We start from the raw sequence: 71,404 nt of genomic DNA on the forward strand, positions 1-71,404 counted from the left end.
CCTTGTCTCTGCCGATTTATGTCTTAGCAGGAAAAAGTGGTAGAGATGAAAGGGAATAAAGGAGTAGTGAAAAAGCTTTGTAGTACTCAGTCTTACACTTTGGTAACTTTTTGCCCCCTCCCTGACACACACACACACACCCTCTTTGCCTACAGGGCGTCATGAGTCCCAGGAGCCTTTCCTCCAGTGGATGGTCCTGCTCAGCAACATGTCTAACTTGCCGTGGGTCCACACTATCAGCTATGGAGATGATGAGGACAGCCTGTCCACTGCCTACATGATGCGCATCAACACTGAGTTTATGAAGGCTGGCGTCAGAGGCATCTCCTTGCTCTTTGCTTCTGGTTAGTTATTAGGAAGGAGGGCACAGAACCCACAACTAAATCAATGTTGTTAAATGGCAGAAGAGGGATTTTGACATATCCTGAGTGATGGTATATGCACTTGTTTCTGGTTTTCGTTTTGTTTTATTTTAGCTACAGTGCCTTGCAAAATTATTCCCCTTGACAGTCATCGCTAATTTCGGGATTATAAAAGATACTCGCACATCTGTCCCTGAACAATATTATTTTTGCGAACGCATAAGCTCTAACGGCATATTCCCAAAGCCAAAATAAGTTGTTTCGCTGACTTTTTGTAAAAAAAATAATAACTAAATTATAGTGCTTGCATAAGTATTCAACCCCGACATATCAATACTTTGTAGAGTACCCTTTCGCTGCAATAACAGCCATGATTCTATTGGGGTAAATATGTATAAGGTTTGCACATTCTTCTGGAGTAATTTTTGCCCCTTGGCAGAATTTATACAGGTCTTGCAGGTTGGTGGGATGGCGCCTCTGGACTGTGATTTCCAGTCTGTGCCACGGTTTTTCAATGGCGTTGAGGTCCGAACTTTGACTTGGCTACTCCAAAATGTTCACCTTTTCGTTGCTCATCTCATCTCATCTCATCTCATCTCATCTCATCTCATCTTCAGCTGCTTTTCCGGGGTCGGGTCCCGGTGGCAGCAAGCTAAGTAGGGCACTCCAGTTGTCCCTCTCCTCAGCAATGCCCTCCAACTCCTCCTGGGAGATCCCAAGGCGTTCCCAGGCCAGATTGGACATGTAGTCCCTCCAGCGAGTTCTAGGTCTACCCCGGGGTCTCCCCCCAGTTGGCCGTGCCCGGTAAACCTCCAAAGGAAGGCACCCAGGAGGCATCCTAATCAGATGCACGAACCATCTCAACTGGCTCCTTTCGATGCAAGGGAGCAGCAGCTCTACTCCAAGCTCCCTCCGGATGTCTGAGCTCCTCACCCTATATCTAAGGCTGAGCCCAGACACCCTACGGAGGAAACTCGTTTCACTCGCCTGTATCCCTTTTTGTTGCTAAGCCATGCCATTGTTGCTTTAGCCTTGTGTTTAGGATTATTGTTCTGCTGGAAGGTGAATCTTCCCCCAAGCTTCAGTTTTATGGCAGACTGCAACAGGTTTTCTTCCAAGATTTCCCTGTATTTAGCTCCATCCATTCTTCCCTCGGTTTGAACAAGGTTCCCAGTGCCTGCAGATGAAAAGCTATCTCATAGCATTGTGCTGCCGCCGCCATGCTTCACTGTAGGGAGTGTATTTTTTTGGGCATGAGCAGTGTTAGGTTGGTGTCACACAGCGCTTTGAGTTTTGGCCAAAAAGCTCAACTTTCGTCTCATCTGACCACAAAACCTTTACCCACATCCTAACTGTGTCTCTCTCATGCTTGGTAGCAAACTCCAAGCATGCTTTTATATGCATAGTTTTGAGCAGCAGCTTCTTTCTTGCCACCCTCTCATACAGGCCAGATTTATGGAGAGCCCGTGATATGGTTGACTCATGTACATTTTCTCCAGCTTCAACCACTGACCTCTGGAGCTCCTTCAAAGTGATTGCAGGATCATCTGTGGCTTCCCTCACCAGCCCACGTCTTGCTGGGACAGTTAGCGTTGAGGAATGGCCTGTCCTACAAAGCATCTGAGTGGTGTGATACAGCTTCCATTTTCTGACAGTGGATCCAACGGTGTTCCGTGGGCCATCCAAACACTTGGATATTGTTTTGTGTCCCTTTCCCGCCTTCTGCATTTTAATCGCTTTGTCTCTTACTTCAGGGTTATGCTCCTTTGTCTTAATTTTCTGATGGAGTGCACACCCGGCTAATGAACTTCACAGAGTGATTTTTATACCCATAAATGAGACCTTTACTTTAATATCTTATGGTGTACACTAATTATGTCCAATGGTGTTTACCTGAGTTTGTTTCAGGAATAATTTGTCATTTGTGTAAACTTGGAGCTTTCAGAGCACAAGGGGGTGAATACATATGCAAGCACTGTATTTTAGTTTTTAATTTATTGATAAAAGGTCAGTGAAACACAAGTTATTTTGGCTTTGGGAACATACTGTTAGACCCTATGGGCTCACAAAAATAATATTGTTCAGGAGTATCTTTTATAATCCAGAAATTAGTGATGCCTGTCAAGGGAGTTGAATACTCCTGGAAAGCACTGTATTCCAGTCAGTGAAAACCAAATTATTTACAGTGGCACCTTGCAAAAATTAAGGGGTTTAGGAATTGGGGAAACCGTAAGCTGTTGTTGATGGAGGGTGGGAGCTCCAGCAATGCCATCATTGTATAAGGAGATGATCTTGGTGTCTTTGACAAAATAATCCAACTCCTGTGGAGATGTTCAGATTCAGTCAGATTGGTTCATTCGTTAAGTTTTAAACAGGCATTTACATAATTGTTACTTTTTTTAGGTAGAATTTATTGACTAGGTTTAATACTTTTGCACTTTAATTCTTGCAGTTTCTTTTTAAGCTATTGTGTATAGTCAAATGTCTCATATGTTTTGTAGAAGGTTTTTTTTCTTCCCCTTTTTCTCCCCAATTGTACTTGGCCAATTACCCTATTTTCCGAGCCATCCCGGTCACTGCTCCACCCCCTCTGCCGATCCGGGGAGGGCTGTAGACTACCACATGCCTCCTCCGATACATGTAGAGTCTCCAGCTGATTCTTTTCCTCTGACAGCGAGGAGTTTTGCCAGGGGGATGTAGCGCATGGGAGGATCACGCGATTCCCTCTCCCTCCCCGAATAGGCACCTCGACCGACCAGAGGAGGCACTAGTGCAGTGACCAGGACACATACCCACATCCAGCTTCCCATCCGCAGACACGGCCAGTTGTGTCTGTAGGGACGCCCGACCAAGCTAGGCAATGGAATAGACCGCCACGCCACCCAGACGCCCTTAGGGTTTTTGCGATATTTTCATGTGATTCAACTGTCTACCATCATGTCAAACGTTTGTTGTGTTTTTGTGATGTTTTTATGTGAAGCAACGCACCGTAGCACTGCGCCCAAGACAGCTTTCCCCTTGGGGACAATAAAGTTGACTCAACTCTACTATTGTGTTTGGTAACCATTGTCAACCACCTAATTAATCTCATTTTTTTGTTTAGGTGACAGTGGTGCAGGTTGCAGACATTTAACTAAAGAAGCAAATTCCTTTAGGCCTAGCTTTCCTGCCTCAAGGTAAAACATTAACTTTCTCACTTTACTCTACAACTGGCACCTGCTATTTTAATGTATGACATGAAAATACCACATATACTAAACTGTGTTGCAATACGTATAGAGGTAGAAATTAACACAACTCTGCTAGTGGAGTCAGATTTTTTTCGTTTGGTTTTTGCACATCTCGGTTTGCGAATTGCAAGAAAAGGTCTTGTAGAATGTGACAGAATACTAAGTCATGATATTCATTGTTAACCATTGTATACTTGGTGGTGCAGTGGTTAGCGCTGTCGCTTCACAGCAAGAAGGTCCTGGGTTCGAACCCTGGGGTTGTCCAATCTTGGGGGTCATCCCAGGTCATCCTCTGTGTGGAGTTTGCATATAATGATATGTAATAGCGCCACCTCAGCTATTAATGCGATTGGTTCTTTAGGTTTGTGACGTATGAAATACTGCCTGACTGAATCCGTTTTGTTTTTTTTTTGAGACTGTCCTTGGTACACGGGTGGCATGGTGGCACAGTGGTTAGTGCTGTTGCCTCACAGCAAGAAGGTCTTTGGTTTGAACCCCAGGGGTGGTCCAACCTTGGGGGGGGGGGTCATCCCAGGTCCTTTCTGTGTGGCGTTTGCATGTTCTCCCCGTGTCTGCGCGGGTTTTCTCCGGGTGCTCCGGTTTCCCCCACCATCAAAAAGACATGCATGTTAGGGTTAATACCCCTGTCTGTGCCCCTGACCGAGGCGTGGCAAGACGAATTGGAGTTGGTCCCCAGGTGCCGCACGGCGGCTGCCCACTGGTCCTAGCTACACAGCTAGGATGGGTTAAATGCAGAGCATGAATTTCTCTACGGGGATCAATAAAGTATCTCAAAAAAAAAAAAATCTAGCTGTACATCAATCGCTTAGTGTCACGATGTGTCTGGCCATGTGAGACTAATCGATCAATTAGCATATTCTGATATTTGTCATCAAGAAACCTCCTCAGCTGTAGAGTGAGCCCATTGTTTTTGTTTTGTTTTTCTGAAGAACCTGCCCCCCCCTAGATGCTATGCTAATATGCTGAATAAAAGCTGCTGCCCATGTGGTTTTGGAGCTCCCTGTCAGAACCAGTGCTTATTTTGCAAACAGTGTATTTTGGCCTCAGCGAAAGTTGATAGTCAAGCTGCCCAGCCATTAACAGCATATACTGTATTAAACACTGGAGAATAGAAATGAACTTTTTATCTTGTTTGCCCCATCCCGTTTTCCCCAGCCCATATGTGACCACAGTAGGAGGAACTTCATTCAAAAACCCATTTAAGGTTTCCTATGAGGTTACAGATTACATCAGTGGTGGAGGTTTCAGCAATGTCTTCAAGATGCCCGAGTACCAGGTACCGTCTTCTTCTTCTGGCTATCAACTCATGTGGCCCACATTGTTCCCATGCAGACCTCTGATAGTGTTTCTCCTTTGCTGTTGATTTAAATCCTCTGAAATTTAAGGAGCTCTGGAAAGATTTCACAGGCACATTGTATGTAGATTACATTCCTTGTTCCACACACTAGAGCTGATACTCCAAGGAAGCTGTAGTGTGGCAGGATTTCTGCTTGAATGGGGACTGCATTTTCTTTTTTTATGAAATCGCCAATTCTTTTTCCTTACTTATCTCAGGATATACCCTCTACTATTGATGTAGATGATGTGATAAATGTTTTTGTGTGTGTGTGTGTGTGTGTGTTTCCATAGGCCAGTGCAGTGAACGGCTATCTGAAGTCTGTGGCAGCAAGCCTTCCACCACAGACTTACTTCAACACCACGGGAAGGGCCTACCCAGACATGGCTGCCCTTTCTGATAACTACTGGGTGGTCACCAACAGAGTCCCCATCCCCTGGGTCTCAGGGACCTCTGTAAGCACCGTCATACTTCAGTGTACTTTCTGAATGGCAATGTACTTCTTCAACTTCAGAAAACCAGCAGACACAGCCATAACATGACGATTTTTGTTTGTGTATTTGCACCGTAACTTTTCAAAGGTTAATAGTACTTTAAAACAAAAAAAATCAAACAAAATGCTATTTAAGTGAAGAAAAACAAATACTAACGCATAAAAAGGTCAAAGTCACAGGATGATATAGAAATATTAGTGACATTTTAGAAATTATTTAACATATGGTCTCAAAACAGCCTGAGCTGCTTAAGTCGGTCCATTGGAGCCCCACCTGAGTTCTTCAGGCTGCAATCCAGCACATATAGAGTGAAAATATATTTTCAATATAACTAGAACAGGAATTTTTGTTTAATAGCTCAGTATTTGCCTTTATTTTTCCTTTCCTGTTCTCCAGGCATCAACCCCTGTGGTTGGAGGCATGCTTTCTTTGATCAACGATCGGAGACTGCTCAAAGGCCTGCCTGTGCTAGGCTTCCTCAACCCTCGCCTCTACAAGCTCAAGGGACAGGCTTTATTTGATGTAAGTCGAGTAATTATGTTTAGAGAATGGTAGGAGCACTTTACTGAGGGAGTAAAGGTTTGGTTGCCTTTGCAGGCACATATGTAAAAAAAAAAAAAGACACATCCATTACCCATAGACTTCAGTCAATCAATCAATCAATCAACTTGCATTTTATATAGTGCTTTTCTAGCTGCAACAGTCACTCAAAGCGCTTTACAATTAATTCACTTGACAATGAAGTAGCAACAAAAAAAAAGTTGAAGCTGTAGCATAGGCAACTACGTTCTACATCACCAACTTTTAACTTTAGCAACAGCTGTGACAAGGCATAACTTTGTGTGTAGCGTGCCCACACACAAAGAGGTTGGGCTTTGGCAAGAAGAAAAGGTCAAATGAATATGGCACAAGGAGAAATCTCTAGAATAACTATGAATTATTGCCAATATGTGTAACCAGTTGTAAAGTTTTCGGTTTCCAAAATGTTATGCATCTTTATCCACAGGTGACTGAGGGTTGTCACCTGAGCTGTCTAGATGAGCAAGTTCAGGGGAAGGGTTTCTGTGCTGCACCATCATGGGACCCTGTTACGGGCTGGGGAACACCAAACTATCCTGCTCTGCTGGCTGTCCTGCTGGAGAAGTGAACACCTGCCAACTAGTGATGCGTGGGTCAGGGTTTTTTAATACCCGCACCACCCAACCCATTATGAGAGCCAATCCGCACCACCCAACCCGCTAAAATATGCATCAATTAACAACCCAAACCGTAAAGCTCTAAATTTAGCCCAGGCTACAGCAAAGTGGGCAATGTTGTACTATTTCATTTTTGGGCTGTTTGCCCAGCATAATACACACTTTACTGCAAAGCATAGCCCCCTGAACCCCAATAAGTCGCCGGACCCAAATGTCTGGCCCGCGCCGACCCGTTGGCACTAACGCACCTGTCATAATGTTCTAAATAAAGTGCGTGCTGCTCCATTTCAGTTTGACCTCACCCCACACCGTACACTTGACCTATGCCAAAGAGTAGACATAAGATGTACTCCGCACCATGACTAGACAGAGCCACTCACCAGCTAAGTCACAGATAATCAATAACTGTCCTAAACAAAGAACATGGCCTACACAAAAAAGCAGAAAGTCAATCAAGAAAACCGTTGGTTCAAATCTGACTGGACCGATCAGGTGTATTTTACTTTACCGGACCACGCCAACGCCAAACCGACATGCTTGATATGCATGCAAACCGTAGCTGTCTGCAAAGCAGAAGATCTCAAGCAGCAGTTCAGCACTATGCATGCTGCTAGTTTTCAGAATCAGAATACTTTATTCATCCACGAGGGGAAATTGGGGAAATTGAATGCCAACTACCCTACAAAATCACATCACCGCAAGCAAAAAATAGCAAATATGACAACACCATACAAGCACTCTGTTTCTAGTATCTGTAAATCAACATCGGCACAAGAGAGTGCAACAGCTGCGTCATTGCACGTTTCATGGACCCTTGCTACCTAAGAAGCCATTCACTGATGCTGAGTTGATTAAAATGTGTGCTACTGATATGGTTGACGAAGTTTTAAGTCATGATGAGAAAAACAAGAAAGCTGTTGTGGAGCTATTAAAGCAGGTGCCATTGTCAGGTACCACAGCAACAAGAAGAGTAGAACTTTTAGTGGAGGAGTGTTTTTCCAATCTACTCACCGATTTGAAGAAAGCAAAAGCCATATCGCTAGCGATAGACTCATCCTGTGACTGAACCAATATGGAACAGCTATCTGTGTTCAAGATTTTTTTGATGGGAAGACCTTTTGGGAAGAGCTTTTTTGTTTGCTTCCTCTGCCTGGGCGCACAACTAGGGAAATCATCTTTAATGAATTAATAGTTCTTTGAGAAGAATGGCGTGGTTGGATGTGAGTAAAATTGTGTCCGTTGTCACCGATGGGCCTCCATCAATGGTGGGACAGCACAAGGGCTTGGTAAGCAGGCTTGCTGCTGTTAACCCAGCACTCTTAGCATTTCATTGCATTGTTCACAAATCAGTGTTGTGCACGAAACTGTGTGGAGAAATGAAAGAGGTGATGGATACTGTGATATGACTGGTAAAATTCGTTCAAGAGAGTTCTAGTCTGCTACATCGCCTTTTCAGAGCATTGCTGGTGGAAATGTCAGCAGAACACAAGGCTCTATTGCTGCATCATGATGTTCACTAGCTTAGCAAAGGCTGTGTGTTAAGAGAGAGTGTGCGACCTGCGCGATGAGCTTGTCATTTTTATGCGGTCTGCAGAGCCAAAAAGCCCAAGAATATCAGGTTTTTAAGCAACAGTAAGGTGATGGCATATGTTCTTGTTTTGTGTGACATGATGTCTCATCTAAAACACCTTAATCTGCAATTACAAGGCAAGAACAACACTGTTGCAGACATGTACGAGGCGGTTGAAGCTGAACCTTTTTGAAAGACATTAATGGGAGAAAGTTGCACTTTCCATGTCTGCAGGAGCATTGCGATAAGAACAAAATGCAGGAGGATCCAGCGACTGGCAGAAAACTCCAAGGAGTGATTTGAAAGCTCCCTTAAACTCTCAGGTGACATCCTGCTCTCCCTGAGACAACCATTCTCCATTTTGGCTGACAGCCAGTGGACTGCAGAAGCCAAAAGACTGGTACCTTCCATAGATGAGGCAACTCTTTGATGGCGGTCTTGGAGATGGGAACATCTGATTTGTTCAAAGCACAACACAAGGGCATTGGGGTGAGTGACTTTTGGATCAACATGGTTCCCCACGCTCGAGAGCTAAGGAAATGCTCCTACTCACAATTTTTCCCTCCACGTACATATGTGTCATTTTCTTCAATGAACTTGATCAGGAACCAGGAAGGAAACAGACTCTCCGATGCACATCTTGCCCAGTGCCTCAGGCTTGCCAAACAGAATACAGGCCTGACATCAGAAAGATTGCCTATCCCGTCACTCTGATTGGTGAATGAACATCCATTTAATGACAATAGTAATAATCATCCATCCATCCATTATCCAAACCGCTTACCCTGCTCTCAGGGTTGCAGGGATGCTGGAGCCTATCCCAGCAGTCATCGGGCAGCAGGCGGGGAGACACCCTGGACTGGCCGCCAGGCTATCACAGGACAATGATGCTTTACATCTATATAGCACTTTTCTAGACACCCAAAGCACTTCACATTGACGGGGGTAACTCGCTTCAACCACCACCAATGTGTAGCACCCACCTGGTGATGCATGGCAGCCATTTTGTGCCAGAGCACTCGCCACACATCCGCTTGAGGTGGAGAGGGAAGAATAATTGAGCCAATTACATGGGGGTATGATTAGGTGGCCAGATGAAGAGAACCAGGTTGGGAATTTTGCCAGGACACCGGGGGACCCCCTACTCTTTGCGATAAGTGCCATGGGATCTTTAATGACCACAGTGAGTCAGGACCTCGGTTTCACGTCTCATCCGAAGGACGGCATCTCGGCATCTCCTACAGCACAGTTTCCCCGTCACTGCACTGGGGCATTGGGATTTTTATATTTTGAGGCTTTTTTCTTTTTTGTCTTTTGTTTTAGGGCCAGCGGGAAGACTGCCCCCTAGTGGCCCCCCAACACCACTTCTAGCAGCAACTCAGTTTTCCTGAGAGGTCTCCCATCCCAAGTACTAGCCAAGCCCATACCTGGTTAGCTTCCGTCATTTGGCAGAGCCAGGGTACATGTTGGTATGGCTGCCGGCCATTTATCCACAGCAACTCATTTGGATTTGGGGGACATGGCCTGTGAATGCCCCCCCCCACGATGCCAACAGACTGCGTGTCTGTGTTTTAGGGAGAGAGAAGAGAGTGTGACAGAGAAGGGAAGAAAAGGTGGACTAGTAATGTACAGCCTAGCCTATTGCCTGTGATGTTTCTGTAAGTTATTTATAACTTACTCAGAACATCGCTTTGTTACTTTTTGACCCGCCCGCCTGAACCCGTGATATTTTCCAGTAAGCTTACCCAAACCCACCCGACACGCAGGTTGTGGGTTGATCCACGCATCACTACTGCCAACCGTACCATCGAATGCTTCTGAATCCTAAACCATTTGGTTAGACTCTATGCCTCAAGGAGTTTGAGTATGCACATCTAAAGTCCTGAATAGGTTCATTATTCATAACCTGCATGACACAGTTCAAAATTGTCCCCATACTGCATTTATGCACCAGTTGTAGCCTGTTCAGGCATACACCTAATGGATGTAGTTGCAGTCCATCTAAATTCCTGTGATGGCTGCTAACAAGTTTGTTAAAAAAAAAATTTTTTTTAAAGTTACTTACACCTTTTTAGCCTTTATGCTAGTGATGGTTTAGGATTCAGAATACTGAACTGCTGCTAGTATTTCTTAATCCAAACTGACTTTGCCAAGCAAATTGAATGTTAAATTTAATACTAATGCTGTGCTTTAAAATTGCTGTCCGCTAGTGCACGTTAAGGTTATATATAGCTGGGATGCAGTGAGAAAGCCTTTTGTGTATAATTGAACATGCAAATGATTGCTTAATGATACATAATACAGGTATCTGTCTTAAATGTACACAATCCACAGATATGCATTTTATAACAAGAAGCCAGTTTTGTGTGCAAATGGGGAATATTGTGCCAAAATCTGTATATCGAGTGTAGTCCTTATTTTCCAGGTTGTAAACATAACATTGGGATTTTTCTCAGGTTTGGTTTGTACAAAGTGAAAATAATGATGGATGAAAGACTACCCTTTCTCTCTGGCCATACAAAACCAGAGAATAAACACAAAGACTGAAGAATGAGTGGGATCTGTGAAGGGAGTCCAAGTTGTGATGTAAATGCCTTTCATAATTTAATTTTTTACTATGGTTGATTCTCAATGCAAAAAAAAAAAGAAAGAAAAGAAAAAGCCAGCATTCAGGTTTTGGTGAGGTTCTGTTAACCTACCAAACACTATATTACATGAGTTGATGCAAAACTGACTCAGCAATCCTGTCTACCTACTTTGTTGCACTTGTTTATACTGTGTAATCATGTACAGTTAAGGTCAAAATTATTAGCCCCCAAGGAACTATGGAACATTTCCCTAAAATTCTGCCCAATGTTTGCATCATTCATAAAACTTTACATAGTAAAACATTCATCAATGATAAGGCCCCTATTTAGTACATTTTTTTAATATAAAATAAATCTTCAGGTTTGCTTTATACCAAATGTAGTGAAAATTGAGGTGGTCAAAATTATTAGCCCCCCCCCCCCATGTGATTTTTTTGTGCTTTTAAACCACACCTGAGCAATCAATCAGCATTGAACTTTACTTGAAGGACTCCAATGAACAGGGCTAGTGGCACTTGAACGCTTGATTGAGGGGGACTACGCTTAAATTCTTGGTAAGAAGTAATTTCATCATGCCTGTTACGGCCCTAGTGCCGTGTGTCTAATTTTCCCTCTCCAGGTAATGCCCCGCCTCCTGTGGAGCTGCTGATTGAGTCCAGGTGACCCCAATTCCTCATCAGCTGGGTATATAACTTGGAGAGAGACACCCAACAGTGCCAGTGGGCCATTGTTGGCAGCTAGAGTGAGAAAAGACGGCCAGTGGGCCATTGTTGCCAACCAGAGAGCAAGCTCTTGTGTCTATACTCCTTGAGAAGGAGAGTGAAACTTATTAGTGTTCTTGTTTCTTTCGGTTTGGTTGGATCTGAGTTTGTTTTGTTAAAAGCCTGGTTAGTTAAGCGCCAGCGTCTTTAGTTGCCTGTTTATTCGATAGTTTGACTAAAAGTTTGTTTTGTTAATAAATCTGTTTTTTACACCTGCCTCCGCCTCCCACCTTTCTTATTTCCCCGGGATATGTAACAATTGGGGGCTCGTCCGGGATAAGTTTCTTTGAATAAGACAGCAAGGAGGTGGATTCTGTGTGTGTGTGTGTGTGTGTTAATTGTTGCTGTGCAGCTTTGTCTCCGGTGGCGGGCGCGGTGAATGTTGTAATTCGTTTGGTGTTTCAGACAGCTTCCCTGGTTAGAATAGGGGAGTGTCCAGCTGGCTGTGATCAGTCCTTCCGTCGGACACTTTTTTGTTATTTTGCCTTTCTTGTTTTAGGAGTAATCCTGGGCGGGGACAACGCTCCCTGGCGGGGGTAGGCTTTTCAGGGCTCAGGTCGCCGAAGTTCAGCCTTTAAAGCCGCCCCGAGCCCGGCACGCTTCGAGAAGACAGATAGGCGAAGCTTCAACCAGGTAGGAACGGGGGAAGTTTGTTTGTTGGGCTAGCCATACGTCTAATTTCAGTTTGCCGTAATTTGCCACTGGTGGATGTGACCTTTTGAAAGTGTGACGTTGAGTGACTATAGTGGAGGCTAATTAACATTCAGCCCGTGTGCAGTGTTTGTTTTAGCTATGGCTACTTTTGAGTCACGTGTGTCTACTCCTGGTTCTAAGCTGGTTGCGCAGTTAAAAGTCCGTCTTGCTCGCCTCCAGTTGGAAAAGGAGGTGTTGAGATATGACACCAGTGTATTTGTATGACTATGTGTTACTGTGTACTATTATTTTGTTTACGACTTTTTGTCCACAAGTGGGCGGTGTTGCGCTTGCATGCGCGGATTGATTACGTCATTGAGACGCTGTTCATTTTTCTTCTTCTCCCAAAACAACCATATAAACGAAGGCTGCATTTTTCCCTCCAGCAGAAGTTCGGTAGTCAGTACGATTCTTTATAACGGTTTAATAATCCACTTCATCTGCGCAGAGATGGACATAAAGTATTAGTCTAGTCTTCTAACAGGTTATGGGCCCAGATAACGTTGGATTATTTAGTAATTTGATAAAAGTACACGAAGTGTGATAACCTCGGATGGCGGGATGCGCGCAGGTTAGCACGGAGTAGCGAGTTAGCAAGTGTGAAGCTAGTTAGCATCGAGAGAGCCTATCGGGAAGCTAACGGAACGCTAAGCTAACGCTACCTAGGGAGATGGAGCGGAAGAAGAGCAGGTGGCCCACATTCAACGGACAGGCCGATGAGTATGAACTGTGGGAAGAGCGAATGCTCTGTTGCATGCATGGTGTGGGGCTGAAAACCACCATTCTTACCGAGCCCGTGGGACCTTTGACAGCGGAAGAGCAGGCCCTAGACGAGGAGCGGAACGCGGACGCCTACTGCGCATTGGCGCCTTTATTGGACAACACAAGCTTGGGACTGATCTTCAGAGAAACGAAGAACAAAGGTAGAGAGAGTCTACGGGTGTTGCGGGAACATTACATTGGTAAGGGCAGACCCCGGATTGTCACTCTATGTAACATTGACTGGGCTAAAGAAAGCTGATAATGAGACGATAACCGAATACATTATCCGAGCTGACCAAATCATTACGGCTCTCAAAGGGGCGGGAGAAGCACCGAGTGAGGGACTAATGATGGCCATGGTGATGAGGGGGTTACCCGAGAGATATAAGCCATTCACTCTAATGGTGACACATGGCGACAGTGAGTTGACATTGGGACAATTTAAGGCCAAATTGAGAAACTTTGAGGCGGCTGAAGATGTAGCTAATGCTACAGCATCGGACGAGACGTCCGAGAGGGTGATGAAGGCCCACGCAGCGCCTAAGAAAAAGCCAGTGAAACGCTGGGAGGGAGATGATGAACAAACGGTGTGCTGGCGATGCGGTGACAAAGGCCATCGGAAATCGGACTGTTAACGCAGCGTGTGGTGCAGCGTCTGCCGGGTCAAGGGTCACACGGACAAAGTGTGCAAGAAGAAGGACCGCGCTGATGGAGCCAGGTGTGCACGCGAGCAAGGTGGCGGGGGTGGTCACGGAGCAGGTCGAGGTCGGGGACCGGGGAATGCTGTGGAAGAAGAGAACTACATCTTCAGAGTGCAGGCTGGAGAGACCAGCTCAGCAGGACCAGGACGACGGCAACAGTTCAAACCAGGATTGATTGTGGACTGTGGGGCTTCTTCCCACATAGTCAATGATAAGAAGTTCAAGAGCTTTGACAGCTCGTTCGAGCCAGAGAAACACTGCATGGAGCTGGCGGACGGTAAGCGCACCTTTGGTGTGGTGCAGGGGAGATGCTACGGTATGTCTGCTCGACAGTGAGGGGCGATGGTGTAGAGTGACACTGCGGAACGCACTATATATTCCATCGTACCCCCAAGAGCTCTTCTCTGTGAAGTCTGCGACAGCACACGGAGCCAGTGTGTTCTTCGAAGAGGGCACAGATGCCCTGATGTCACCGGATGGTACCAGGTTTGACATTTTTGTACAGGGGAAAATGTACTATTTGCAAACTGAATGTGTTGTTGAAAAGTGCCATGTGAGCCATGATATAGAAACTTGGCATGAGATAATGGGCCACTGCAACTATGACGATATCGTAAAGCTACAGGATATCACTGATGGTATGCATATAAAGGGTAAAGTGTGTAAACCTGACAGAGTGTGCAGTATGCATAGAAGGGAAGTTTACCCAAAACAGGAACAGGAAATCTACAAAGCCAAGACCCCACTGGAGTTGGTAAACACTGATTTAGCCGGTCCTGTGGCGAACGAGTCCATTAATGGTTTCAGGTACATGCAATCATTTACAGATGTGTGCACAGGGGCTGTGTGTGTTTATTTCTTAAAAACAAAGAGTGACACAGTGCAAGCGAGTGAGAAATTTCTGGCAGATGTAGCTCCCTATGGGACAGTGAAATGCATAAGGTCGGATAATGGAACTGAGTTTACAGGCAAGGAGTTTCAAACCCTGTTGAGACGGAACAAAATAAGACATGAGACGTCCTGCCCATACTCTCCCCATCAAAATGGCGTTGCAGAGAGAGAAGGACGCACACTATTCGAGATGGCAAGGTGTATGCTAATAGATAGTGGTCTACCAAAGAGCCTCTGGCATTATGCTGTACCTGAGGCAGCCCACACCAGAAACAGATGCTTCAACAAGCACACAGGCGCTATGCCATACACGGCAATGACAGAAAAAAAGTGCAACATGGCTAGAATGCAAAAGTTCGGGACAGAATGCTATGCTTACCAGCAGGACAAGGGAAAGTTAGATTCTAGATGTGAGCGGGGGCGTTTTGTAGGACACGACAAGAACAGCCCGGCCTACCTAGTCTACTTCCCTGACCAAGAGAAAGTACAGAAACACAGACTAGTTAAATTTGTACCCAAGGCAACTAGTGAAAATGAGACTCAGACACCAGGTCTGCACCCAGAAGACTGGGTAAGAGAGAGAAAGTCTGTTGAGACAGCTGCAACTCAGCCTAGAGTACAGAAAAACGTACAGACTGACGGTACACAGTCAGCACCCGAGGATGATGACGAGGAGCACCCAAGGGTGACGTCACAAGCCTCAGCCAGTGGGAGGTACCCCCAAAGGGAACGCAACCCTCCGAGATACCTGATTGACTATAGTTAGGGCAACAGTGATGACAGTTCACTCACTACTATAGATTGTGCATACAGGGCAGTGTGCGGTGTCCCTCTGACCTTTAAAGAGGCCATGGAATCGCCAGAATCAGAAAAGTGGTCCAGGGCAATGGACGAGGAAATGGAGTCTCTAAGAGACAACAAAACATTCACCCTTACGAAATTGCCAGAGGGCAAGAAAACAGTGGGAGGAAGGTGGGTGTATGTGATAAAGACAGATATAGACGGACACGACAAGTACAAGGCTAGATTTGTAGCAAAGGGATATAGCCAGAGAGCTGGGGTGGATTATGGGGAGACATTTTCGCCGACAGCCAACCTAATAAGTGTTCGAGTGCTTCTACAGAAGGCGGCTCAATATGACTTGATTTTACACCAGATGGATGTAAAGACGGCCTATCTTCATGCCCCCATAGACTATGACATATACATAGAACAACCTGAGGGTTATATTGAGAAGGGAGAAAAACTAGTGTGTAAACTAGAGAAGTCAATCTACGGCCTCAAGCAGTCTGGCCGCAATTGGAACTTACTGTTACACGAGTGTTTGACAGGTGATGGTTTTACACAAAACCAATCAGACCATTGTGTGTACTCCAAGGAGTCAAACGAAAGGATGTCATTGGTGTATTGCCCTACAGACGAAATGGTTGCGGATGTAATGATGAAGCCCGCATCCAAGGTAAAACTGAAGACATTTGCTAAGGCAATGTTTGGTGTGTGAAATGTGAGTGGTATGGGTTATACCAAGTTTCTTTTCATTTGTTCTATGAATATGAAAAGGTATACAGTAAGCACATGATTCATAAGTGGGAGTGTTGAGATATGACACCAGTGTATTTGTATGACTATGTGTTACTGTGTACTATTATTTTGTTTACGACTTTGTTTGTCCACAAGTGGGCGGTGTTGCGCTTGCATGCGCGGATTGATTACGTCACTGAGACGCTGTTCATTTTTCTTCTCCCAAAACAACCATATAAACGAAGGCTGCATTTTTCCCTCCAGCAGAAGTTCGGTAGTCAGTACGATTCTTTATAACGGTTTAATAATCCACTTCATCTGCGCAGAGATAGACATAAAGTATTAGTCTAGTCTTCTAACAGGAGGAAAGGGAGAGAGAATTCCAGCTTTGCAGGGAGTTGGAATTGAAGAAACTGGAGGCAGAGACGGCTATTAAAATGCGACAGCTAGAGGTGTAGTATGAGCATAAAGTGTCCACGCAGCAGGCTGCGGTGTTGGCGGACGAATTTGCGCTCCCACATAAAAACATCTTTGTGCCGCGTAATATTTCCTTCCCTCGCAGCGACGACTCACGAAATGCTAACTTGCAAGTTACTCAAGCTTCACGTGTTGGTACCCCTCCAAAACCTGAAGTTGAGAAACGGTGTTTTTTCTGCCGTATGCCTGGACATTTGGTTGCCCATTGTGAGGCCTTAAAATGTAAGCGGCAGAACCGCAGTCGGCGGGCGGCCGTGTCCCAGGTGAGAGGGAATAGGGAGGACCTAAACCAGCCCCAGAAGCAGGAGGTGAGAATTGCACACCTCGAGTCTGCCGTCGCTGACCTCACACGCCAGTGCCATGCAATGCGGGTTGAGGCGGAGGAGCTTCGTTTGGAGCTGGCAAGTCAAAGGAGGAAAGATATGGAGCAGCTGAGGTTTGTCCGTGTAGAACTCGAAGAAGCCCAGAAGTCTCAGCGGGAGATGAAGCTGCTGTTTGACATGTACCGCTTAGCACCCAAGGAGCAGAGGGTCAAAGTCCAGCTCATGGCGGCTGAGAAGACCGAGGCAGAGGAGCTGAGGCAGAGGCTGAAGGACCTGGAAGATGGGGGGCGAAGAGAAGGCAGGAAGATGGCTGACGAAGAGGCCCCGAGGAAGCTTCGCTCTGTAAAGGAGCAGGTCGACATCCTCAACAAGAAGCTTTCAATAGCGAAACAACAGGAGGATGCCTTGCTCAGGGAGATGGATGTTACAGGCCAGGCATTTGAGGACATGCAGGAGAAAAACATCAGACTGATGCAGCAGCTCGGGGAGAAGAATGAAGCCAACTTCCAAGAGTGAAGAGGATTACCCTCTTGAATGCCAACCTAGGGTTTGTATTTATGGGAGGGGGTGTTGCGGCCCCAGTGCCGTGTGTTGTGTATGCGATTACCCTCTTGTAGACAGACCTAGGGTTTGTATTTATGGGAGGGGGTGTTACGGCCCCAGTGCCGTGTGTTATGTGCGATCACCCTCTTGTATACAAATCCAGGGTTTGTATTTATGGGAGGGGGTGTTACGGCCCCAGTGCCGTGTGTTGCAGTTACCCTCTTGTAGACAAACCTAGGGTTTGTATTTATGAGAGGGTGTGTTACGGCCCCAATGCCGTGTGTTGTGTATGTGATTACCCTCTCATATATATATATATATATATATATATATATATATATATATATATATATATACAAACCTAGGGTTTGTACTTATGGGAGGGGGTGTCACGGCCCTAGTGCCGTGTGTCTAATTTTCCCTCTCCAGGTAATGCCCCGCCTTCTGTGGAGCTGCTGATTGAGCCCAGGTGACCCCAATTCCTCATCAGCTGGGTATATAACTTGGAGAGAGACACCCAACAGTGCCAGTGGGCCATTGTTGGCAGCTAGAGTGAGAAAGACGGCCAGTGGGCCATTGTTACCAACCAGAGAACAAGCTCTTGTGTCTATACTCCTTGAGAAGGAGGGTGAAACCTATTAGTGTTCTTGTTTCTTTCGGTTTGGTTGTACCTGAGTTTGTTTTGTTAAAAGCCTGGGTAGTTAAGCGCCAGCGTCTTTAGTTGCCTGTTTATTCGATAGTTTGACTAAAAGTTAGTTTTGTTAATAAATCGGTTTTTACATCTGGTTCCGCCTCCCACCTTTCTTATTCCCCCGGGATACTTTTATTTTCTTTGTTACTTCCCCTGGACTTTTAACGGGGAACGTAAAAATGCCAAAAAGTAAAGAAATCATTCTGGAACTCAAAGATAGTGGATGCTCATCTTAAGGGGGAAGACTATACTGCCATTTCCAAGCGTTTCACAGTGTCTAGAACAGCTGTGTGTTGCATCATTGCAAAGCACAAGGAAACAAATTCTGTTGGAAACAAACCTGGCCATGGTCAAAAGTGCAAGATTTCAAAAACTTTGGAGAGGAAAATAGAGGTGTCTACAACAATCCCCAGATCTCTGTCAAGATGATTGTTGCAGAACTGGCCTCTTCTGGACTTGATGTTTCAAGGAAGACTGTTGTGAGAGCTGTTCATCGTGGTGGGATTCAAGGTCATCGTTCAAGAAAAACTCTATTGCTCACACAGCGGCACTTCAAAGCCAGGTTGAAGTTTGCTCGTGAACATTTGAAACATGGGCATGAGTTTTGGAAGTCTGTCCTTTTGGTCTGATGAGACTAAACTTGAGCTGTTTGGGCACACGGGTGTTGCTTTTGTTTGGTGAAGGAAGGGAGAGGCCTTCAACCCTAAAAACATAGTTGCCACAGTTAAACATGGCGGTGGGAGCATAATGCTGTGGGGCTGTTTTGCTGCTTCAGGTACAGGGACCCTTGTTCAGGTGCATGGGATCATGAAGAAAGAAGATTATGGTGACATTTTGAAGGATAACATAAAGAAATCTGCTGCCAGTCTAGCTTTAGGTCGCTGCTGGGTCTTCCAGCAAGACAATGACCCGAAGCATACATCCAAGTTGGTCTAAAACTTTTGGAAGGACGCCAAAATCAAGGTCCTGGAGTGGCCCTCTCAGAGCCCAGATCTCAATCCTATTGAGAATCTGTGGCGGCAGCTCAAGGTTGATGTCAATGCTGGAAAACCACACAATTTGGGTGAGATGGAACAATTTGCCATGGAAGAATAGGCTAAGATCCCTCAAGAGACATGTGCCAACTTAGTTAGAAACTACCATAAGCGGTTGTCAGTTGTGAATCAGAAAGGTTACACTATTGACTAGTAATTGTCAGAGGGCTAATAATTTTGGCCTTGTCATTTTTGTTTTTTTCTTGTTTCAATTCAGCGCATCAGTAAAATATCTTAAGCTTAGTGGCGATTTTGTCTTTGTTCTTTTGGAAGCAATTAAACTATAAACACTTGGTTATGTTAATTTCCATGGAAAAGTTAAGGGTTTTGTTTAATTTCATAAAGGGGGCTAATAATTTTGACGACTGTAAATAGGCATCCCAAAATGACATACAAATGTATGATTGGCCACACTGTGAACATTTAATAAAGTTGAGCTTCTATTTTGTAATGTCGCTCAATTCTTCCTCATCAAGCCTGCTCATTCAAATTAATGTAAATATCAGCACCAGTGACGTGCAGTGAGGTCAGGGGCTGGGTAGGCAGTGGGCATTCACAAATCCAAATTACATCCTACTGTGCTCTCTAATATCTTATAACAATCCAATCTTTCTTCGTTCTTTCAACTGCCACAGAATTCTAGAATACTGTGCCCCCCCTGGCTGAACTACATTCCAAATAAAAACCTAAACAAAAATATTGTCAAAGTATATATGAAGTACTTTTTTTGATAGCTGTGAGCCTTCCTTGGAGCTCCCAAACCACTGTGGATTTCATTGCAGTCACTACAAACAGCAGTTGTGAGATACAGTTTGTAAATGTTGTTGAACCATTACTTGAAAAGAAGAACACAACACAAAGAAACATTTGTGGTAAAAATATGTAATTTAATATATGTAAAATATACAAATACATATATTTAAATTATGTACCATTTCATTAATTCATTTCCAGTATTATGATGTATAATAAAATTACATGGCAGAACAGAGTGAATTCATGCAAATAAACTGGGTGCTGAGGTGACAATGTTGAGATCATATGTACTGAGGTCACCTATAGATCAATTAAAACACTAATTTTTGGGCAATACATGTGAAAATAGCAGTTAGTCACTTCGGGCATGCTTTTACCCAAAATGATTTAAAAGCAAACTTATGCGATACAAAGTGACATCAGCATATTAGGTGAGAAGGTAAACGTATAACAGCATGTAGCCCATCATTAATACTTCTCCTGTGCAGTTAGATCCCAGTCCAGTTCAACTACATAATATAACAACTTGTAAACATTTTAAAAAGTGAATCAACGTAACCACAAAAATTGTGTAGTGAAAGTGAACAGTGAATATGAGTAATTGCATTGATTTGTAGAAATGGAAGACAAACTGAGATGACTTGCACAAATCTATCAACTTCAAAATTGTCAATCAATGAAAATAAAATGTGGCATGATGCCTTGAAGCAGCCTGAAAAAATACAGCAAAGCTACAAGTAAAAAAAAAAAGTGTGACTTGGGAAGCCATATATGACCCATGTGCTCATGTCATTCACAGTACTCAATTTCACATTTTAGCCAGTATCTTAGAAAACACCAAGTGACAAATGCATAGTAAGTGATATTGGCTGCAAAGCATGCATGCATGCATCTACTGCAGCTAAACACTTCAGTTCAGCTACATAATTGCAAAAGCGCATGAATGTAAGAACAGTGGGCTTTGTGGACTCTACATTTGTATAGTTTTGTAAAAATGAACAATAAATATCAATGCAAACTAGAGATATAAAAATGAACAATAAATATCAATTCAAATGTACAGATTTGTAAAATCCATTACTAAACCCTTCAGGTACACAAACAGTTGCATACCTTTGTGAATGCTACCATTTATATAGATTTGTAAAACTACTACTACTTTTGGCTGCTCCTGTTAGGGGTCGCCACAGCGGATCATCCGATTCCGTTTCTTCCTGTCTTCTGCATCTTCCTCTGTCACTACAGCCACCTGCATGTCTTCCCTCACCACATCCATAAACCTCCTCTTTGGCCTTCCTCTTCTCCTCTTCCCTGGCAGCTCCATATTCAGTATCCTTCTCCCAATATACCCAGCATCTCTCCTCCACACATGTCTAAGCCATCTCAATCTTGCCTCTCTTGCTTTGTCTCCAAACCGTCCAACCTGAGCTGTCCCTCTAATATACTCATTCCTAATCCTGTCCTTCTTCGCCACGCCCAATGAAAATCTTAGCATCTTCAACTCTGCCACCTCCAGCTCCGCCTCCTGTCTTTTCGTCAGTGCCACTGTCTCCAAACCATATAACATAGCTGGTCTCACAACCATCTTGCAAACCTTTCCTTTAACTTTTGCTGGTACCCTTCTGTCGCAAATCACTCCTGACACTCTCCTCCACCCACTCCACCCTGCCTGCACTCTCTTCTGCACTCCCCGTTACTTTGGACAGTTGACCCCAAGTATTCAAATTCATACGCCCTCGTCACCTCTACTCCTTGCATCCTGACCATTCCACTGTCCTCCCTTTCAATTCATACATATGTATTCCGTTTTACTCCTACTGACTTTCATTCCTCTTCTCTCCAGTACATTCCTCCACCTCTCCAGGCTCTCCTCAACTAGCACCCTACTCTCACTACAGATCATAATGTAATCCGCAAACATCATAGTCCATGGAGACTCCTGCCTGATCTCGTCCGTCAACCTGTCCATCACCATTGCAAACAAGAAAGGGCTCGGAGCCGATCCTGGATGTAATCCCACCTCCACCTTGAACCCATCTGTCATTCCAATGCACACCTCTGTCACACTTCCCTTATACATATCCTGCACCACTCCTACATACTTCTCTGCCACTCCTGACTTCCTCATACAATACCACACCTCCTCTCTCGGCACCCTGTCATATGCTTTCTCTAAATCTACAAAGACACAATGTAACTCCTTCTGGCCTTCTCTATACTTCTCAATCAACATTCTCAAAGCAAACATCACATCTGTGGTGCTCTTTTGTGGCATGAATCCATACTGCTGCTCGCTAATCATCGTCTCGCCTTTTAAACTAGCTTCTATTACTCTTTCCCATTTTCGCCCTAACCTGCTGGACATCCTTCCCAGCTCGGTCCCTCTGTCTAGCCAATCGATACAAGTCCTTTTCCCCTTCCTTAGTGTCTGATCTCTCATACAACTCACCATACGCCTTTGCCACCTCTCTCTTCGCTTTACGCGACATCTCCTTATATTCCTGTCTGCTTTCTTCATCTCTCTGACTATCCCACTTCTTCTTTTCCTACCTCTTCCTCTGTATACTTTGTTGTACTTCCTTATTCCACCACCAAGTCTCCTTGTCTTCCTTCCTCTTTCCTGATGACACACAAGTAGGCAACCTTCCTAGCGGTCTCTCTCACTGTTTCTGCAGTGGTTGCCAAGCCATCCGGCAACTCTTCACTACCACCCAGTGCCTGTCTTAACTCCTCCCTGAACTCCACATAACAGTCTTCTTACTTCAACTTCCATCATTTGATCCTTGGTTCTTTCTGCCTTCAATCTCTTCCTCTTCTTGGTCTCCAAAGTCATCCTACAGACCACTATAGACGAGTTTTCCCGCCTTTACCTAGGGCGCCGGGGTGGATGCATTGTTCTTCCGGTCTAAACATCCATAGCCGGGTGTAAACATGCAAGCCAAGATCTGCGATATCTTCAACAACATTAAACATTCAAAATGGACATTGGAAAAAAAAATGATTCAGGGTCACATTGTGCGGTGCGTGGCTGTACTAACAGGGAAACGCCTGAGTGAGTGGTTGGATAGAGAGCGTGTTGCCCATCGACTTGCCACAAAACGGCGATGTCCCCGCAGCCCATTGTTTTTCTTCCACAGAAAACCAACAGCAGATTTCGAATCACTGATGTGGTTGAAGGCTTTGAATTTGAAGAACCCACCGAAAAATGTCTTTGCTTGTTCCCATCACTTCATTGCCAAAAAGCCAACCAAAGAAAACCCTTTTCCTGAACTGTAGTAACTATGTAGCTACTCGTTACACCGGAAAAGAAAAGCATAGGGTGGCCCGAATGCGGAAATGGACCTACTTATCGAGCTACTTTAGTTGAGCGATTAGCGATGTCTCTCTGGTTGCGGGAGATACGGGTTCGCGTCCCGGCTGCGGCGGTTCCTGTGGTTGCCCCCCGAATTCGCTACAATATTGTAACGACCACGAATAAGTACACTCGCTAGCGCTTGGCTAACGGTTCGGACCCTTTAGTCTTAACGTTGTCGGCCGTGATGCGGAAGATCCGGGTTCGCGTCCCGGCTGCGGCGGTTCCGGGCTGCCCCCTGAATTCGCTACAATATGTTGTTTATGAATCTGTTGTATGGTTATTTTGATTAAATTATCACATTTGTCATTGATGTGCACGTCATTGATCAGCACTGATACTGTAATTATGACATATGCATCACTCAGCTGTCATTCTGTTTTTATGCATGATGAATAATCCAGGTAAGAAAACCAAAGAAGGTTGAATCAGTTCATCTGTATACGTTTATTGACATAAGTTTCATCAAATGCCCTCTTCAATCTAAACTGATTGCAGGTATCCCCACCCTTATAAACAATACAGTTGCTTAACGACCAGTTTCATATGCAAATATGGGCGTGACCATTAACTAACGTCCCCTAATGCTCTGTGAATAGTACATACGGCCATTGAAACTCTAGTTAATGCCATCCAGCTTTCTGGTGATGTATTTGATCGAAGTTTAGCTCTCTCTGGATGTGTTGTGTAAAGCTAATGATGATAAAGAGGGTAAGGACAGACAAGACACTATCAGGTAGTGCAGGGGGATATTTGTTTTAATCAAATAACACTATTTCATTCACATTGCTATTATCTACATGACTCTGATATATCCAAATGTTACATTATACAAAATGAAACAAAGAACACCCCCATCTGTACCCAAAATGTAATCACAAACAGTGAAACAGGGAAGTATAACACACTATCAATTCTCTTCTACGAAGAGCTATTTAGTGAACAACATATTACATTACAATGCGTATGCCAAAGAAAGTGTACAATATGCACACTTAAGGAAAGTACAAAACTGAAAGGCTAATTCCTTGATAAAGATTAATGCAAACCGAAATTCAACTGTGAAATGAATCTATTTGAAATTGCCGTGTGAAGTCGTAAATAACTGAGTTAAATTCATGGATTCACATCTTCACTTGAAGAAATTGCAAGCTTTGACGTTCCATGTCAAGGTAAGAATTGGGAGGGGGCAAGGTTTCTCAAGAGTTCCTCTCTCACATTGACACGTGTATCAAAATATTTCCAAAAGTTCATCATCCTCCTAAAATCTTGTCTGAAAGTAATAAAAGGGGATTTCCCTTCTCACACCCCACTTTTTGTTGCCTGCGTGGGAGTGAGAATACACACCGAATCCTCTTGCGCATGCTGAAGTTGTCAGTTGGCTTGTTGATGAATGCATATTCATTGGTTGTTTTTTGCTTTGGCATGTGTGAGGATGTGAGACTTGAGGTTGGTTGACTGTGCAAACTTCTTGTTACAGCCATCGAAGGGACAGACATAGGGACGGTCTCCAGTGTGAATACGCACATGTGTGCGCAAGTTAAAGTCCAGGGAGAACCGCTTGCCACAGCCTTCAAATGTGCACTGGAGACGAGACAGAAAAGTGTCAAACCACTACCCGTTTCAGCTTGATGCCAGATTTCAATCCAAAGCTTGGAATTTGAGATGAAGATTGTATTGCTCTGTAGCAAAATTAGGCTTGGTAAACAGTTAACATCTCATAAAATGTGTAACATTTGCAAAGCATGAACCATCTTTATAGTCCCATTTTTCAACTTCAGAATAAATTGTGAATTGTACAAAGTTCACCAGAGGAATGAAAAGCTGAACAAGTGAAGGCACCCACCTGGAAAGGTTTCTCTCCTGTGTGTACAAGCTGATGCCGCTTCAGCTTTGAGCTCTCCACAAAAGCCTTTCCACACTCGGCACAGACATGCACTCGGGGCCCATGTGTGTGCAAGTGCTTTCTCATTGCCGAGTTGTCCCTGAACATCTTGGTGCATCCCTGGGGAAGGGACATACAAGGTAAGAGTTACTCTCAATGGACATAATCACTTAAAAATAACAGCCCCCTTCATTTCAAACACAAAGACAATTGAATTCTGAGAGACAATAATGTTGGAATCTAATCCCTGAACACAATCCTCAAATGCACCAAAAAACAAAAAACAAAAATAATCGATATACACAAGAGGGTGAGGTTACCATTCATCTATTGTGATGTTAAATCTTAAATATTATTACAAATTACTCATCACCCTTTTGAATCAGTCACAGAATATTGGTTGGTTAATGGCTCGAATCATCTCCTGCACTGCATGTTATGAAAACCAGTGAAAGACAGAAGATCACACTCACTTTATGAGGGCATGCTATCGTTCTGGGGGCATCATCTTCTTTTATCTTCCTTGGCTTCATTCTACAGAAACGAAAACCATGTCTGATTTATTTTCAGTAGGAGGGATTGTCTAAACACCTGATTTGAGAAAATGCTGAGCATTGTTTAGGTGCTCAATGAAAACATTAGCGAATCTCTTATTGATGACAGGCCAGGGGAATAACAGGTCAACATCCCCTAGATTGATGGCATCACATTTTCAATACTGCACGTCAAAGTAGGCATTTACTGCAAAGTAAGCAAAGTTAATCTTATCTGAGGCATATGACTAGTAATCACAAGTGCCACTGAATGCTACAGCCTGAAACAAAGGAAACCACCCCTACACCAAATCCCTAGATTTCTGCATTCAAAAACATAGGAGTCAGGTCGGCTGAATTGTTTTGGTTATTTGACGGTCCGTCTCCCGGGACTCAACTTGTGCTTCCAAACTGTGGCAACTACAGACGCCGTTCCAAAAAGGCAAACGTGCTGTGGATCTGCCAACTTTCCATTTGAATCGTGAATCGTACTGTGTTTTGATGAATTCATTTTGATAGTGGTCGGGATTCAAGTATGACCTTGTCTTTTATGCAAATACACCTCTGGGCCTGACTTGGCATTTTTCAGTCAAATTATTTAGGCAGATTATGAAAGATGTTAACTCACCGTGCAAACTCAGCCAGCTGTTTGGGATCTGACAGGTCAATGCCTGGGATACCTCCTGGAGGGAGCTTTTTCCCTGTCATGTATTCAGAGTAATCGGGGGGAGAGTTCTCACCAATGATCTGCTCCTCATGGTCTATGTCCTTCTTGTCATCTGGGCGAGTGTGAGAGAAAGAGTGCTTAACTAATATTACTACAAGAACAGGAGAGAAATATATAGTTTGCATTGAGGCATCTCTAACTAAATGAAACAAATCTTTGTTGATGAGCGGAAAATTCAATAATTACAGAATATTATTACAATTACAATCATTTAGCAGACGCTTTTATCCAAAACGTCATACATCTGAGAGTTAATACCTTGTATAAGCTCAAGAGTCTTATATAAAGGCTCTTGAGCAACTAATATAAATCACACTTTATAGATCACATTATAATCACATTTTAGTTAAGTAGACTTTTTCAGCTAGTCGTGGATCAAAATACTACTGCCTTCAGTATGACCAAGTGACAAGGTGACCACACACACACACACAGAGGTGGGAAGATTTTTCATGTAGCATTGGTTTCCCTTCTAGATTTCTGTTAAACTGGATGCAAAGCCTCTAGTACACTATGTTCTCTAACCAACTAAACCAAGTTTTTGTTACAGTTTAGTCCGATTAAAATGACCTGTCGTCCTGATTTCACTCTTTGGATTTAATTTATTAATTCTATTTCGTGTTCTTAACTTTTTAAGAATTTCAACAATTTTACATTACACGTTTACCATCTTGCAATTTCCTTCTGTTGCTGCTTCTAAATCATATTTAAGCTAAAATTTTAAAGTATTTTTTCCTGCTTTTGATCGTTCTGCGTGCTTCCTTCAGTCATTTTGATGAACAATGCTATATAAAACATCACCCCCGTTATCGATATCGCCATTATTTTTATTTTTTTAAATCGTGTACTGGTGCAACCGTGCGTGTTTTTTTTGTTGTTTTTTTATTCCAACGGACGATGCACCTGTAGAACATTACGGTTTTACCGCAACATATAAATATCCCCGTCTAAAGTTATCCGTCTTGCAAATCAAGCATTGTCTACCGGAAATGTAACTTCAGTCAAAAGGTTAATAACGTTGGCAAGCGGGTCTTGTGACAAATCGCCCCCCCTCCCCATCGACCGGCTGTTAAACTGCGCCACAGCGGCCTAGCAGCACAGCGCCGGCTCCCACACTCGCCGCCATCTTCCGCGGCCAAGTGAACGCCATTTTTTCGGGCCGCCATACTTTCCAGACCGGGGAAATATGGCGGCGCCCATCAACAGATAAAACATGGCTTCCCATAAAAACAAAAACAATTCAAAAGCAATATCAGCGGTCCCGAGTTTTTCAAGAGTCTCGACTCTGCCGAGGCTCGGTGCCTGCACAGGCCTAGTCGCAGGGCATGCCTTGCAGACGCCGAGAATAAACACAAGCGGTCGACCGGGCAAGATTCAGTTCTGTTTCTGAACTTACCTGATGCCCACATTGTAACAGAAAACTCCCCCTCCAGAGTCTTTATCTGAACCTGCTTTTGTTCCCATTTTCTACTTATCTCCGCTCCACTCAAATAGCTCTTTTTGCCCGCTTTCTTCCCGCTTCCCCCCTTCTTCATCCGCCCCGCCGACGAGCTTTTCCCAGCGACAGTGACCAGAGTCTGTTCAATGTAGTCTTCCTCCACGGACGGCACCGGGACGGGGATGAGAATCTGGTCCTCGAAACCGTCGTCTGCACGTAGGTCAGAATCGTCCTCACCCACGACCTCTTCCCTGGTCTGCACTAGAATCACTTCTTGGTGGTGAATCGCATGAGGATCATCTGAGTCCAGAGGCTGCAGAGCGATCATAGGCTGGTGTTCATCGTCGTCTCCCACAACTGTTGTCTCGATGGTCTCCACTTCTATTTCGTGAAGTTCTACTATTTCGGCTGGCATCTCTGATCCGTCCGTTTCTATGTATAAGGTGTCACCCGAGGCCATATCAGAAAAACCTAGTTTCCCACACTTTAAGTTTTTTTTTGTTTCGTTTTCCCAGTTGAATACTCTTCTTCCTTCTTCGACCGCCCCACAACTCTACACTGAGATATTCTCGTCGCCACTATGCTCTAGTTACGTGATCTCGCGAGATTTGACCCTGAGGTCGGCACTCGTATGACTAAATATGAAATGTAGTTGTAGTGCAATGGATCCCGCCCCCGATGGAGCTGAGATATATATGTCCACAGGATGTTGCAATGAAACCTTAGATGTAGAAAAAAAGAGCTCAACAATTCAGGAGCAAAGATATATTTTTTTATACCTCAAAGTTGTTAAATGGCAGAACAAGCTTGTTTCGTGCTTAGTGCACTCATCAGCTGCCCCCGAAACCGTCAATGGTGTTGTAAGTGCTCAACTAATGAGGAGCGGAATATCAACACGGATACAGGAAAGAAAGTTTTAATGCACTGCCATGCTTTAAAACTTTTTTCCTGTATCCGTGTATAGACAGGTTTTTTTGTTTGTTTTTGTTTTTTGTTTTTCCGGAAACCGCCAATGGTGTTGATGAACGTGTTCAACAATTGAGGAGCGGATTATTAAAATAGATGTGTGTGGGGGGGGGGGGGGGACCTAATTCATAGCAGCTTGTATTGTGCGTCTCGCACTCATCAGCTGCCAAGTTGGCTGTCGCGAAAGAAGTTAAACTAGAGTTAATTGTTCTTCCATGTTTACTAACTGTACCGGCCTATGGCAACGCACAAAGACAGTTGGTTGGCTCGTCCACAATTGCGCTAGTGATAGGTCAACAGTCCACAACAGATGTAGGTGAGATGTAGATATATATTGTGTTGTGCACTAAATTTGTAAACTTACCAATTAAACTAAGGTAAACCCTGGGTATTCGATTAGACAGTGGTAGGAAAAGTACACAAATTTTTTTAAGAAGAAAAAAACCCCGTAAAACTACAGCTCTTCTTGTAAAAGGAAATACTGTTTGCAACTAAATGAAATTGATCATGAAAGGTAAAAGTACAGATCATGTATGCAGTATACTAATTTGACTTGATTTGGCAGTGGTTCATCCTTGGTGGCTTATTCACCTGTAAAAGATATTTGCATATATATATATATATATATTTGCATAAGGGGAACACCATATTCGTTTCGTGTCTTTATTTACACATATGAACATTAAAAAAAAGATACAACATATAATTTGAAAGGGCTTGAAAAGAAGCATTCTCCAGGTAGCATACTACAAGAAACATCACAGAAAGTTGAATCAGTTCATCTGAATACAACGTTTATTGACAGATACGTTTCATCACTCATCCTCTTCAGTCTAACCTGACTGCAGGTATCCTCACCCTCATAAACAAAACTGTTGCATAACGACCGAAACCAGCGATCAGTCTCATATGCAAATATGACACTGATCATCAAAGAGGCCATCTATGTGAAGAGGGACCATCCCTGAACCGGGGGGTTAACAGTACATCTTGTAACAGTCGACATTTTAAAATGGTGTGACTGCAAACATCCCCAAACCCTCTGTGATTTGTACACATGGCCACCGACACTCTAGTTAATGGTCATGGAAATTTACATGCAGGTGAATTGATTTTCTCTGATGTTCTTACCTGGATTATTGAGCATGCATAAAAACACTACAAGAAACAATTACAGCAATGCGGTGTGCAGAATTTGTATGCAGAAATCAATAATTCCAGAATATTAACAGGTCAAAGTTATCACTAGCGCAGTTGTAGACGAGCCAACCAATCGCTTTCATTCACTTCAAGTGTTTCTTTGTGCGATGCCATAGGTCTGTACAATTAGTAAATATGGGAGTGTGGAGTTATGTGGGTCACCACAGGAGAACCAATAACTCAGTTTAACTTCTTTCAAGTGGTTAATTTTTTATTATTATTTTTTTTGCTTACTCAGTCAAACAGTATGTGTGCATGGAACAGACTATACTATTGCATATTGTGTGTTGGGTGGGCAGATTATGTTACCAACAGAACAACCATGAGAATGTCCCTTCGGGAACGTAGTCATTGAAAAATATGTGTATGGCCGATAGAGGCGACACGCTGAGAACAAGATGTTACATCATTGTCTCGAATTGACTTAACAGGTGCACCAGCAACCTGTTCCCTCTTCAAGGGAGGAGCTTATGATCACACCTTATACCTTACACCTTTAGCCTGCTTGTGAATGGGTGTGCCCCGAAACCGTGATAGCTGATGACACGCCAGAGGCAGTCAGTCGCTGTTCGCCCTCGACGCAGCGCTGCAAGGACAGACATGGGGAAGACAGGTGGAAGAGGGGACTTTGAATGGGTCTACAATGATCAGCCTCACACTTCAAGGAGAAAACAAATATTGGGTAAGAAAATCCCAAATTGGAGGGATTTAGTCAGTAAGCAATCTGCTCAGTTCAACTTGTTTCGCTAGTTTGTGCAACAACAAAAAAAGTTAAAATACTTGTTTTCTTTCCTGCCGCTGCCTTTTTAAAAATAGGCAGCCGGTTAAACCTGTTTAAACTATATTGCTTAACAAGTGATCAGTCCACAGAAGATGGAGGTAAGCTGTAGATGTTGTGTTGTTCTCTAACAGTTTGTAAAGTTTCTAATTAAACTAAGGTAAATCCTGGGTATTCGATTAGACAGTGGTAGAAAAAGTACACAAATCTTTTCTTTTTTTTAAGAAGAAGAAAAAACGTAAAACTAGAGCTTTTCTTGTAAAGGAAGTTACTGTTTGCAACTAAATGAAATTGACTATTGTGAAAAGGTAAAAGTACAGATTATGGTTGCAGTGTACTACTTTGACTTGATTTGGCAGTGGTTATTCTTTGGCTTATTTCCCTGTAAAATATATTTCAGAGAGGATGGTGTTCCCCTTACGCTGTCTTGAGTCCTTCTTTTTACCGTTGTCTATAATGATACTACTACTAATGGTAATAAATACGTTTAACTTACAAAGCACATTTCCAAACCCAGGGACGCTTAAACTTGGAGTTGCACTATTTCCATTGATTTTTGCATGTCATTTGAGTGTAGAAGTCAATCAAAACGCAAGTAAGCCATTTCTCCCAAGTCACCGTAGAAGGCGGGCTATTGCAGTATTCAGATTTGAGCCCCACGACAGGTTGTGTATACAGACACCAGTGTCGTCATGCCTTGTGACTTTCTTTTGTAATTCTAAGCAAGATGACCAAAGATGGATTTCTTGAACTCTGTTTAACAGTAACGGGAGTGATTTGACTCCCTGGTGAGTAAACCTATCGTCCTCTGTGCCAGAACAATGGCAGGTGCAGCTGACAAAGCCTCCGGGCTTGCTAGGTAACAAGACACGCCCCTCTGCTCATGACAAACACCGATACAATGTTACGCCTGACTGGGAGGAGGAGCCCGTTGTGGGACTCCGAGAATGAGGCGAGGGAACTTTAAAGGGAACTCCTCCCTAAAGTTCCTGGAACACGGAAAAAAAAGGAAAGAAAGACTGCTACACTGCTGACCATTTAGGTGATGTTAAGAGAAAGACCATTCATTTAATTGTCGATGAACATCGACACTTTATGATGTACTGTATGATTGTTTTTCAGCTCTTCTCCATGGATCTCAGTATATTGGGATTGGTTTCACTCAGTTTGACTTGATCAAATGAAGAGTTCCACTTTGTGAAATCGTGCAAAGGAAAAGTCATCGCTAGTTAATTGGTACACAATTTACAATGCAAAAGGCCTAGACCAGCCAGTGGTTATTTCATCCTTGCAATAGACCAGCGGTTGCATTGTTGGTGTGAAAGAAACATCTAGAAGGTGATGGGTTGTTTGACACCGCTGTGTGTTCAATTATTAAAGGGATTTGTTTCCTATCAGAGTCTTTTCTGGGGAGACGATAAAACTGTGCGAGGTCATATTGTTAGCGGCCATCATGCTTCATCTCGTATATCCATATTTGTTTAATCTCATCCAGCATCTTGTGTTATCATCTAAGGTGTGTTTTGTTTTTCAGGTTGGTGCTTTGAATTGTCTTAATTGTTATTTAATTCATGTTTACTTGGACTCAATTACCTCTAACATTTAACTAGGTCACCTGAGGACCATTGCCCACCTTTCCTTGAATGTGTGATTTGCTTCAGGAGTTTTTCAATAAAATTGCAGACAGATGGCACCAAAACTCTCTCAGGGTGGGGTGACAAATTGACCATTTTTAAATTAATAATAATAACAAAACAAAAACTACACACTCTTTGTAGGTTGAGTCAAAATTGCCACCTTCCAGTATAGTTGCTTATTTAGTCACATGAATGATGGTGATAGCTTCTCAAAATATTAGTCAATCACTGACCTAAATGGGAAATCTTTGGGGTTTAATTTGCTGCTTTATTAGGTTTCAGTCGTGTCTCTATTCACTACTTCTCCCCCCTGACGTGGAACGATGTACCCCGAGGCAACAGCTTTCATTGCATTGTCAAAGTGGCAAGGCTGTTTATGTGTAGCAGCTTCAGCAAGGGTGTTGTCATTGCTATCTGGTTACTTATTTAACTTTATGCTCTTTGGAAAGGCCTGAGTGGTCAACGATAAGGAACTTTATAGCCCATAAAGTGGCTTTATAACCCGAACAAATACATTCAAGCAGATCACAAACCTGGTCATAGGTTGGAAAGGTGTTTCTACACTAGAGCTTATTTCGACTGTGTATATCAGATAACTAGATAAATAATAATATTTTTTAAATATAAATTATACTGATGAAGTGCAGTGTGATATGGAGTTAGTTCTAAGGGTTTGGCTTGCAGGGTGGAGACCTATATGCTATGGGAGTATTGTGACATTGGGTGTATCTGGCCATTAATGCCAATCTCCAGTGCCCTAAATCCCCTCGGCTTTCAAATGAAATGGATTTACATAGATGCATTATGCAAATGGTGTGAGAGGGAAGAATCAGACTAACTTTGTACGCCATCACCTAGTGGACTCCCCTGGTCTTGAATGCATTCATCTCTCGACCCATTTTTTTTTTTTAGGGGTATTCATGTGCTGAATGGAAGGTAAATGTTAGCTCGATGTAAACACCAGAAACCTACTGCTGACCCTTAAGGTGAATCCACTGACTCTAAGGATAAAATAGTCTCAATTGATTTGTGGGACGTCGATGTAATTGGATATCTTCATGCTTGACCATTGTTCACAAAGCACCCGCAGTGGTTATTGAGTTACCACAAATGGCCCGCCATCACAACCCCGTGTACATGTCAATACATGTACACGATATGGAGTTAGTTCTAGTTCTTGCTAGTGAAATGTGTTGCTGTGTGTGGCATTGGGGTTGAAGCATACTGTATTTATGATGATAAATGTTGGTGAAACAATCCCGATGGAGCCTTTTTTTAACATGTATCTCCCACAGCAAAACACCTCCGCCAATTAAAAAAAAAAAAAGGAAAAAAAAGCATGCCAAGTCCACCCATGGGAAGGCCATTAAATATGGTGCCCTCTTACTAATTGCTTGGTCGCCCTCTTTGTGTCACAAGAACATATGAGCATGATGCCTTTTGACTGACCAATTTACAATAAAGCTTGCAGATCTTATTTCTAACCGTTTTACACATTTTATATATTCATACAGAGCAAACAAATGGCTGTTTATCTATGGAAGTCATTACTAAAACATGATTTTAATCTGCTGATCTCTCTCTCTCGGTCTCTCCCCCTTGCCTATCATTTCTGCTGTCTTCCTCTTCCTCCTGGTTCCTTTTACCATCTTCGCTTTCTTACTGACTTTCTTCCCTCTTTTACTTCCTGTACAACCCCGCCCTCTGGCCTCCACGCTACCCCCCACTCCTAAAATGTCCTTCCCTCCAACTATGTCCCTTTTCTACCTCTATCCAACTGCTTCTCTCCTCCTCAGCCAAGTATCCAGAGATTAAATCCCTAATGGGTCCAGACCCCCAACTGAAGTGGGTGGTATCAGGCATGGTCCTAACCCAGCTCCTGGCCTGCTACATGGTCCACACCCTCTCCTGGAAGTGGGTCTTCTTCTGGGCCTACGCCTTTGGTGGTTGTGTTAACCATTCCTTGACCCTTGCAATACATGACATCTCTCACAATGTGGCCTTTGGCAACAAATTGGCAAAGTGGAACCGCTGGTTTGCCATGTGGGCCAACCTTCCCATTGGACTTCCATATTCAGCCTCCTTCAAGAAATATCACATTGACCACCATCGGTATCTTGGAGGTGACAAGCTGGATGTGGACATCCCTACGGATATTGAGGGATGGTTCTTTTGCACTCCAACCAGGAAGGTCCTTTGGCTATTCCTGCAGCCCTTTTTCTACGCCCTGCGCCCCTTGGTGGTCAATCCTAAACCAGTCTCTCAACTGGAGGTTCAGAACGCCATTGTTCAGTTCACGGTGGACTTCATTATTTATTATCTTTGGGGTCTGAAGCCTATCATTTACCTCATTGCAGGATCTATTCTGTGTATGGGATTGCACCCTATTTCTGGACACTTCATAGCAGAACATTACATGTTTCTGAAGGGACACGAGACATATTCTTACTATGGATCACTAAACTGGATCACGTTCAATGTTGGGTATCACATGGAGCATCATGACTTCCCAAGTATACCTGGCAGCAAACTACCTCAGGTGAGAGAAAGGGAGGGCCTTCAATCTTTTCCTCACAAATTGTGGGTCAAAGAACAAATCTAGATCAAGTTACCCAAGTGTAGATTTCTTGGCCAACCACCAGAGAATGACAGTGAACAATCAGATAAGACAGCCCCTCCCGTCTCTTTGAGTCTAAACTGAAGAAAATATTGACGAATGCCATAGGCTGCATTGTTCTGGAACGGCAAATATTTAGTAGATGAAAGGGAGGTTTGTAACTGATTAACTGCAAATTCTAACTAGATCACTAGAGAATTAGAAGAATTAGATAGCTGTGGGTAGATGGGTTCCCTGCCGCCGCTTTCGCCCACTTGCAAGGTGAATGGAAATTACAAACAACAAATGAAATAGCTCCCATCTGAAATAAATTAAGACTTTTTTACAAAATGTTTGCTGACAAAGGTAATCTCTGAGTGGGGCAAAAAATAAAAAAAAAATAAAAAAATCAAACAATGAATTAACCTAAACAAACTCACTTAAGCCACTCAAATTGAAATTTACTAATTAATTAGGAGGTGTAATCTGAAAAAGCATGTTCACCAATGTCCACTGCACCCAGGTTGTGTTCTTCCTAGAAATGTATGCTGCCATCTCAATATTATATATCCTATAAAAATGTACATTTGTGCACTTACATAGTTGTAGATCAGCCAGAGTCATAATAGAATTCCCACTTAAATCGACTTTTGTACTTGAATGGTTTTCCCTCTGAAATAAGGGAAACCATCGATTTGACAACAATCCAATTTTTACTGTCTAACCCCTTTTCTTTCTTGTCACCAGGTGAAGAAAATTGCAGCAGAGTATTATGACACACTGCCTCAACACACTTCCTGGATCCGAGTACTGTGGGACTTTGTGTTTGATGACAGCATTGGTCCCTATGCCAGAATCAAACGGGAATATAAACTGATTAATCAGGAATAGCTCTGTGACTGGCTTGAAATCTCACTGTTGTTTGAATAGGGCCTAAAATCCTAGATGTCCGTGGTCTAAGACTAAATGTCACCGTGTTCCACTAGAGGCTTTTTTAATATCATTTTCTTTTACCCCTGGACTCCTCTCTCTCTCACACACACACACACACACACACACTATTAAGTATGCAGGGAATCCTATATTAAAATTAGTCCCATCACTTCAGTAGTATATGGTATGTGTATGGATGAATATTCATATTGCCACTGTGCATGTGTGGTGGATGAATGCACTGATGGAAAGAGGTGGCGAAATCAAGTGCATTACATTCCTGCACTGAAAAGATAAAACTATGGCCTTTGTTCTTTTTTTTAAATCGACTAACTTCCATTTGTCAATTAGACAGGTGGTTGGGTCACTTTCAATTAAATTATATTCCCCTTCATACTTTCTGACAATTTTTTTCTCCGTTTTTCTTTTTAGATGAAGGCACATTTCCAGTTAATTGGTCAAGCTCCCAGCTAGCTGGGCAAAGGTCACATACATTTTCACGAGTCTTTCATGAGACTGACACCTCCATAAAACTCCCCCATCAACAAGCAATACACGAGATCACACAGTCAAGATCTCATGAGACCTTCCATACATGAGATTCAGCGCACAAGGGGTGTTGTTTAAGGGTCAGTGCTCGCCGTATGGGCACCGTTGCATGTACAAAATTAAATTGTTTAAATTTTTGTTTTTTGTCTCTTACAAATCTTATGTTGCGTCTGTCCATGATGCAGAAACGGAACGGTGCCGAGATGGAAAGGAGCATTAAAACTTACCTTTCAGTAAGAAGAGCTTTTTTTCCTCAGTGATGCCTCATTCTGCTTGTCTTGAAATGTGTATTTTTGTCAGCCGTAAACTTTTCTTTGTAAGTGGAGCATCAGCGCTGTTTATGTTTAAACGATTGATCTGTAATGTGATCGATCTGTGTTGCAGGCTGTTAACTGTGCAGTGTCGGCATTGTTGTTACCTCTTCAAATAATGTGTACATGGAAAAATAGGATCTTTTTATAAGAGAAAACTGCTTTGAGAAATAAAAGTACGAAGTTAATGTTTCTTTTTGAGGAGAGTGTTCAGTCCATTCACCTTTCTGATTTAAAAAAAAAAAAATTGCCCTGTGATGACCTGACGGCCTGTCCAGGGTGTCTCCCGCCTGCTGCCCAATAGCTGGGGTAGGCTCCAGTATCCCCACGACCCTGAGAACAGGATAAGTGGTTTGGACAATGGATGGATGGATTATTGATTTTATGAGACTTTAGAAAGGCATACCGCATAGGGGGAGACACAGGACAGAGTTCTTGCAAAACTTGCTCTCAACCCAATCAGGGTACACGTGTGGTTCCAGTTTGCGGTGGACATAACCACCCCATTACTTCAGGACAGGCATGACAGGTATTGGAATGGATATCCTCATGTGTTGTACCTTTTTTTTATTTTATTTTTTTAGTTTCCCCCCTTTTTCTCCCAATTGTATCCAGCCAATTACTCCACTCTTCCCAGCTGTCGCTGGTCCACCCCCTTTGCTGATCCGGGGAGGGCTGCAGACTACCACATGCCTCCTCTGATACATGTGGAGTCGCCGACCGCTTTTTTCATCTGACCATGAGGAATTTCACCAGGGGGACGTAGCACGTGGGAGGATCACGCTGTTCCCCCCTGAACGGGCGCCCCGACTAGCCAGAGGAGGCACTAGTGCAGCGACCAGGACACATACCCACATCCGGCTTCCCACCTGCAGACACGGCCAATTGTGTCTGTAGGGACGCCTGACCACACCAGAGGTAACATGGGGATTCGAACCGGCGATCCCCGTGTTGGTAGACAACGGAATAGACCGCTACGCTACCCGGATGCCCCAGCCAGCTGCTTCTTTTCACCTGACAGTGAGGAGTTTCACCAGGGGGGACGTAGCACATGGGAGGATCACGCTATCCCCCCCAGTCAGTGCCTGCCCTCAGTTAACCCCTCCCCCCCGGACGGGCACCCTGACCGACCAGAGGAGGCGCTACTGCAGAGACCAGGACACATACCTACATCCGGCTTCCCACCCGCAGACACGGCCAATTGTGTCTGTAGGGACCCCTGACTAAGCCAGAGGTAACACAGGGATTCGAACCGGTGATCCCCGTGTTGGCAGGCAATGGAATAGACCGCCACGCCACCCAGACGCCCCTGTTGTACCTTTCTCACAGTGATTGATTGTTTTGTTTTTCTCCCCCTCCCATCATAGATGCCTTGAAAGTGAAATTAACTTTGAGGTTTCACACAACAAAAAGCAAGGGCAAGTTATTGGAGATGACAAACGGGAAGAAACAAAGCAGGACATCGGGATGATTGACAGGTATATTGTTCTTTGTTTGAGTGAATGCACTTCCAGCTTTTAAATCAGAACGTAGTTGCAAGCTGATAGAATATAACAACCAATATTCAACCAAATCCTCCCTGTAAAGAAACATTTAGCCAGCTATCATCACATACCAAAATCTTCCTGCACATGTAAGATTCGCATGTTGCAAGAGCAACCCATTATATTTTTCACATAGATTACCATTTTCGCGTTCAACCTGCTCATATTGGGAGGGGGGGCTTCATGGAAACAAACCACTATGGTAAACGTACCACCGTTTATTATACTTTTTTCCTCGTGTTTTTTTTTTTATAAACCGAATGGAAAACTAATTTATAGAGAGAGGGTTTCATGCATACTTGGGAGGTTCACAAAGCATAGGATGACTAATGGTTATAACTACACTGTTTTATATCTAGGCAAAAAAAAAAAAAAGGTGGCACATTTACAGTTATGGACCTGTTTTGTGAATGATCCCCAAGGACTCGTGTCTTCTGATACATCTGGATGGGTAGAGAGGGTTGCCTCAATCACACTGGAGTTGTAAAGCACGCCTTTTGTATTATTCGTTTGATTGGTCTTCAACTGCTCTGTAGTCATATACTGTGCCTCGGAGGAGGAGGAAAGGGGTACCTCATGTAGCTAATCCTCATCTGATCATTGAAATAAGCAATATGTCCAGACATTTCAGCAGGAAAAAAAAAGTTAAATGCACAACACCTGCATGAACAAGGCCATGAAAAGCCTTTTTTTTCTTTTTTTTTTCTCGAATAACCCATTTAATGGCAGGCGAGTCTGCAGCACCACATTTGCCCTTATTGTGCTTGTAATCATTAAAATATCAGGGGATTAAACCAAACGAAAATAACAATAGAAAATATAAAAGGCTGACATAAATGGTGTGCAAGTTTCCTTTCTCCTTCCGTAATATTAATAAAATAATCACTGTCGTCAATAGCATCATTATCACCAGTTTTTAAATAATAAAACAGTAAAAACTTAGAAAACGAAAATATTTTCTTAATCTTTTTAAGACTTGAACTGAACAGAGAACAAAGAGTTGCAACACCGGGCTGACTGAGTCTATAGGTGCACAGAGAGGACCACAACACCAAACTCAGCAAGAGCGTCCATCCATCACAATATTCATAGTTTTGTCCATGTCCATACTTTACATGCTCGGTCCAGTTAATCCGTGTCTTCTTCTTCATTTCTCTCTCCTTCTTCCCTTTTCTCTTCTTTCTTTTTCTGTTCTTTTTCCTTCATTACAACTGTCCTTTTGTATTCTTCCTTTCGTTTTGCTGTCCAGCAGACTCAAAATGTTGGCACAACATTTCTGCAACTTTGCATCGAAGGCAGTGTATTCATGAGAGGTGACAGAAATGTTGAGAGAACATTCCTGGGTCCTCATGTCTGTGCATCTGCATGTCCATCCTCTTCCAGTTCCTCCCTTTGCTCTACTCCTCCTATTGTTGCTCGGATGAGATTAGGACGTACTGATTCTTCCAATTTCTTGTCTAATGGCTACAAGAAAAGGCAGCACGTTAGAGAATAGAATCAACTATGCACAGCCGAGCTCGAGAAGAAAGACACTCTCCACCCACAATGAGAAAAAGTGAATTACTGTAACAGACTAATGGTGTCAACTCAAGATTCATTACTTCATAATTTTAACAGGATCAAGCCTATTTTATTATGCTAATGAGGTGTAGAACCTCATTTGTGTGTGAATTACTACACCCTCATGTTTTACACCACTAGATACGAGAACGAATGGCAATAGCTTGTGTTACCTACCATTAATGATCTCATCTTTCACTTTATGCAATTCACGTACAACTTCATCTAGGATTTCCTGCAAAACAGAACAAGATGTTAACGTCCTTTTAATGTCACCAGCAGTATATAATCTCTTGGCAATTTATGCAGTCTGAGATGCTGTATAACAGTCTTTTTAAATTATATAAAATCGCCATATTGCAGAAGTGAAGTAAGCCTTCCAACCTGCTTCATTCTGTCAAATTCTGTATCCGCCTCACTGGAGCTTCCAATTGGTCTGACTCTGCAACAGAAAGAAAAAAAAACAAGATAAAAGGCATTTATTATGAAGCCAGGTGAGTCACTTTCTGCAGATTACACCAGCATGACAGTATGCGTGTTAACTGGCTATTCAATGGCAATAAGGAATTTTTACATACTGAAGAAACAAGACTAGGCACAAATGGCTGGGCTGTGTGTGGTCAATGTTCGAAAATGTGGCCAATTTGTCACAGGGTTAGTCAGTGGTAGTGTCTATGATGGATATTAAATGCTCATCTGCAATTTTCTGTTGTGGTCCCAGTAATATTTTTTGTTAAAGTGTATTATAAAAAAAAGGTTATAAATGCAGTTGCAAGAATAATACTTTACAATCATATCTTGGGATGTTTGATTTGAAATAGAGCTTAATTGTAATTATCTCATCTCATCATCAGCCACTTCTCTGGGGTCAAGCTAAACAGGGTACTCCAGACAGCCCTCTCCCCAACAACACCCTCCAGCTCCTCCTGGGGGATCCTAAGATGTTTCCAGGCCAGATTGGACATGTAGTCCCTCCAGCAAGTTCTGGGTCTACCCCGGGGACCCCTCCCAGTTGGACGTGCCTGGAAATCCTCCAAAGGAAGGCTCCCAGGAGGCATCTTAATCAGACGCCCGAACCACCTCAACTGGCTCCTTTCGACACAAAGGAGCAGCGGCTCTACTCCGAGCTCCCTCCGGATGTCCGAGCTCCTCACCCTATCTCTAAGGCTGAGCCCAGACACCCTACGGAGGAAACTTGTTTCAGCCGCTTGTATCCGTGATCTCACCTTTTCGGTCACTACCCAAAGCTCATGACCATAGGTGAGGGTTGGAATGAAGATTGACTTTGCTTCCCGGCTCAGCTCCCTCTTCATCACAACAGTCTGGTACAACGTCTGCATTCCTGCTGATGCTGTACCAATCCGCCTGTCAATCTCCCGCTCCATCCTACCCTCAATCGTGAACAAAACCCCGAGATAATTGAACTACTTCACTTGAGGCGACAACTCATCCCCAACCCAGAGGGAGCAAACCACCATTTTCCGGTAGAGAAGCATGGCCTCAGACTTGGTGGTGCTGACTCTCATCCCGGCCATTTCACACTCAGCTGCAAACCACCCCAGTGCATGCTGGAGGTCGCGTTCTGATGAAGCCAACAAAATCACATCATCTGCGAAGAGCAGAGATGCAATTCTGAGTTTCCTGAAATGGAAAACCTCAGAACTGCGATTCTTATTTGTAATTATAACTATTCTAATTATGTTAACTCCCCTTCCCATTTCATCTGTTTCTATCTGCAAATGTCTCTTCACTCAGTGATCGATATTTGGGGCGCTTTAAATGTGCGCGCTCCCTCATGCCTCTCGGCACATGGAGAACTGTTTTCTCTCCCAGTCTGCTCTAAGTTGGACTGTTACAGTGTGCAATCGGATGAGGAAAGGGCAGCAAAATATTCAGTTCTTAGCGTTTCTGTAGTATCCATGAGCAACAATATAGTCCGTTTGTTGAAGGATAACTGCCAACAGAGAAACTCCCACTTCCATGTTTACCAATGACACTGTTGCTAACTTGATCCAACGGCCTAATCCTGTAACTTGTTCTCTCAATCACTCTAACATGGTCCCTAACACCTTGTATTTCCCCACCTGCATTCCACAAAGACCGCCCCTACTCCACCTCTGATTGGTTAGTACTTGTACTCATTTCCTCCGTTGGTTAGGGTTAGCTAATCAGAGGCAGAGTAGCGGTGGGTCTTCATGGAATGCAGATGAGAAAAAAATAACGCACAACTCGTAAACATTCGCAGTTATAGGGCTGGCCCAGCTGGTCCAGCCAAAAAACAATTAGTAAAAAGAAGGGTTTTTGTGGAACAATAACACTAATGGTTTAGGTTGTACTGTTTCCCTTTCTTCCTCCTGTCCTATCACAACTATCTTCATGTTGTTACAGATCCAACTTAAAGCAGTATATAGGATGTGATTTATCTGTGAATTACTCAAGTTTAATGCTGGAGGTTTCCTACATCTCTTACAGGTCCACATCTCTTACAGGTATTGAACTGTCCTTAACTCCTCCACACCCCTTTACTTTCCTACAGACCTTGAGACCAGTGAGGACTTTTCTGCCGAGTTAGATCGTTCCCATGGCTTCTTCACAGCATCTGGTGGTGGGGGAGAGGAGGAGATAGATTTTATAATATCCTATTGCTCAAAATGTATTTCTTTTACAACATGCATTAACACAATACTGTTCTGGAGCGAAAAGGGTTTTTTGTACCTGTGGAGTTCTGCTGGCCTGGCCCCCGACCACTGGAGTCATCCTGTACGAGAAAAAATAATCATAAATACAAGAAATATATAAAATCATCTTAAGGGTTTCCAGAGATGTAAAATCTTTAAAATTATCGGAGATTTAATCTTGTTAAACCAAATATGTTATACTAAACACTGGAATGATGAGACAGCATTTGACCACATAGACAAATATAAACAATTACATCAGTACCATGTGTACTTACCTCGTCAGGTTTCTCCGAGGCTTTCCGTCTATGAAAGCAGGAATTGTAGATATGAGTAAAGTGGTACACACAAAGAATTGGTGGTGAGATTAAATTGGTAAATGCTTGACAGGCAGAAAAGAAGTCAGACAAGAACCAATTGCATTCTTAATGTTTAAAAAAGAAAATATAAAATAACCTTGAAAACAAAAATGTGTAATCTCTCAGCGGTTTTCCATTACAGTGTTGTGCAAAATACGTAGAAGCCATTTAAAGAAAAAAGTCAATAACACAATTGGATCAGTTAAATTCAGTTTAGCAGACACAGCAAAGACTTCATCGACTTCCAACATCTGACTTTCACCAAGGAAAACCCAGTCAGTTCTGCCCAGGGTACACTACATATAACCCGTAGCGGGACATCAGCTGAGAACCGCCGCAGTCGGACATCATTGCCAGGCAACCATGACTCCTGTGTGGGTTCATTCTCGCATGGACATCGGGAATAAGCCTGCATTGTCTACAAGTGGCCTCCAGCCGGGCCAAGTCATCTCTACAGTGATGTTTCATTTCAAGTAGCCTCGAGTCACTTCTGCTGCCTTTGACAAGAGTTGATTTTTTTTTTGTACATAGCGTCCTGCCCTTTCTGGTATTTCTGAAAATCACATATCCTCTGATACCATCACCAACTGAGTGATAGGCTCTGTTTGTTGTTATTCCATTCACCTAGTTGATTCTAATTCTGATTTTCATTTTTTCTTTCATTTATCCATTTACTCAATTATTTTATTGTTGGTACACATTTAGCTATAAATGTCTCTATCATTGAAAGTTGTTGTCTGTGTGTTTCTCTGAAGCAAAGATGTCATAGGCGGTGCCCCAAATTTATAATGAGAGCATAAGCATATTGTGGCTATTCGTCGCTACAACTTTGTTATGGTTTGGTCCACCGGTGTCCATTTTCCTATGGCTTGTCTGAGTAACACCCTACTGAAATGTGTTTTGTTGAGTCAATAATGAGGGGAAGGAGGAATCCAGGTCAGGAGCCGATCCAGCAAGGATCAGGTGTGGCTGTTTTACCTGCGAGCCAGCAAAGCATTCATCTCCTGCATCAGTCCCTCTCCACCACCACCACTGCCACCGCTGGACCGGTTGGAGTCACTCTTGGAAGACCCGGGAGGACTACTCTCATCCTGAGGAACAAATCAAATAATAGATTGGGATTACAATGAGACATGTGTATTTTTGAGTAGTTTGTAGCTGCACTAAACCATGTGTGACCTCCTGTGATGTGGGCCAGATTAAGACTTCTTGCAGCAGAGGCTTTTTATTTTTACATCGGGATCTCTTTATGTATTATGTATGCAACCCTTTCTGTCCTTTTTCCTTCACAAAACTAAACTAAAAAAATAGTTTGGAGAATACACTAGAAGTGAGATTTTAATTGGGGACATTCACCCTCTGTACTTTGCGGAGTTTGGCTCCAGCCAATGCAGCAGCCAGTCCTGAGGGCTGTTGCTGAATCCCGGGAGGCCCACCCGGAGACCCACCACCAGTGGGGAGTGGAGGGGGCACAGGTGGGGGGACTGCAATCGGGGGTGGGGGTCCTGGTGGAGGTGGCGGTGCTGGAGGCCCAGCCATAGGTGCCGGGGCTGGGACCTGTGCGGGGGCCACGGAAAGCATTGAGGACGGGTGACCTGCAGAGACAGGGGGACCTGGGGGTTGGGCAAAATTAAGAGACCTGATCAAAGTCTAAAAAAAAAGTTAGATGACTTGACTGACCTTTTGACCCAGGGTTGGTTGGCCAAGCACTTATACAATGCCATGCTTTGTACTCACACAGGTGCACAACAAATGTACATTCACACCTGGGAACTTCCCAGTCAGTGTAAAAAAGCCTGTCTTTTGGAGCACTGAGCAGCTCTAATGGACCAATTGGAAAGTACGTGTCTTGCTTACGACCACATCAGTGCCAACTTATGAAGAAAGTGATACTATTTAATTGATTAAAAACCAATGGTTGGCTAACTGCTCAAAGGAGTTACAATTGTGTCAGTGGTAAGTGGTGATGTAGGGTATTTCACTTTACAGGGATGATATATGCATGGGGGGTATAGCCTGTTTTTCATACTCTTGTACTGTGTGATGTGTAAAATGTAGTACAACTAAGACAAAATACATTCATGACCACATGCACACATACAGACACAAAAACACCAAATGCGCACACACACACGCACATACACACACACACACACACACACACACACACACACACACACACACACACACACACACACACACACACACACACACACACACACACACACACAATTACATCCCTCTGCAGAGATAATCCCTTCCTCCTCTCTCCTCCTCATACTTACTGCTGTTGGCCATGTGGCCCTGCTGAGGGACAGGGGAAGGGGTCTTCTTGGGTGAGCCCCCATCAGACACGGCAGTGTAAGAGGGGGGTGAGGAGGAGGAGGAGGAGGAGGGGGGCGGGGCTTGTTGCTGGTACACCTGGTGTTGATGCGGCTGCTGCTGCTGCTGAGGGTGGAAGGTGGATGGGACCTGAGGCTGGCTGGGGGCAGGACCTGGGGCCATTTGACCTATCAGAGGAGGCAGGGGGATGGCCTCACAGTACTGTGGGGTCATTGGCAGGTGGTAGGAATGAGGGGAGTAGTAGTCTTCTGTCTGGCCATTGGTTTGAGGGTGGGGCTGGTTCTGGGGATAATGATGAGGGGCTGTGGCAATGCTTGGGTCTAGGGGAGGAGGCTTTACCCTAGAGTTCAGGGGTGGAAGCGGGAGAGCCACGGGGAGGACAGGCTGTGGAGGCAAGCCCTGCTTCACGGGCATGGCCATCATAACTGGGGGAGAAGAGGACGGGGGCATCTGGCCATACATGTGGGCCATATGGGAGGCAGACCAGGTGCCATGTTTAGGGGGCAGCACAATGTCATGTTGGTGTTGTTGTTGTTGATGTTGATGCTGATGTTGATGGTGAAGGTGGCGGGCAGTGGTGGGAGGGGACAGGGGTATCTGACGGACCTGTCGGCCCTGGGTTGTCACTCCAGTCTGGACTGGGGAGAAAGCCGAGGCTAGGGAGGTGGAAAGCTGGGAAGAGAGCTGAGCCTTGTCCCTAGCAGCCCCAGCCTCTCTCTCCTGAGAGGGGGAGGAGGTGGCAGAGGAAGGGGGGGAGGAGGAGGCCACACGGACATAGGAGGGCGGCAGAGTACTAGCTCTGTACTGTCTGTACTCAGGAGGAGTATCAGGGTGGATGGGAGGGGTGGAGACTTTATATTGGAGAGTGGAAACGACTGTGACGGACAGAGAGAGAAGACAGATAGACAGATAGACAGATCGATAGATCGATAGATAGATAGATAGATAGATAGATAGATAGATAGATAGATAGATAGATAGATTGATAGATTGATAAAGGAAGGCAGAGAGAAGAAAGAGCAAGAGCAGATACAGACGAAGAGGAGGACGGAGGAGGGCGACAAACAAAGGAAAAAAGAAAGAGAAAAACGTGAGAAGAATGAAAAGCAACCAACAGAGCAAACGAGCAAGTAAAGATGAGAAATCAGGAGCAATTCAAACAGAAGCCAATAGCAAATAAGAAAGAATTAAAAACATCGTAAAACGAAGAAGCAGTAAAATGCAACATGACTGAGCCATGGTCGGAAAGTGAGTGGCATTTCCCGCCCCAACAGTAGCTGGAAGAGAAAGATGGCAGTAGAGCATGTTGCAGGGACAGGGGGGATACTGATACGGTTTCTCCACTGATGGGGAAAAAAAGGAGGGAATAAGTCTGAACTGGTATGTGTGTTTAAAGGGTAGAATTGGACATTTATATATGTGCAGGGATAAACAAGCATAAGTGCACACAGACTGGGGAACAGTGGTTGAAACTAGGGTGGGTAAAAGGGATGGACATAAAACACTGGTAAGCCTTGCTCAGCGCTAGGAGCTATCGTGGTTGGATTTGGTTTGTGGGGTATTACCACAGGGATGTGGCATTATGGGATCCAGTTTATCGGAGATATGATCCGTTTACATTGTGGGAGCATCAAACATCGGTCTTTGACACAACAATGATAAGTTGCTTTCTTGGTGAGCAGGGCAAATATTTTGTTGCCTGGCAAGGCTGTCAGCCTGAGTGTACTGTGGGATTTTTGTTGACAGAGTTTGCTGTTATCTAAGTTGTTATACTATTTGTGCAGCTAAACCATAGGCTGCACAGTTAAAACACATCACCTTTGTCTCCAAAGGCTGAGAGTATGTGTGTGTGTGTGTGTGTGTGGGGGGGGGGGCTGGGTGTGGATGTGCTTGCTTAAGCCTCACCTGATCCTGACGTTCTTCGCTCCCTTTCCTTGTGCGCCTGCATCTGATGCTGCTCCATCATCCTACAGATGCATCAAAACAAAAAACAAAACAAAACAAAACCCTCAATAAAACAGTATAAGAAAGACTTTTGGGGTGTCCAGGTGGTGTGGCGGTCTATTCCGTTGCCTACCAACATGGCGATTGCTGGTTCGAATCCCTGTGTTACCTGGGGCGGGGTGTCTGTAGGCGTCCCTACAGACACAACTGCCCATATCTGTGGGTGGGAAGCAGGGTGTGGGTATGTGTCCTGGTTGGTGCACTAGTGCCTCCTCTGGTCGGTTGGGGCGCCTGTTCAGGGGGGAGGAGGGGGAACAGGGGGAATAGTGTGATCCTGCCACGGGCTACGTCCCCCTGGCAAAACTCCTCACTGTGAGGTGAAAAGAAGCAGCTGGTGACTCCACATGCATGGGAGGAGGCATGTGGTAGTCTGCAGCCCTTCCTGGATTGGCAGAGGAGGTGGAGCAGTGACCAGGACGGCTCGGAAGAGTGGGGTAATTGGCCGGACACAATTGGGGAGAAAAAGGGGGGAAAAAAAAGGCTTTTGACATACCTATTTCCCTTCATCAAGTCTAATGTATAATCTGACTTTCTTTGTTTTATTTACAGTGATAACACCAATGCAGTGATAGTCCAGTGTCGGAAAGTCATGTAAACAGAGTTTCTTTTCAACTCAACACTTCATCAGTTGATTTCACTAATTAACACACCTTCAACCAGACGGGAGGGCTGTTCAGTGAACCTAGCTGGCGTGGTGTTGCGTTGCTTTGAAAGTCTGCATCCAATGGTTGTTCCTGGTACAGTTGATTATGACTGCACTTGGATGCAATGGTGGCTAAAAGTTCCAGATACTACATCAACTGGACAGCTCACTTTTATTCCTATGCTCCGACTTGCCAGGATGGAGGCAAGGGGATCCTGGTGGGGATCAATGACGTGTCACATTACATTAGGTCAAAGATTGGAAGATCAGTACATAGCTTCTAATTACGTCCTTTAATCCACGTTTGTTCTGCGAGATAACAGCGTCACTGAATAAGACCTAAAGGGCTGCGGTACGTACCGAGACGACATATGGCATGATTTGCACTACAAATAGATTTAAAAAAAAAAGATTCTCTCCAAATGAAAGGTTGTAGCTTCAACTCTCCATTCATGTTTCCTAATGATGTGTAAACAAAGCTCCTTGTGTAAGCATGTGGGAGGATCACACTATTCCCCCCAGTTCCCCCTCCTCCCCAAACAGGCACCCCGACCGACCAGAGGAGGCGCTAGTGTAGCGACCAGGACAAATACCCACATCCGGCTTCCCACCCGCAGACACAATTGTGTCTGTAGGGACGCCCGACCAAGCTGGAAGTAACACAGGGAGTTCAAACTGCTGATCCCCGTGTTGGTAGCCAGCCGGACACCCCAAGTTTGTTAAATTAAAATGGTATATTATCATTGGCTTCAGAAAGAAAAGGCAAAAAAGATACTTGAGGCTGCCTTCTATTACAACTGAAAACATTTTGTAGGGGCTCTAAAATCGCTGTAAATCTCACTGTCTGATGGGTTATGTTTTTAATTCATCAGTTAAATGATAACCGACAGGGTTTTTGTTTTCAATATTCTACATTGGCTCACCTCCTTTGGGCCTCGCTGTCCTCCGAGGAAGGCCCATTTTGGCGCTGGACGACTGGACCTGAAAGACGCATACAATAAAAAAATAAAAATAAAAAAAGGAAGCATACAATAATAAAACCATAAAAAAGGCAGTGTTTGGCCCACACATCAACAAACACTTCTGCATTTGATGCGAGACCAGCTGCCAGCATTTCACTTAGTCTCATGAGTTGGAGGTTATAAAACTTTGCGAGGCGATAGAGATGTACTGAGCAACGCTGCATAACCTTTCTTCACACATGTTATCACCTTCTGAGGCTGCCATCAGGCTTACCGCCGGTCAAAACAGAGATAAGGGAACAGCAGTGTGCTCTCACACATCACCTTGGTGGACTATCACATGACATTTATTCTCAACACTGGCTATGACTGCTAGACAGCCTCATAAAAACAGTGCAGACGGGACTGTGTGCACACACTGTCAAGTCAGAGGCAGGCGAGTGTGTATGACCACATATGACCCAACAACAGAAATAACACCCAGACCTCTGACTGACAGATGGTTCGTGCTATAAACTGATACGAGGTCAAATGTCACATATCACACGGCATCTCTCTGCAATCAGTCCTCCCTGCCTCCCCTTTAAACTCCCTCCTCTTTCTCTCTTTGTTTCTCCCCGGTGATCACTCTCTTCTCCCTGTCTCCAATCTCCCTTTCTCCAAACTCTCCTCTTGTCCTCCCCCTCTACCAAACTATTTCCCCATCTCCCGCTCATCATCTGCTCTCAACCCCTTTCCCTGTTACCCGCTCCTCTCTTCTTTCCTCCTTCCTTTCTCTCCTCATTCATGTTATAGTGAGTGTTCCTTAGTTATGCCTCCAGCTATCTCTACCTCTATCACTATCAGCCCCCATCGTTGACCCCCCCCGGCTCCCTTTCTTCCTCCTTTTAAACAATCACGCCCTGTGTTTTCCTATCTTCTTACTTTAAATAATACCATTATCCCCTGATGATAAGATGAGGTCAACCTGCTTTTTCTACCCCTCCCTCTCTTCTCTCTCTCTCCGCCTTGTTCACCAGTTAAATTGTTCACAAGACACGCACCTCGGTAATGTTGTTCAATAGGTTGCATTCGACAATGTATTTCATTTGTGATGAAATAGCGTTTCTTGTTTTGACATCAACTGCAGGTCTTGATAATCACATTATAGTCAGTGGGTCCCAAACGGTGTGCCGCGATGCAAGTCCACGTGGGCTGTTGGGATTTTGTGACGACCATACATTATTACTGCAATACACAACTACACAAAAAGTTATGGATGAATTTTTAATTTACTATATCAGTACTTTGTACACACTCATTTCTCAATACAGAGGCAAGTTTTATAGCCCCAAAAAATTATTTTAAAAACTTCCTGTCGAAGTAAATACCAGTTTTGTCTGTTTGTGCAGTTGCTGGATGGTGGGAATTATTAGAGTGTGACACATCAAAGGTCCTGACTGACGCCTCACCCCCCCCCCCACACACACACTCTGGGAACTCTGCCTCTGATTGGCTAGCGCTCGTTTCCTCCGTTGGTTGGTACACACGCGCGCGCGCGCGCGCACACACACACACACACACACACACACACACACACACACACACACACACACACATAAGCATACACGCACGCACTCTTCTGTCTCTCCCTTTTTTACACTTCCACCACCTCCTTTTTAATTTTGTGACCTGACGGGTTTCAATGGGTGTGTTGCTGCTTTGATGTAATGTTACAAAGTTTCAAATGAATTCCTGAATTATTTTGTTCATGAATATTTCATGAGTAATATAGTTGTTTGTCAAATGTTATTTGGCACCAGTAAATAGAAATAAATGTTTACAGAGTGATGAGTGATAAAACGTGTTTATAGAGGTTATTTTACATGGATATGAATTCAGGTGTGCCTTGAGATTTTAGCTTGCCCTTTGGTGTGGCTGGGGCACAAAAAGTTTGAAAACCACTGGACTCTAAATGGTCTGTAATGAATTGTGTAAATGTCTGTCTCTCTGTCTCTGTCTCTGTCTCTCTCTGTCTCTCTGTATGCAGTGCTGTTTTTACACATGAAATACAGAATGGGGTGTAATCCAGTTGCAATATTCGGCGCCCAATTCATGTGTATTTGAAGTTAAAGGTTTAGAGAAACAACTAAATAATCTAGTCTTTGAACATGTGTACTGGGATCAGTAGTAAATATTGTTAGAGCAAATAATATCTGACAATGATCTGTAAACTTATTACGGCCTTATAAATGAAGCAGCTGGTGTGACGGGTGGAAGAAGTGGGGTTTAGCAAAAGGGCAGACCACAGCAGGCATCATATGAGGTACTGTGACTCTGCCTGGAGGCCAAGAAAGCTGTTTATCTTCAGTTTATAATCTAATAAGCTCAACGTGATGCCAACCGCAGGAATTCCAACAATTAACCACAGCAAAGTAAAACCCGCCAGAATTAAATAAATAGAAAGCACAGAGAATATAGTGGAGAAATTGAGGAACATTTATGAATTATAATGCAAATATCAAAGATAATATATCCAAGCTGGGTGCGTACCGTTATCTCCATTGAGAATATATGCAATCAAAGTGTTCAGTGGCCTTCTTGAAAATTTGAATGATGAGAAAGTCATATGTTACCATTTGCATTGGACACATAAAAATGTCTTTGATCCAAGAACCCCCGAGTTCAATTGCGCTGGTGTTCGATTGTGAATTAACATCAGGAAAATTAGGATCTTTAGGCAAAATGACAAATTTAGTACCGTGCTTATTAACGCAAGGAGAGTAGGACCACATCTGACATATAAAACCTGACTAAACTGCAGAGAGGTGCTAATGCACCAACAACAGCCCCTTGCTGAGTGACTGAGTTAGAGCCCCTATTCTGAGCTTGCTATTAACGGGGCGCGTCAGGGAGACCACTTCTAGCATAGCCAGAATACCAGCTATTAAAATTCAATGCCCACCATGACACCAAGAACACCCATGGGTGATATTTCCGTTTGCTGTGTCTAGTGGATGGGGTTGGTGGAAGGGGGCAGTGGGGGCAGTCAACGTGACATGAGGCAGGGCTGTGGCGTCAGAGCGATGCCACTTTATCAGTGTATAGCACTGGAACACGGACCGCTACGATTCATAGTGTATGGGGTGGAGGTGCATGCTAAATTGTTGCCTTCTGCAAGGGTTAGACTGATATGATCTAATCTAATGCAAAGGTTAGACTGAGAGGCTGATTACTGTAAATCTAATCTTGTATGTCATTGCAGCGTTTCCTCCTGCTTCAGTCAATTTGTTGGGCCAATTTCTTTTGCAAATGCTGATTCAGAATGGGAGGGGAAAAAAACCGCCTGGGAGGTTTCTTGTTTTGCTCCCTCGCTGACATTCTGAACTTGGCCTGTTAGCTCATCATCCGCTCTGCTGGTAAAGCTACAAACTAAATTTAGCAAAATATTTCCTATGCTTTTAGCATTGAACAACAAAGTTCTGCCATTCACTTTAAAATGAGTGAGATGCTCAAAGGAAGTAGACCAGCGATGTTGGATCATTATTCCCGCTCGAGGCTTCGCAAATATGGGGCTTCAGTTTTGGTGCCAGTATGGCACTCTGATCTTATTTGTTTGCATACACAGCAAGATTTTGTTGCATAAACATTAATTAGCTCTAAGCAATTTCTCACAAATATGAAGACGCAACTTCAAATGAGCGCTCAACCATGAAGCTGTTTTGCAATTTCAAATTTACACAAATCTAAGGGTGTTTAGATCATTCGCCGATGATGCAACTTGCAGATACGTTGATTCAATCATTGCACGCCTTGTGCCAACACCCTCAACAATAGAAGCTTTCTCAATGCAAACCGTGATGAACTCCTCAAACACACCCAGGTAATTATCAACACTTCACAGCTTGTCTGCGGATATTAACGAGGAGGATGTGAAGGAAATAATTAGGCTGTTGTGCTGCTTGTGTGTCCATGCGGCATGTGCGTGTGTGTTATTGTGCTGCTGACATATGTGGCTGTTGCTATGGTGAAGAAAGAAGAAGAAAGAAGAAGAAGCCCAGGAGAGGAGAGGGTCTGATCATGCCTGATCAGGCCTGCATAACTGTATTAGAGCTCAGGGGACTAAACAAGTCCAGCATTCAATGTGTGTGTGTGTGTGTGTGTGTGTGTGTGTGTGTGTGTGTGTGTGTGTGTGTGTGTGTGTGTGTGTGTGTGTGTGTGCATGTGCATGCATGTGTGTGTGTGCAGCTGTATTTTAGTGCATGTAGATGTGTGCCTGTGTATGTCTGCTTTTTCTTGGTGGATGCTCAAAAAAAAAACCAACCCCGTGATGTCTCTTTTTCTCACTTGCTGTCAAACACACACACGGGCACAAATGATTAACCAATCACTATCTAACTCCCTTAGAAGTGAAGCCACCACACACACACACACACACACACACACACACACACACACACACACACACACACACACACACACACACACACACACACACACACACACACACAGAGTCAGCTTCACTGTGAAATAACATGTCTTCATCACAATGCTGATTCTCTTTCTCTCATCCTTAGTGTGTTGTTTTGAACAGGCGGGCTCCTATGAACACATCTTCAGTCAAATGGTCCTGGTGAGAATTACTCCAGATATGACAAATTCTTTTTTTGTCTAAACGTGGCTATTTTTAACAGTATCTAATCTAATTTCCATAAGTCTTCTTGTAATTTTAAACGCAGGCCCATAATAATACTGGTTTACCTCAGAGATACACATCCCTGCATTGTATTTTAAGGTAGTTTCAGGTATTATGACTACTATAGCGCACTATGTTTAATTCTGATTAGAGTCGGTAACAAGAAACAAACTTTTCCCCAAACTTTTTTTTAAGGTTGCTGCATAACTTACTGAGGGTGATGATGGCTGAAGAAACCCTTCTGAAGACATGCGGAGAAATCTCTGGAGTCAACATGGTGAGAAACCCTCCTCTGACACACTGTCCCTAACAATACCACTGCTACCGCCTGCTTACTACAACAACTAGATTATATGTGGACAAATATATAAATTTCACAACTTGTGTCGCCCATCAGCCAGCAGTCTGGTCTGCTATGAGGCGAGGCACAAAGCTATCCTGCAAAGGACCCTGGCAGCAGCAGAAACACAAAAAAATGCAAACTTTGTGAAAGAAGCCGATGTAGGTCGATTTCGTATGCAGGAAAGCCCTGTAGTCCAAGGACAGAGACACCTTTGGTTTGTGTGCGGAGGCCCATGATCCCAAATCCAAATGCATCCAAAAAAAGGAGAAGTACCATATGAGCACGTTAAGGGAGGACAGAGAGGCTCCCTGGGATATTTTCGCCGGGCTGCACACCAATAGGAAATCTACAAGGACCCAATGGGATGACACCGGATACACACTCACATATTCTCTCTCTCTCTCGCTCTCTCTCTCTCTCTCTCTCTCTCTCTCTCTCTCTCTCTCTCTCTCTCTCTCTCTCTCTCTCTCTCTCTCTCTCTCTCTCTCTCTCTCTCTCTCTCTCTCTCTCTCTCTCTCTCTCCCCCCAACACACACACACACAAATTATAAGTAGCTTGTAACCAGAGCGGTTTGGTAGCTATTTAATAAACTCAGAGTTAGGCTTCAAATACAGGTCAAGCTACTAATATATTTATTTCATAGTGTCCATGTACACCCTAAAAAGCTGCTTATTCACAAATCACATGTCCCCTTCAGTGCTGTCTCCACTGTTATATTTTTTTTTGTGTGTAGTGTTGCAACAATAGTATTTTACAACAGCTTTAAGCTATAAAATATATCAGAGAGCTTCAGTAAATGGGAATCAACTGGCCCTGACGTTGTTTATACGTTTTCTTTTATAAGTTGAACCAACAAAAGAGAAAAATGCCCTGCTGTAGTATGCATCATTCACCACTAGGAGGTGGTAGAGCTCAGTTGAGATCACGCTGGTAACGCTTAACTGTACTCTCCGCACCTGGGTGCTGGACATTGCAGACAGACACACAGTATCTGCTCAGGCCTTCTCAACATCCTCATACAAACATATTCTTAACTCTGTTATGACAAGGTGTAGCGTAAATGACTGATAACAACAGAACTGTGCTAGCCCCGACAACCTGAGAGAATTTTAACTGATTTGACTTATTATGTTGACCTAACAGTCCAACACAACAGTACAGGGCAGATTAGACAGCTGAGAGAGCTAGGTTGAATTAGAAGCCAACTCCAATTCATTGATGGATTCAGTCTGGCACATTGACATCAACTAGGATTATTATTATTCAATCAAAAGCAAATACTCAAAAGTCACTGAAAGGTGCAAAATTGACTCATTTATGGTCAGAAATTTTAAACTTAATGATGGGCAAGGTAATTAAGATGAAGCATCTGCTCATCTGGAGCCACACAGAGCATGCCCAGAACAAAACCTTAGGAAAAATTTCCCAACTATGGTTTCCAAATCCAGCCAACTCCAAAGTCTGCAGGAGTTCATCTCTGAGTTTAAGAGATCAAATGTGACACAGGCATTCAGAAAATGTCAAAGAAAAGCTTCACTCCCTTCTGGGAAGTCAGCTACAACAATACCGTCAAGGCCTCGAGATTCCAAGTAAAACAGCGGCAATGTAAAAGTAATATAGCATAATATCTGCTGGGATATGTACTACATAACAATCAAAAGAGTATTCCAAAAATAGCATGTAAAAAACAGAAAGTACTGAAACTGGTTAATGCTGAATATAAAATTAAAGAAAATCCTAAAACCTAATAAGATGGCCATCTTGCATTACCTCCGCCGTCAGGTGAGCTGAGGACATTGAGGGCGAATAGCATGGCGTTGGAGAAGGTGGTGGCCTCCTCCTTACTGGCGAAGTTCAACCCGTAGACCTGGCGAGCATCGCGCCACTGGTGGAAGGTTGGAGTGGCCTGGTTGTACTTCAGGCCTTTCACAATGGAGTAGTTGATGACCACCTTGAAGACAAAAGGAGGCGGGAGCGGGGGCGGGTGGGAGTCAAGGGGCAGAGAAGGAAGAAAATTACTCAATTAATCAATCATTCAATCAAAATTGTATTTATACAGCACATTAAAATACAATGCAATATCTACTACTACTACTTTCGGCTGCTCCCATTAGGGGTCAGTCACCACAGCAGATCATCTGTTTCCATCTCTTCCTGTCCTCTGCATCTTCCTCTGTCACACCAGCCACCTCCATGTCCTCCCTCACCACATCCATAAACCTCCTCTTTTCCTCTTCCCTGGCAGCTCCATATTCAGCATCCTTCTCCCAATATACCCAGCATCTCTCCTCCACACATGTCCAAGCCATCTCAATCTAGCCTCTCTTGCTTTGTCTCCAAACTGTCCAACCTGAGCTGTCCCTCTCATATACTCGTTCCTAATCCTGTCCTTCTTCATCACTCCCAGTGAAACTCTTAGCATCTTCAATTCTGCCACCTCCAGCTCCGCCTCCTGTCTTTTTGTCAGTGCCACTGTCTCCAAACCATATAACAGCTGGTTTCACTACCATCTTGTAAACCTTCCCTTTAAGTCTTGCTGGTACCCTTCTGTCACAAATCACTCCTGACACTCTTCTCCACCCACTCCACCCTGCCTGCACTCTCTTCTTCACCTCTCTTCTGCGCTCCCCGTTACTTTAAAATACAAAAATACAATGCAATATAAAATTAAAATACAATGCAATATGCGTAGCATTATATCACAGATAAAATATAGCTAATGAAAAAAGAAAACAACAAAAACACCAGATAAATGGAATGGGATAAAGAAACAAATGAAAATAACAAAACTAAAACCAATAAATACATACAATAAAAATAAAAAATTGAAACACGCTTCAAATTTTGTGGAGAAAATATAAAAAAAAATAAGGAAATACAATGAAATGACAGAACTTATCAATCAACATATCAAGATCTGCCCTCAGTCGCAACCAGGAGCAGGCAGACCAGTATAAACCATCTCCTCCACTTCTTGACACTGGTTAGCTTCACCTTAGCAAATGGCTCTATGGCATCTGGACAGAAGTTTCTGCCTCTCTAACCTCTTGTCTCCCATTACTTCCAAGGCCTGTTTTTGTTTTAAGTTTTCATGAGAGAAAAGCCTCCTTTAAGGAGAAAAAAAAAAGGTTGACAACCACCCTTAAGAAAATCATCTCTCACCTGCTGGTCCTGCAGTTTGACACCCACTACTCTGAAGGTGTTGTTGGCAGTGTTGTGGTAGATGTTGATGCGGCTGAAGCCCTGCTGCCCTGGCTTAATGGGCACCCACTTCTTGCTGGCATCGTCATAGACCATCACCGAGGCCCGCGCCTGGCAGATACTCTGTTCACTATTGGGTGAAAGATAAAGACAGGTCCAGGTGAATATGTTGAAATTTTGACTTCAGTAAATAGTTCAGGACTTATCGTATCATTTATGAGTACTGCTGCCAGACCCTTAAAACATGTGAGCAATACATTCCTTCCCAATACCATGACTCCTGCGAATTAGGACAGTGTCGATTCAATCCATGTGGGTAAAGAAAGATTTGGATCTAAACATGAATGCAAAGAATTGAATGCAACAGAATTACCGTATAGTTAAATTGGTAGCTTATTGGGCACCAGAGAGCCACACCCCTCTACCACTACAAGTTACCACTATAGGAGTGATACTGCAACCACTGGAAGCCTCTGACAGATCCTGCCCACCGAGGAGAGGGAGGGGCGGCCATTTTGAAAACCTAAGAACTAAGCAGACTGAAAACCTCAACCTCCAACCAAACCCTGGAAATATCCCCCTTTTCTCTCTGGCCTTTAATGTGGTGCAGTGGTATCATAATGGCATGTCCGTAAATGTTCAGAGACACAGGAGCAGTAGGGTGTGTGGGGATGTTGTGTAATGACACACTTACAAACACAAGTATCTAATCAGCAAGCTTATCTACATCTGGAAACTCATTTTGTGTAGGGTAAATTAAAAGACATACACCCCCCCCCAACCCCTGCTCCACACACACACACACACACACACACACACACACACACACACACACACACACACACACACACACACACACACACACACACACACACACAGGGGAGAGGATGAATTAAGTTCTACAAATAGCAATGTTTACAACCACAAACTAAATGGAAGTTCATATCCCAAAACAAGACAAATTCCGCAATTCTATTATGCGGTTCACCGTTTCTCGGACAGATCACAAATAACCGCTTTCGAGGTAGAATTACATTCATGACAACACATAGCTTGAGAGTAGGGCTGCACAGAAGTTCATTTTGTGATATCTATTTGCTCTGCGATTTATATTGCAATGTGAAAAAATTACAGGAATTTCCACCAGATGACTTGAATAGCCCTGAGTGCATGAACATCCTTTGTGAACTGCTTCAGGCCATTCAAGTCATCTTGAAGTTACTCAACTAGGAAAAGATTATAGCCACTCAGCTAGTTACTGTGCTTCCCATGCTGAATTTTAAAAGCACAAGTATGGCATAGTGGTGCAGTGGGGTGGCATGTTGGCACAGTGGTTAGCGTGGTCGCTTCACAGCAAGACGGTCCTTGGTTCAAGCCTCGGGGTAGTCCAACCTTGGGGGTCGTCCTGGGTTGTCCTCTGTGTGGAGTTTGCATGTTCTCCCCGTGTCTGCATGGGTTTCCTCCGGATGCTCTGGTTTCCTCCCACAGTCCAAAGACATGTAGGTCATGTGAATCGGTCATACTAAATTGCCCGTGTGTGTGTGTGTGTGTGTGTGTGTGTGTGTGTGTGTGTGTGTGTGTGTGTGTGTGTGTGTGTGTGTGTGTGTGTGTGTGTGTGTGTGTGGGCGGGCCCTGTGATGGCCTGGCGGCCTGTCCAGGGTGTCTCCCCACCTACCGCCCAATGACTGCTGGGATAGGTTCTAGCATCCCCGCGACCCTGAGAGCAGGATAAGCGGGTCAGATAATGGATGGATGGACTTGAATGGCTCTATTTAGAAAGAATTAAAACATTCTAGAATGATTGGGGTTATTTTGTGGGGGAGTTGTTGGGAAATTGTTAAAACTTTTTTCGCCATTCGTACGGGAAGTCGAGATGGCGACAGACGACGAAGAGCAACAGCCAAGAATAGTCATGCGTGAACTCGCTCTGACGTCATCAGCATGTTCACGAATGTATGCGTAAATCTTCCGCCCACCCAGACGACTTATTTTCACCGATTTAGAGACCCGGACCCGATTACACATTACCATTATTCCTCAGAGGGATATACACTCACCGGCCACTTTATTAGGCACACCTGTCCAACTGCTCGTTAACGCAAATTTCTAATCAGCCAATCACATGGCAGCAACTCAATGCATTTAGGCATGTAGACATGGTCAAGACGATCTGTTGCAGTTCAAACCGAGCATCAGAATGGGGAAGAAAGGTGATTTAAGTGACTTTGAACGTGGCATGGTTGTTGGTGCCAGACAGGCTGGTCTGAGTATTTCAGAAACTGCTGATCTACTGGGATTTTCACGCACAACCATCTCTAGGGTTTACAGAGAATGGCCGAAAAAGAGAAAATATCCAGTGAGCGGCAGTTCTGTGGGCGAAAATGCCTTGTTGATGCCAGAGGTCAGAGGAGAATGGCCTGACTGGTTCGAGCTGACAGAAAGGCAACAGTAACTCAAATAACCACTCATTACAACCGAGGTATGCAGAAGAGCATCTCTGAACGCACAACATGTCGAACCTTGAGGCAGATGGGCTACAGCAGCAGAAGACCACACCGGGTGCCACTCCTGTCAGCTAAGAACAGGAAACTGAGGCTACAATTCGCACAGGCTCACCAAAATTGGACAATAGAAGATTGGAAAAACGTTGCCTGGTCTGATGAGTCTCAATTTCTGCGGCAACATTCGGATGGTAGGGTCAGAATTTGGCGTCAACAACATGAAAGCATGGATCCATCCTGCCCTGTATCAACGATTCAGGCTGGTGGTGGTGGTGTAATGGTGTGGGGGATATTTTCTTGGCACACTTTGGGCCCCTTAGTACCACTTGAGCATCGTGTAAATGCCACAGCCTACCTGAGTATTGTTGCTGACCATGTCCATCCCTTTATGACCACAGTGTTCCCATCTTCTGATGGCTACTTCCAGCAGGATAACGCGCCATGTCATAAAGCTCGAATCATCTCAGACTGGTTTCTTGAACATGACAATGAGTTCACTGTACTCAAATGGCCTCCACAGTCACCAGATCTCAATCCAATAGAGCACCTTGGGATGTGGTGGACCGGGAGATTCGCATCATGGATGTGCAGCCGACAAATCTGCAGCAACTGCGTGATGCTATCATGTCAATATGGACCAAACTCTCTGAGGAATGTTTCCAGTACCTTGTTGAATCTATGCCACGAAGGATTAAGGCAGTTCTGAAGGCAGAAGGGGGTCCAACCCGGTACTAGCAAGGTGTACCTAATAAAGTGGCCATTGAGTGTATATAAGCATGATGATAACATATGGTATGGTAACATATTCTAACGATCACGGATGAGTAGACTTACTAGCCCTTAGCTAACGGGTCGGACCCTTTAGTTGACTGGTTAGCACAGTCGCCGTGCGGGCGACCCGGGTTCGCATCCCGGCTGCGGCGGTTCCCGGCTGCCTCCTGAATTCACTACATTGGTGTCAGAAGTGGGACGGTGAGACCCTGAGGCCATCGGAAGTGTGTGCGCCCAGAGGCGTGAGGGAGCTGATATGCTGAAGCATGTATACATGCTGACGCTATATACATACATATAAAATTCTTTACTATATTACATAATATATGTTATAAATACACTTTATAATACATTGCAGCCATAAAACAGCTTTGGCACATCTAAGGCACAAACTGTGCCTATAACACTTTAAAATGCCCTCATGTGTTGTTGGTAAGTATTATATGTGTGTGTGTGTGTGTGTGTGTGTGTGTGTGTGTGTGTGTGTGTATATATATATATATATATATATATATATATATATATATATATATATATATATATATATATATGTTGCTCTTCAAGGTGTGAATGTGTCGGCCATGTGATGGGCTGGCGGCCTGTCCAGGGTGTCTCGCTGCCTGTCGCCCAATGACTGCTGGGATAGGCTCCAGCATCCCTGTGACTCTAAGTAGGATAAGCGGCTTGGATAATGGATGGATGAGCTAGGTGAAACACTTTTGTCTGAAAACAAGTAGCCTACATAGAAAACAAATCAGAACATTCTGCAACCTTTTTAAGGAAAAGCCGTTATCTAAGATTGTGAATGATATAATGAACAGAACAAGACGTGCATTTCATTCATCAGGAACGAAAGGCTACCCACTAACACCAACACTAGCCAGCAGTCCAGAGAACAAACGCTGCGGGCTATCGGCTGACTGCTGGCTTATAACAGCACGCTCAGCAGATCAGAAACCGAACCCTACAATAAAGCTAACTGCTAAACTAGGCTACGCTCAAAGCTAGTAACCGGACTAGGAATGAAAGGCTGCCCACTAGCACAAGAGCTGTTTGAGGAAGAAAACTAGGGAATCTAGTGATAGGTGAACTAATTACAGAAAATAGCATATTCAGTAGGACAAATAAAGAGGTTAGAGCAGAATATAGAAGAGAAGAGAGAGAGTAAGAGAACAAACAGCAGTTATTGATCTCACAAAGTCGAATTTCACGAATCAGAATAACTTTGTATTGATTTGGAGTGACCCTCCCCTCTACAGGGACAAATGGACCCATTCAGGTTTTCCTTTAATTTGTCACACCTCTGTGTGTGTGTGTGTGTGTGTGTGTGTGTGTGTGTGTGTGTGTGTGTGTGTGTGTGTGTGTGTGTGTGTGTGTGTTTGTGTGTATGAAATAGTTGCCAGCTCAAATAGAATGACCATTTTATTCACTGACAGTGTTACACATGTTTTCTAACGGTATAATATGCATTTTCCTTGGCTTGCCAGCACAGGAAGATGTTGTTCCAAACCACACCACATGAGATAAAATCACTAAAGTCATCAGGGACATGAGAGTCTGTCGTAAGAGCCGGAGGGCAGCAGTAACATTAAAATCCAACATACGTCCTGCCATTTTCTCTCTCACGTTCCCTCCCTCTTCTTCGGTCTACTCCTCCCAAGGAAGGACAACCACACGGCACCTGAGAAACTCCTGGACTGACACATGGCTCCATCTCAGACGGCACTCTCTCAATCGAATGGTTTCCTGCCTACATCTGCTATGCAGTACCCCAGCTGTCATCTGAACAGCTTGAACTGGTTTTCAGTGCTATTCCTGCTTTAAGTCAGAGTCTGTATCGCTATGTTCTTCTCTTTTTTGGAATAATTGCTGCCCTCCTACAGTGACTATCCCCCAGGTCCTAATCATGACCTTTGAAGGCATGTGCACACATAATACTTAAAAACTGCTCCCTCTAATTTGAAAAAACAAAACAAAACAAAACCAAATATGACAGTTTCTCTTGCAACCTAACTGCAGGCATTAAATGAAGAAGAATTTGGGTTATTATGAAAGATATGAATATCTCAAGACAGATCAGCTGGACAGGTTTCAGGTGAGAAATTGATTCCAACATAAATTTCAGTAAAGTTTTGTAAAGAGAGCATCACATCCTCAGCACAGGAAGGAAACGTTGCAGTCATATCAATGGATCCCATCATGCATACCTTTCCACTTGTTGTACTTGCAAGTTCCTTGTAGTTTGCATCTGGATGTGTACAAATGTTTTCTAAGAGTGTATTTATTATAAAGGCAAGTGAATATGGATTTGAAGTGCAACAAAAGCCAGAAGAAGCACTCAAGCACTTTCCATTAGCATTTGATGTTTGGCAGCAGCTTACTGATGTCTGCTTAAGTATTCCAATAGTGTCAAAACACAGACGTTTTTTTTTTTTAAAGGGAAAAGCCTTTAAAGCTCCCTTGACAGATGCATTTCTAAAACAACTTGGCTTCCACCCAAAACATATCCATCAAATTTTCATCATTCTTTGGTACATAACTGTTGCCTACTGGTCCAAAGGCAATGTCATATCAACACAGACCATCTAAGTGTTGCTAACCGGTAGCCTAAGACCCAGTCCCAATATTCACCCTTGGCCCTAAACCTTCAATTTGGGCGTGGCTGCGCAGGGTGTCCCGTTTCTTTCAGGGATCAAGGGGTAGTGGTCATCTAGCCCTCCAAATGGCCCTTCAAAGAGAGCATTTTCAGATCCAGACCCACAGAATCCTTTGCAAGCTGAGGCAATGTAACATGGAACATGGCTACTGGTGTGTGGAAAGAAGCCAATAAATGTGTATATCTTCACAAATAATCATGCAAACATTTTTAAAATCTGTTGGAATACTTGGTTTAATGTAATGCACAGGAAAATGTCACGATGTCAATAGAACTTTGTGTAAATGACGATTTGTGAGTGACTACAGATATTTCCATGTCTCGTGTATTAAGCTTGAAAAATGATCCAGCAGCAAATTTTCTGCACTTCCCCGTTCATCAGATATCAGCGCAGGGCAGGGTAACACTTCATTTGAAAGGGTGTGCATAAGACTGACATGACACCTGTTATGAACATGAAGGAGTCTTTATGAATGTTTATGACTGTTGTCATTAAGTGTCATTTGGTCAATTATGTCATTTTTAATGCAAAGTTGACATTGTTTGTTGGGGGTGGCCAAGTGGCCCAGTGGTTAGCACTGTTGCCTCACAGCAAGAAGGTCCTCGGTTCAAACCCCAGGCCACCCCAGGTCCTTTCTGTGTGGAGTTTGCATGTTCTCCCTGTGTCTGTTTGGGTTTCATCCAGGTATTCCGGTTTCCTCCCACCATCAAAAAGACATGCATGCTAGGCTTAATACTCCTGCCTGTGCCCCTGAGCAAGGCAATGGAAAGAAGAACTCGATTTGGTCCCCAGGCGCTGCAGTTGCCCTCTGCTCCTATACAATAGGATGGGTTAAATGCAAAAAACAAATTTCATTGTAACCGAATAACTGTACAATGACAAAAATAAAGTCGCTTTCTTCTTCTTTGTTTCTTCTTGTTTGAGATGTCTGTTTTTGAGCTACAGACACATGAAATATATCATGTCGAGCGACTCAGTCCCATTTGGGTTGCTACAACAAAGACACCTCAAACAATGTAAACTTTGTATTAAAAATGACTTAATTGACAGAATGACACTTAATGACAACAGTCATAAACATTCATAAAGCTTCCTTCATGTTGTGTGACCCAGGGCAGAAATTCCTACGGGCAGGACTATACTGAAATAGCTGATGTGCTAACATGTTTCCTAGCTATTGTCAACAGATCAATCTGTCTCGTTCTGTCCTGCAAATTTGGTCAGATTTGTCACTATAATAGTTGATAATGGTAGCAAGTAACAAGCTTTAATACAAAATGTATAGTACTATAGTACTATAGTATTATCAGAATAAGAATCAGAATCAATTTGCCCAAGTATGCGTAGGCCTAGACATATAAGGAATTTGACTCCAGTTCCTCCATTGCTCTCCATGTACTTACACAGAATAGACATACAGTTAAAGCAAAGACAACAAGGTAAACATAGATGTATATAAAAAGTATAAACAAAAAAGACATTATAAAAGGAAGACTATAGTGCAATGGCGAAGAGTGCAAAGATGCTGGAATAAATATGTTAACAGGTCTGAAATTCAGATTTGACCAGAAATGTAGAGTGCTTTGAGTGGCTGTTGCACCTAGAAAAGTGCTATATAAAATGCAACTTGATTGATTTATTGACACATGTATACAATATACAGCATATACAGTGTACTTAAGATTTATTTTTGACAATGACAATATGCTAAAACTGTGTTTAAACTACAGGATATATATAATTATATATACTATATATAGCATATAGTAAAATATATAATTTAGCATTTATAGGTACAGCGGATGTTCAGTGTTACATGTATGTTGCACATGGATTGTTTCTGACACTGAATGACTATTTTAAGTGTTCACCAGAGTGACAGCCTGCGGAAAGAAACTGTTTTTTTTTAAATTATTTTCCCCCCCTTTTTCTCCCCAGTTGTATCCAACCAATTACCCTAGTCTTTTGAGTTGTCACGGTCGCTTCTCCACACCCTCTGTCGATCTAGGAAGGGTTGCAGACTACCACATGTCTCCTCCGATACACGTGGAGTTGCCAGCCACTTCTTTTCATCTCACAGTGAGGAGTTTCACCAGGGGGACGTAGCACGTGGGGGGATCATGCTATTCCCCCCAGTTCCCCCTCCCCCCTGAACAGGCACCCCGACTGACCAGAGGAGGTGCTAGTGCAGCGACCAGCACACATACCCATACCTGGCTTCCCACCCACTGACACGACCAATTGTGTCTGCAGAGATGCCTGACCAAGCTGGAAGTGAAATCGTTTTTATATCTGGTTGTTTTGGGGTACAGTGCTCTGTAGTGCCTGCCAGAGGGGAGGAGTTGGAAAGAGGTTGTGACCAAGGTGTACTGGGTGTGCGATGATGTTGTCTGCCCATTTCCTGACTCTGGGGATGTATACGTCCTGAATGCAGGGCAGGTTGGCACCAATGATTGTCTTTGCAGTCCTGACTTTCTGTTGTAGTTTGTTCCTGTCCTGTTTGGTGGCCGTCCAAACCAGACAGTGATGGATGTGCAGAGAACAGACTGAATTAATGCAGAGTAGAACTGAATCAGCAGAAAGTACATCCTCTGCTGGGCCTTTTTGATGATTGTGACTGTGTTGGATGCCCACTTTAGGTCCTGGGAGATTGTGGATCCCAGAAACCTGAAGGTTTCCACAGCAGACACAGTGCTGTTGAGTATGGTGAAGGGGGGACAGTGTTGGGGGGGCTTCCCCGGAAGTCCACTGTCATCGCCACAGTTTTGAGCATGTTCAGCTCCAGATTGTTATGACTGCACCAGACGGACAGCTGTTCAACCTCCCATCTGTATGCAGACTCGTCACCATCCCAGATGCTGTGTTGTCTGTAAACTTTAGGAGTTTAACAAACGACTCTCCTGAGTTGCAGTCATTTGTGTAGAGGGAGAAGAGTAGAGGGGAGAGCACACATCCCTGGGGGGCTCCAGTGCTGATTGTCTGGGTGCTGAATGTGATTTTCCCCAGCCTCACCTGCTGCCTCCTGTCTGTCAAGAAGTTTGTGATCCACTGACAGGTGGGGGCTGGCACAGTGAGCTGGATGAGTTTGACGAGTACTATAATGTTATAACCATGTTGTAACATTCCAGGGACTCCTGAGCAACCAGGCAATTAAAAAAAATTCCGAGCAGCAGATGTAATGATGATAGTGATGACATAACAAGCGGTGTCCCATTTCCTAGGTAAAGACTTCAACCCCTACCCCTTGTAGCTCTGCCCTGAAGGGCCACTACCCAGTAGAGTGCCCTCTACTGGGTAGTGGCCCTAAGCAGGCAGCACAAAACTAGGGATAGGGCCAGGTGGGAGGAATTGGGACTGGGCCTATATAAACACCATTGTACTATGCTACTCAGAACAAATGTATAGCTTCACACCACCGACGACATTATCAAAACTTTGGCTACAATTCAAATTTGTCTCAAGATTATTCTGTGAAATGTCCAGCTGCTGCTGACAGCAGAGAGCGAGTGAAAGTCATCGGAGATGCTGACGGTAAAACTGAAGAATGGTTACATAACACACAGACTGAATTAGGGAAACAAGGAAGTTCCAAACCAAACAGGAAACATTTTTCGTTTTTAATACATACTGACGCAGATGTTACTTTGATCTGTGTCAAGGACATCCAAAGTATGTACAATCTTTAGTCTCTATAATCCACTTAAGATACACAGCACATTACATAACTTTTTTTTTTTTAACTTGGAGGGTCTAACAGAAGGTGGATGCAAACCACAGAGGTTCCCTATCAAACACATGCAGACATCACTTTCCTTCTTATGCCTTGATGGGGCAAACAAATGCAAGCTAGGAACACAAATCTTCCTCGTCTTCAATGTTAATGAATTAATTTAAATCATAAAAAAACACACAAAACCACGGTTTGAACTCTGTGGATGCGAAGATTGAAAAAAAGAAGCTACCATTCAAATTCCACAAGCGTAGTGAAAAATGATGCTTAATCATATTGTCTAAATTGCTAATCATGTTTTGCAGTTTCTCTAATCACATAAGAGACACATGACTCCACTTCAGAGACCTGAGAAACTGCCAAAGTCTCACTGTGAAAGAGAGAGGGAGGTGGCTCCATCTCTATGATGGATCTCCTTACAAAAACAGGCCCTATTTCTGGACTGGTTTGGGGCAGAGGGCGAGCATGCCTTAGCCCTGATGTTAGCGGTTTCAGTTCTCTTAACGCAGTCAGAAATAAAGTGGGTTTGTCTATTCCTTTTTTCCTGACATTGCTCAATTGTGATATCATGAGTTGCAGAGCACAATGTGCACTTTCCTACTGTGGTAAATGATGCGTGTCTGTGCCGCTCTGGCAAAGATAGGTGCTTTTCATAGAGTCTAATTAACACAGTCAGTTGCATGAGGGTCTTTGGAAAGTGGACTATTGCAGTACAATCACTCTTCCCTCTCTCTCTCTCTCTCTCTCTCTCTCTCTCTCTCTCTCTCTCTCTCTCTCTCTCTCTCTCTCTCTCTCTCTCTCTCTCTCTCTCTCTCTCTCTCTCTCTCTCTCTCTCTCTCTCTCTCTCTCTCTCTCTCTCTCTCTCTCTCTCTCTCACACACACACACACACACACACACACACACACACAATGATCTAAATGCCAGGTGTGATCTAGTTGAACTAGTAACTTGGGTTAGTGGGGGTCCCACTGGGTCACATGACAAGATGGAGACAGGGCACATGGGTCACGATAGCTGTTAAACCCAGCAGCTGCTTCTGTTAACTTGAAAAAACAAAAACAAAAACAAAACACAGACTTGAGGCTCACATGCTAAATCCCGAACACAATTAGTCCTGCGGCAGTCATGTCGTAGAGGACAGAAAAAGATGATAGGGTGTATGTGTGTGTGTGAGGGAGAGAGAGAGAGAGAGAGAGAGAGAGAGAGAGAGAGCGAGAGAGAAGGGAAGAGAGAAGGAGAGAGTGGAAACAAGAGAAGGAGAAAAGAAACCCAGTGACTACTTGTTACGATGGCATATTGAGCAATAAGGCATGTCCTAATATGCAAAAGGTCAGCTGAAAATCCCAACTGCTGACACTAAAATAACATGATGAATCAAAGCGATGTTCCCCAACTGAATGGTATGTAATAGCAATACCACTGAAGGCCGGATCTCACTCCTAAACAACATTCCTGAACCATACATCGACGGAACAAAGCAAACACGGCTTTAGGACAAAACATGGCTTCAGTAACAAAATATTGTCGCTCTAATATCGTGACAACGTACTTTACACACAGAAAGCACCGGGGAAATTGGCGCTTTCGCTGCTGCTACTTGATATGTCCACAGAGCAGCCTACATGGCTAAAGTGTGACTGAGTAAATGAATTAAAGTGTGAAATGATGTATCATCAAATTCTCCCCACTTTGGGTGATTTTAGAAGCCTCATCACAGTAAGTAACGTTTTGGGCTATCATCGACTTTATTAAGCAGTTCATCTCTGCTCCCTCCGTTTCCTCACAGAGTCCTCTCCAAACCTCTGAATGTTTAAACCCAAGTCTGCAGAGCACCCACGGCCTTGTATTTCTATAGCCCGCATCTTTAAAAATGCATACGATGTATGAAGTTCATGATGCATGCATGTGCCTCATACTTCATGCATTTTATTCATGCATCTCATGAATAAAAAACAAAGTTTTGCACATTACGCTGACAGACTCATGTGATGAAAGAAAATATGTGCAGTTTTGATTTTTCAGGTTATAAGTTGCCGATTGTTTTAATTCATTTTTTCTTTAGATGTCCTCATCTATTTCCTTACCAGTTCAGTATGTTTAACATGACCTATCCTCTAAACAAAATCAATAAATAACAATTTCCTTTAGAAGATAAAACATTACATTTCTGCCGTATAAGGAACACTTGTATTTTGAATCTTATGTGCTAACTTTCCACTTCCCTGGAAAATGGAAAAGTTGGAATGGGTGACAAGATAAAAACAGCACAGGAATCTCCTTCGAGCATGCATTTTATATTTTCACAAGCAAGCTTAAAAATCCTCAGCGGTGACTTGGAAATGTTAACCTCCATTTACAAACTGGAAGGGGTTGGTGAAAAAAGTAAGGAGAAGAATGATCGGGGAGAAAGAGAACAAAAGTCAGACAGAGGAAGAGATGGGGGGAAAATAGGAGGGAAAAAGCATGTGCGAGAACAGAGAAAGAGAAAAAGAGAACGAGAGAGAGCAAGAGCGCGAGAGAGAGCGAGAGAGATGAGGGTTTCTGCACACTGAATGCTCCCCTATGGCAGATAAGCTTCATAGGCGAGCGGTGGAAAGGAGGCCACATTCCCGGCCTTTTGAATTAAGCAAAGCACTACACATATGCTACCCCCCTCCCCCCCTCTCTCCTAGAGTGCCGTGTCTATGTGTTTCCCCTGGCAGCTCGATCCATTAGCAGTATTCTTAGTGCTGGAGGGTTGGGATGCGCTGACCTGATCTTGTCATGTAAAACTTGTCTGTGTATATATACATATGCATGTGTGTGAGTGAGTGAACGTATCAGGAATATTAGTTTAGGGGGCTCTCCCAAAAAAAAAAAGAAAGAAAAGAAGGACCTTTGAAATTTGGAAGTTTAGATGGAAGTTATTAGTGGTTATAGTGGTGGAATTTGTGTGTGTGTGTGTGAGCGTGTGTGTGTGTGCATGGTGATGGTGGTTGGGGGGGGGTCAGAGAGGAGACCTCTCTGGGTGGTGCCCAAGGGCCTCTGTTTGCATGGCGGTTAGCTTTTGTATGCAGGTTAATTGTTTAATACTGCTGGTTCGCAGTGGAAGGCACCCGAACAGACCTGAACAAATGATGAGCCATTCAACACGGCCCTGCATTGCTGGCTCCTGACTGAAATTTTGATTAGTTAAGGCCTTTCTCTCTCTGACATAACAACAACTAAAGCTTAAAATACCCGTAAGGGTATGATGGCTTTATGGAAGTGTGTCATCAGCAGAGGTGCATTCCCACTGAACAAAAAAGTTTGTGACAAAAGTAGTGATGAGTGTGAGGGAGCTCACCCATTTAAGCTATTGAGAATGTGTTCATCACCTCGTACGCTGTGAAAGAAGGGAGAAAAAAGGACAGTGGAATAACAACAAGCGAAGTCTAAGAGGAGTAGCTCTCTTTTCAGACAATCAAAAAAAATTTACTCTCTGTTGTCACCTCTGTGGGAAACTGAACTGGCAAAGTGAAGGAACTGGTGAGCACTAGCATGCACTGTGAGCTCTCAGCAAAGCTGATGACTCCATTAGTTTCATGCATTTTACCCCGCTCCTAAGTTTAATTTCCTTTTATAAAACAAAAGAGTTGACGGAAGAGGCAAGGTGAGAGGAATTTGCCCTCAGAGAAAGAAAGAAAGAAAGAAAGAAAGAAAGACACATTATTTGTCATTGTAAGCAAGCATACAATGAAATACATCCTCTGCATTTAACTCATCCTATGGTATAGGAGCAGTGGGCAGTCGCAGCATCCAGGGATCACTCCAGTTCTTTTAGCCATGCCTAGGTCAAGGGCACAGACAGGAAGGAGTATTAACCCTAACATGCATGTCTTTGAGCATGGTGATTTTCACTAATCCTCGACCCATTATGATTAAAATGTCTCTTTCTGCACTCACATGGGTAGTGTATCACATGCACCAACATACATGTACAATGATTTTAATACACTGGCAAGTGTGTGTGTGTGTACACGCCATCCATTATCTGAACCACTTATCCTGCTCTCAGGGTCACGGGGATGCTGGAGCCAATTCCAGCAGTCATTGGGCGGCAGGCAGGCAGACACCCTGGACAGGCCGCCAGGCCATCACAGGGCCGACACACACACACACACACACACACACACACACACACACACACACACACACACACACACACACACACACACACACACACACACACACACACACACACACCCATTCATACCCAGGGACAATTTAGTACCGCCAGTTCACCTGACCTACATGTCTTTGGGAGGAAACCGGAGCCCCAGGAGGAAACCCACGCAGACATGGGGAGAACATGCAAACTCCACACAGAAGACAACCTGGGATGACCCACCAAGGTTGGACTACCCCAGGGCTCGAACCCAGGACCTTCTTGCTGCGAGGCGACCGCGCTAACCACTGCGCCACCGTGCCACCATTCTCACACCCAAACTCACAAAGTTGTAGTGACAATGAACTAAACAAATGCTAAAACAAACTTACTTTCTTAGTTTATACAGGGAAAGATTAAAAGTAGCATTACAGATGTTAAAATGCGTT

At 43.7% G+C, this 71,404-nt stretch overlaps 4 protein-coding genes across 8 annotated transcripts in view; 2 read left to right on the forward strand and 2 right to left on the reverse strand.

The window, feature by feature from the left end:
* tpp1 (tripeptidyl peptidase I) overlaps positions 1-11,774 on the forward strand; it is a 16,025-nt gene extending 4,251 nt beyond the window's left edge. Inside the window, exons 8-14 of one of the 2 annotated variants that reach the window (XR_008811731.1) lie at positions 156-344; positions 3,466-3,538; positions 4,769-4,889; positions 5,243-5,404; positions 5,840-5,965; positions 6,450-9,392; positions 9,533-9,553. Coding sequence is in view for 1 of the 2 variants with exons in the window: in XM_056296071.1 (XP_056152046.1) it covers positions 156-344; positions 3,466-3,538; positions 4,769-4,889; positions 5,243-5,404; positions 5,840-5,965; positions 6,450-6,590 (812 nt within the window). In the remaining variant the exon portion in view is untranslated. Of the gene's footprint in view, positions 1-155; positions 345-3,465; positions 3,539-4,768; positions 4,890-5,242; positions 5,405-5,839; positions 5,966-6,449 lie in introns of both variants that reach the window. The other variant, XM_056296071.1, reaches the window with a different exon arrangement.
* Positions 11,775-23,737: 11,963 nt separating this feature from the next.
* On the reverse strand, positions 23,738-28,472 carry yy1a (YY1 transcription factor a). The gene is made up of 5 exons (XM_056295830.1): positions 27,844-28,472; positions 26,349-26,499; positions 25,661-25,721; positions 25,149-25,307; positions 23,738-24,886 (listed from the first exon to the last, which is right to left on the reverse strand). Exons 1-5 carry the CDS (start codon positions 28,343-28,345, stop codon positions 24,704-24,706), a joined length of 1,056 nt encoding a protein of 351 aa, XP_056151805.1. The 5' UTR covers positions 28,346-28,472; the 3' UTR covers positions 23,738-24,703.
* Positions 28,473-30,631: 2,159 nt separating this feature from the next.
* degs2 (delta(4)-desaturase, sphingolipid 2) lies at positions 30,632-36,996 on the forward strand. Of its 2 annotated transcripts, XM_056296303.1 has the most exons (4): positions 30,684-30,733; positions 31,647-31,688; positions 34,263-35,005; positions 35,810-36,996. In XM_056296303.1, the coding sequence occupies exons 3-4, from the start codon at positions 34,289-34,291 to the stop codon at positions 35,951-35,953; spliced, it is 861 nt and encodes a 286-aa protein (XP_056152278.1). In that variant the 5' UTR covers positions 30,684-30,733; positions 31,647-31,688; positions 34,263-34,288; the 3' UTR covers positions 35,954-36,996. The 2 variants fall into 2 exon arrangements, with proteins under 2 accessions (XP_056152277.1, XP_056152278.1); XM_056296302.1 differs by lacking the exon at positions 31,647-31,688 and having other exon boundaries at positions 30,632-30,733.
* Positions 36,997-38,323: 1,327 nt separating this feature from the next.
* On the reverse strand, positions 38,324-57,294 carry evla (Enah/Vasp-like a). 3 transcript variants are annotated; one of them, XM_056295901.1, is made up of 13 exons: positions 57,130-57,294; positions 55,738-55,918; positions 48,910-48,967; positions 47,245-47,306; positions 45,282-46,214; positions 44,353-44,609; positions 43,975-44,087; positions 42,916-42,943; positions 42,675-42,717; positions 42,498-42,558; positions 40,344-40,401; positions 40,137-40,194; positions 38,324-39,863 (listed from the first exon to the last, which is right to left on the reverse strand). In XM_056295901.1, the coding sequence occupies exons 1-13, from the start codon at positions 57,262-57,264 to the stop codon at positions 39,826-39,828; spliced, it is 2,025 nt and encodes a 674-aa protein (XP_056151876.1). In that variant the 5' UTR covers positions 57,265-57,294; the 3' UTR covers positions 38,324-39,825. The 3 variants fall into 3 exon arrangements, with proteins under 3 accessions (XP_056151876.1, XP_056151878.1, XP_056151877.1); XM_056295903.1 differs by lacking the exon at positions 45,282-46,214; XM_056295902.1 differs by lacking the exon at positions 45,282-46,214 and having other exon boundaries at positions 44,353-44,591; positions 57,130-57,282.
* Positions 57,295-71,404: the final 14,110 nt, after the last annotated feature.

This window comes from Lampris incognitus, chromosome 16, assembly GCF_029633865.1.
Source record: "Lampris incognitus isolate fLamInc1 chromosome 16, fLamInc1.hap2, whole genome shotgun sequence".
Lineage (NCBI taxonomy): Eukaryota > Metazoa > Chordata > Actinopteri > Lampriformes > Lampridae > Lampris > Lampris incognitus.

Bases quoted from the DNA above. Each gene is read 5' to 3' on its own strand.
- yy1a (XM_056295830.1), bottom strand. From the start codon at position 28,345: ATGGCCTCGGGTGACACCTTATACATAGAAACGGACGGATCAGAGATG. The intron at 25,722-26,348 runs GTGAGTTAACAT...TCGTTTCTGTAG, and splicing joins CAGCTGGCTGAGTTTGCACG to AATGAAGCCAAGGAAGATAA. The intron at 25,308-25,660 runs GTGAGTGTGATC...TCCCTTCCCCAG, and splicing joins CGATAGCATGCCCTCATAAA to GGATGCACCAAGATGTTCAG.
- degs2 (XM_056296302.1), top strand. From the start codon at position 30,652: ATGGGGAAGACAGGTGGAAGAGGGGACTTTGAATGGGTCTACAATGAT. The intron at 30,734-34,262 runs GTAAGAAAATCC...TCTCCTCCTCAG, and splicing joins AAGGAGAAAACAAATATTGG to CCAAGTATCCAGAGATTAAA. The intron at 35,006-35,809 runs GTGAGAGAAAGG...TCTTGTCACCAG, and splicing joins CTGGCAGCAAACTACCTCAG to GTGAAGAAAATTGCAGCAGA.
- evla (XM_056295901.1), bottom strand. From the start codon at position 57,264: ATGGTCTATGACGATGCCAGCAAGAAGTGGGTGCCCATTAAGCCAGGG. The intron at 48,968-55,737 runs GTAATGCAAGAT...TGCGTCTTTCAG, and splicing joins CAGCTCACCTGACGGCGGAG to GTCCAGTCGTCCAGCGCCAA. The intron at 40,195-40,343 runs GTTGGAAGGCTT...TCTGTTTTGCAG, and splicing joins AATTTGACAGAATGAAGCAG to GAAATCCTAGATGAAGTTGT.